At 39.6% G+C, this 72089-nt stretch overlaps 1 long non-coding RNA gene across 3 annotated transcripts; it reads left to right on the top strand.

The window, feature by feature from the left end:
• Positions 1–25707: 25707 nt before the first annotated feature.
• Positions 25708–48725, top strand: LOC129146759 (uncharacterized). 3 transcript variants are annotated; one of them, XR_008553932.1, is made up of 3 exons: positions 25708–25948; positions 30647–30784; positions 48451–48725. It is a non-coding gene; the product is annotated as an uncharacterized LOC129146759 (long non-coding RNA). The 3 variants fall into 3 exon arrangements; XR_008553933.1 differs by lacking the exon at positions 48451–48725 and adding an exon at positions 43184–43416; XR_008553934.1 differs by lacking the exon at positions 48451–48725 and adding an exon at positions 39633–39784.
• The last annotated feature ends 23364 nt before the right edge of the window (positions 48726–72089 follow it).

Below are 72089 nucleotides of genomic sequence, written 5' to 3'. Positions count from 1 at the left end.
AGACTGATTGCTAAGCTGGTGCAGGAACTAAGACAAGAGGTCATGGGGTGGTGCAGATGGAGAGAAGTGGGGAGGCAGGACAGATGCTGAGGAAGTGGGATGTACATGACTTGATGTCCAGGTGGATGCTGGGGTGAAGTCAGATTTCAGGGTCATGCCCTGGCTTCTGGGATCTCTCATTCCTTTGTGTCTTTGCACGGGTTGCTTGTTGTTTCTGACTGAGCCTTTTTCCATTTTCATTCAAATAACTCTGTCTACCATTCCACACCCAGCTGAAGCATCAGCTCTCTCTGGCAATCGTCCATGACTATCAATATCTGGCAGGAAGGAGATATGCAATGTCACCCAGTAATTGGGGAGAACTATTAGAGAGCTAGTTATAACATTGTGAACAGTGTTTAAGGAAATCAAAAAGCGATAGAACATCACCAAGGCTGGTAGAGCTGTTACCATCCGAGAAGCTGCAAGGCCCAGGGGAGCCAACCTTACTAGACCCCAAAGGAAAAAGTTGTGTGTCGCAATTAAATATTACTCAGCAATCAAAAAAGATAAACTCATGCCATTTGCAGCAACATGGATGGAGCTGGAAGGGATTATACTCAGTGAAATCGGCCAGAAAGTAAAAGAAAACAATTGGATTGTTTCACTTATAGGAGGAATGTAGAGGAAACAAATAAGGGAATGGGGAGAAATAATCATAATAAATTAAAAATCAAAATCAACAGGCCACTATAAATCAGAGACATTCTGCAGGGGAGAAAGAGGGTGAAGGATCGAAACAGGGGTAGGCAGAACACAGGGGACTATGTTGATGGGACACAGGTGGTAAGAATTCCACGGGGACTACACCTGAGAGGAGAAAGCATACATTGTACAAGAACGATGTAAAATATATAAAAAGTAAATAAATAAATAAAAAGTTGTGTGTCAAGGGCCACCTTACAGAAGCTGCATCCTTCAGGAGGGGAAACAGGGCAGAGAGGCTACGAAAGGGCAACAGGGCAGGAGGGGAGATCCCCTTCAGGAGGGGATAGACCAGTCTACAATGTTCCTGAAAGGAGGAATCCCCCAGAGAACTAACACTCAGCCTTGTCTCCTCCCTTCTCCCTTTGCCCATTTGGCTAGAGCTCCTCACTGGCCAGATCCAATTAAATAGCGGGCACAAGCACCCATTGCTATACTCCCTGACAACCAGCCCCTAGGTCACATTGCAGAGTGGAGAGTGGATCTGGAACGGCAACTGGAAGACACACATCCAGTGCACACCTCCTGACCAGCCCCAACCCTAGCTGGCCAGTAACTTTTTCTATTAAGTCCCACAATACCTTGTAGTTATCATCCCTGTATTGCTGTCCCCACACACTCCCTCTCCCTCAGTTGACTGTGAGCTCTTATATCTGTCATGTCTCATCTTTGTATTTTCCATGCTTAGCACAGAGCCTGTCACATAGGAAGATCTCCCTTATTATTCAGTAAACAAAGATTCTCTTTATAAAATGCAAATTTCCCAAGGAAAATATATTTCTTAATCTATTATCAGCTAAGCCTCAGGGCTGGTTTATAGCAAGAAAGAACAAGTTTCAGCATTATAAGTTTGCAGTCCCCAGAGGACATGTACTTCCTCTTTTATTCTTTTTTTGGTGGATCAGCATGTCATCAGTCAACAAGATGCAGCAGCTTACCCTATGGGGAGACAGAATTCCTACCAGAAATTAACACTTGTCAGTTATTAATTTTCCAAAGCTAATGCAAAACAACTGAAAGTAATGGCAACATTATTTCATGAAAATTTATAGGATCAAACAGAAAGGTATGTTGGGAAATTAAATTAACCAAATAAACATAGCAATGCAGAGCCCACAGCTATTTGCAACTATCAAGCATAAACAGGATGACAGAGTTTCAGCCCTGACTTCTGTCCAGTCTGCTCCTGCTTTTCCATTTTCACAGCCATCCCAGAGCACCTCTTTCAACCTCTCCTAAATGGAGGAAATAGGGGACAGTGTTGTGGTAGCATCTTTCATTACATTATATTATTCTCTATCTTAATGTTCAAACCCTTTTGATCAGTATCTCCCACTCCCCCCTTAGTAATACAACGTGCCCCCTTGTAATTGGTTCCCAGTCATGCATCCACAGCTCCTGTTGCTATGTATTGTCAAAGACAAGCCTACTGTCTTCCCTTGGGTATGAATTCTGACCACTTTCCAAACTTAGTAGGCACTCAAGGGGGGGTGGTATTCTGATTAAAAATTCACCAATACATACCTATGCCATACAAGTCACCATAGTTAGCACAACTTGTGATGGCAGCAGTGGGTAATGCTTTGTCTTCTTTCCCATTCAGTCGCTAATCTTGTAGATGGATGATTTAGTCCCTACCCTCACAAAGCCTGGAGAGTCCTGCAATCCAGGAAAAATCAGAGGTGTTGCCAGCTTCAAGCACAATGCAAAAGAAATTCTTATTATCAATAGACTATAAATAGAGGTTATTCTTCAACTTCACAAATGCCCTTGGCACAGAACATCCAAGACCACCTGTTATGGGAATTCTCTCTCCATTCCATTTTGTAGAGCCATGACTGAGATCTTGGTAGCCCTGTGCAGGAAACCACCATTGTGTGAAACTTGATAGTCTTGTGTTAAGGAGGGAGTAAATATTTTCCCAACCAATCTCCAGAACCTGGAGTTGAACCCCATGGAAGTTCATGGATTCATTTCATATTTCCTTCTGAGCCCCTACTACGGGGCTGGGCTGCCATGTTGCACAACTCTAGGTTAATGGTTCTCCCTGGGACTGTGATATGTGGTGAGCCTGATATTGAGCACTGCCTTGAGCATGGTCAATCCAGTGGCTGTTTTGCATATCTTTATATCTTTAGATGCACTTTTTGATTTTCTCTAGTCTGTTCTGTGTCCCAGAAAGCAGACCTGTATAAAGTGTATCAACTCTTTTGCTGTCGAACTTTCCATTGCTTAATGGGAAACAGAGGTAGGAACTGGAAGACAGGGGCGGGGGAGATGACTATTGAACTGCCTTGCTGCCTCATCTTCTATTGGACAAACTTCTTCATTAAGATACCTTCTCCAAGTCTGTTTGCAGCACAAATACTTGTTTGGGTTGAACAAGGGTGTTGTTGCCTTGCACCTGATCACACCAGGTGCCTCCTTCAGCTGGCCTGGCTAGGTTACTAAAGAGTTCTAAACCTGTGCTCCAAAATTTAGAGAGAACATCATTTTCATAAATACTAAATACCAAAGGAAAAACACTTTTGGGGATTACTTTGGGGAAAGTAAGTATATATTGTCTTTATTTTCTCTCTTCTGGTTTCTGTCTCTTTCTTGGTAAGTTATAATTTCACTTGTCTCTCATTGACATTAACCTTGTCTTGTGACTTCCAAATGTTTTTAGCAGCAGAACTCTTTTTACAAACAAAATCTGCCACATCTTGATGTACAATATAGGCAAATCCCAGTGGTCATTTCCTTTTCACCTCCACAGGCCCTGATTCTAACCAACTCCAGCAGGATCACCCTGAGTGTGTGTGTATTTCTAAGTGACCTTTGTGGAGATATAATTTATTTACCCTTCTCATGTATAATGTTAGATGAGTTTTGGCACAGTCTTGTAATAGTGCAATAATCAAGACACAGATTCCTTTATGTCCCTTGTAGACAACCCGCTCCCCCAGGCTCAGTCCCTACGGCCACTGATCTGATTTCTGTGTCCCTGATGTTTTCTTTCCAAAATGTCATATAAGTGGTCATTCAGTTTTTATTTCTGTGTCTGGGTTCTTCCCCTCTGCCTGATGATTTTGCGATCACTCCCTGGTTTTGCACGTCTCAGTAATTTGTTCCTTTTCACTGCTTAGTGGAGGTCTGTTGTTCTTGTAGGGCTTTAAAAGTTGTCCTTCAGCTTTTGATTCTTCTCTGCATAAAATATAAAGCTCCCATGCAAATAATTTTCTTTTTTTCTTAAAATACTTTGAAGTCCTGGTAACACCACTGAAAGAACAAAGAGTGAGGGTTTTTGACCCCAGCAGCGCCATCACGGTCACACTCCTGCATCAGTTGTCGTGCCCCAAGCTGGCTCCCCAGCCTTCAGAGAACCTCTGTCTGTTCCCAGGACTACAAGTCCTTGGGATTTTCTAATCAAAGCAAGAGAGTACTCCTTGCATCTCTTTCTCCATTTCTTTTTTTTATTTTTTAAACATAATTAACACACAAATTATTAAGCTATGGAAAGAGTCAAGGAAATGCTTTTTCCAAAAACAAAAACTCAGCTACTTTATGTCTTCCAAGGATGTACATGTACAAACGATGTACCCCCCACACAAATTTCTTACAAATAGCCCAGCCAAAAACTTTAGCTTTGGCCACTGCTCATTTGACCACAGAGTCACAAGCATCTTTTGAATTCTTAGTGCTGTCATCTGACAAACAGCTTTTGTTCCCCTCTCCAAGCCCTCATCACCTGCCAAAGATCTCACTGAGTCAGAGCCTTCATGTGGAGAATGGGGTGGGGGTGGAGGTGGATGGGGAGGCCCACAGGGCCAGATCACAGAGACTTGGGTGCTCTACTCTGGAACTTTGGCCTTGCCCCATAGCGCATCCTGGTGAGCAGTGCAGCGCCAGTATGTGTTCTGGGAGATCCCTTGTAGGTAGGGACACCTGTTGGAAGCGCCTGCCATGATTCAGGCAAGAATGATGCATCTGCCATACAATAGGGAAAAGAGAATCTGCCTCAGAGACACATGAATACAGAATTGCTAGAGTCTGGAAGAAGGGTGAGAGAAAAGCAGGTGCATAGAACTTCATTTAGCTTCTCGAGTAACGCTATGATTATGGGGCATCCCTGGTGGTATAAGAGGTTAAGACACAGCACTAGGAGGCTATCCGCAGCCACTGCAGCACAAGTTCGATCCCCGGCCAGGAAGCAGGACCTCTCCTGTCTCGCCCCCTGCTCCCCTCAGCAGTGTATTTCAGTCAATCTGCCTGTTCTGTTCCCCACTCTGTCTTTGGTGAATCCTCTCACCCTCCCGTGCATCTGGCCTGTACCCCAGTTCTTTTACTCATGAATAAATAAATCTTAAAAAAAAGCCACTATGATTATATCCATTTCACAGATGATGAAACTGAGCTTAACAAGCTTAAATAACTTTATGAGTTTCCATAGTTAATAAGATAGAAACCCAGCACAGTACAGAAGCACCACCCTAATGGATTACTCAGGTATACGAGTAGAGGGAAACATATTCAATGAATTCTAGAAAATTACCTTAAAAAACGAAAACTTTGCTTTCTTAAGAGTGTCTTGAGTCCTCAGGAAGTGGTTTTAGAGCAATATACTACTAGTAAAATAAGTAGAATGAGTATATTTTAAAAGGATCTGCCGTTTAACCCTCTTTCACTTTGTCCTTCCTCCCACCTCTGGGGAGGAGAGATTTGTATAATAACATGTTAGCAGTTGAGAGCATTTCAGCAAAGCCTGCTGCCAGCTGCCTTTCTGACACAGACACATCCCCCACTATCACGTTATTCTTTTTGGGTAAGTAACCTCCTCCACCTTTCCCAACTGCTTTGGCTATAAAAGGAGGCAGTGAGCGATTTATTCTTTTGCCCATGATTTTTTGCCTGTAATTTAAAACTGCCATAACTCATGTAGAGAACTGTGACCATAATACCATGGAAAAACCATCATTCAACCCCCAAAGAAAGAAATGTGGAGTCCTGTTTCTTCCAGCTGTAAATTGCCTTGTAGATTTGCAGATTAAAGGGCCTGGGCAATTTGAGTTGGGTTAGTTAGACAAGTTCTGTGGTACTAGTTGTAAGTATCATAGTGTTAATTTTTCTGCTGCTCCTATGTGGAGTGTTCCAGACCAGTAGCTCTCCTATCCTATTCTGTCCAGTCTCCCCAGTCACGGGCAGAGATTACAGCCTATCTTATGATTAAAGCTCAATGTCCTAATCGACTTTATTTCATTCAAAATAATTATCATTGACATGGAAAGTTGTATTCTTCAATAACTCATTCACTCAACAAAAATGCATTGCATTTTAGGAAGTAAGATATGTGTGACATACGCTAGAAAAAGTTCTCATAAATGCTATTGAACATGTAAACCACCAAAAGATAACATTACATAAATATTTCTGAGTTATTTACTTTTATAAGTTAATAATGCCCTATTTTTAGGCTTGTACTTAAGGACTTGTGAGTTCAGGCTCTAGGGTTAGATGAGTTGGATTCAGTGCCAACTCTGCTACTTCTTTCCAGGGTGACTTTGGGCAATACCGTCAATACCTTCTGTGTTTTTATTATTTTAAATAGACATGTTAAGTGGCATTCACTTCACAGGGTTGATATGATTTTGAAATGGTCAATTATGTAAAGTGTCCACTATAACATGTGTGGCACATAGGTTGTGTAGTTAATGCTTCCAGCACCTAGGCCCTTGGGCAGTGCCCTCCTGCTTTGACTCGACTCAGCTGGGTAACTTGCTTTGGCTAATGAGATTCTGGCGTAACGTATGAAAGCAGAGACTTAGCAAGTGTTTGTGCAAAGATTTGTCCTCTTGGGACAATTGATCTTGGAGCCTTGAAATACCTAAAGGAGTTAGGCTGTCCTTTTGGAGAAGCCATCTGGAAAAGAGAGAAAAATGCCTGGTTAAACTTGAGCTATTCCAGGCATCCCAGCTAAGTCTTCAGATAGTCCAGCCCCAGGAGACACCACGTGTGCCTGAAGAACCACCCAGCTGAGTCCAATCATTCCATAAAATCATGAGAAATAATAAAGTCTCATTGTAAGTCACTAAATTTTGTAATAGATAGCAATAGATACCCAGTACATAGCAATAGACAACTGAGATAAAATTTGTCCAATAAATGATCACTATTTTTTTAAGTTGTCATCATTGTCCATTGACTTTATTTAATTCAAAATAATTACCATTAACATGGAAAGTTGTGTTCTTCAATAACTCATTCACTCAACAAAAATGCACTGTGTTTCTACTATGTGAAGAACAAATAACTTGTCTCTCATTTCTTAAAAATGGCAATCTCCCCGTAAGTTTTCCTTCATGGGAATTTTGAACTCTTGAGTTTGCAAAGCAGAAAGATTTCAGTTTCTCATCTTGTTGCAATTATTATTGCACAAACACAATGTTTATCTGCTTTTTTAACTTTATGCCTTTGAAAAATGCATAAGGGAATTAGTGCAAAATCAGAGCTCATATACTCACCAATTCTTCTTGGTAGGAAGATGTAGTGTTGAAAAATACTCAACACTGCATCAAAATCATAGACTGTTGAGAATAAAAGGACCTTTGAAAGGTCAGCCAGTCTACTATACTATAGGTAGGCTTTCATCTTAGCTTCCTGGAGAGCTGCCAAGCCTCTTATTTTTAAAGTTCTGTAAGTGACATTCCCTGGGTAGCAGCGCAAAGCCCTCCCTCCATGCAGCGTTGGTGTTTCCAGGGGAACCCGAGAGGCAGGGTAGACTCTGTGGTCTTCTCAGCCCCTGCTTTATGGGCTGCAATAATTTAGGGTCATGTTTGTAGCTGTGAAGTGTCATTTGGTTGAAAATCACCCATTTCTTGCTGGTTAATACACAGCATCTCCTGGGCATAAAATAAAGATGAGTTAAAACACAACTGTGAAGTAGTTTGTCTTTTGGCCAGACCTGAAGCCCTTCATCTCAAAGACAGTCTGACTTCAGTTGTTTATGGGACAAATGAGTTTTAGCTTTGCATTATTTCTCCCTCCACATTTACATTTTAAGTTACATATCATGCTGAAATTGAAATTTTTTGCAGAAGTCTGCAAGGGAATAGGTGCGAAATTGAGCCTGGAGTTTGCTTCTTTCTTAACATCTTTAAAATTACACCTACCTCCATTTTCTACCCGTGTGCAACATCCCATAGTTCTACCAGCCAGTGTCTGTCCCTTGGAACACAGCCAGAGTCTTCTGTATAGTCTTCCATCCAGAAAACAGAAGCAGTGGTCTAAAAAAGTCATAAAGGGCCTCCTTGGTGGCGCAAGGGGTTAAGCACAGCACTGTGGAGCTATCTGCAGGCTCTGCAGCACGAGTTCGATCCCTGTCCAGCCAGGGAGCTACCCATATGGTGCAGCAGAACTCTCCTGTCTCACCTGCTGCTCCCCTCAGCAGTGTATTTCTGTCAGTCTGCCTGCTCTGTGTCAGGGAAGACTTCTCTGAATCCCCAGAGGAAAATCATTACTGTCTCCCTCTACATCACACTACACTTTCATTTTCTTCATCACATTTTCTTCTTTCCAAAAAGATCTCATCATATACTTTCTTCTTGTACTTTTGTTTGTAAGTTCCCTTACACTAGAATGTGACTTCTGCCAGGATGGGGACCTTCCCATGTTTTTCATCATCGTGTTGCTATTGCCTATAATATTAATGCCTGGGGTATAGCAGGTGCTCAATAAATACTTGTTGAAAGAATGAGTTAAAATTTCTTTAAAAATGGTCCTAAATTAACATAACTCATAAGAATCATACTAGGCTTACTTAAAGGTCCTTTGATTAGGGATAAACTAATTTTAACTGTGTCCAAGGGGTCTTAAGAAACATCTGGATTATGTATATATCTAGTTGTACCTTATCTCCTTACAAAAGAATCTGTGGCTATTTTTCAAGCTATATACATTCATATGTATATATATATATATATATATATATATATATATCTTTAAACTTTAAAAGAAAATGGTGGATTAGGAAATAAGCATTGAAAAAATAAAGTAAAATGAGGGCAAGATTAGCAGTTAAAATAACACATCAAAAATCCCTTTATTTCTTGCCAGAAATGGACTGCAATTTGACTTTGAAACTTCTCAATAGCTAGTGACAACTTTTGTAATCTAAAGCCCTTTAAAAAGGAGGAGTGAAAGTTTATTGAATTTTTATCTGTTACCCATGAATCATAACAACTATGCTAACATTAAATGTTTTCAATATATTTCATTAACCTTAGTTATAACACTGAATGTGATTTGTTCCCAATCAATATTTATTGAACATTTGCCCTCAAAGGGGTTATGCATTTCAACAAACTCATGTGCAACCCTAAGACTCAGCAGGATTCTAACTACTGAAAATATTGATGAAGAGCAGTCTGCAGGAGAGTTGACAAGCCCAATGGGAGACACAGGTCTGACATGACTTCTAATCAGCAGAAAAATCTAGGTTTGATGTATGCCTCTTAATAATATCAAGACATCTGTTTTTTTTTTTTTGATTGTTCTTTTTTAACGTAAATTGTTTTCAGTTATATATTTATGGACCTTTTTTGCAATGGGTCTCTGGGCCCACCTTTCCCTCCCTTATGGATACACTGTCCAGAGCATCAGCAAGCCTGCTTCCATGTGATCCTATGTTAAAAATCATCTGCCCTTTGTGTTGTCAGACAGTAGCTCCAGCACAGATAGAGCCTTTATGCACATCGTGGATAAGGCCTGAACAAGTGTCTGCCTCAAACATAAATCCAGAGGGAGTGTTTATCTGATGAAGAAATAGGATAGAGGCCACTGTGCTTTCTTGGGAAGAGTGGGTGAGAGGGATTAACCTCTGATCTAGTAACTTTTAATTTAATGGGTTTGGTGACTGAGAGTGGGGAAGTGGCCAGAACCTTGAAGCTCAGATTGGGCAAAGGTCTGTAGAACTGGCTCACTTTCTTCTAGTTCCCCACACCACGGCAAAACTGCTGGAAAGCTATGGAAAAACTGCTGGAAAGCTGCTAATCTGTGTCTCCAGCTTCCTTTTCATCATGCTGCCCTCGCAGCCCTCCTCTCCGGAATAGAGCTCCTCAAATGGTTAATTTTTTCTAAAATTTACATGTTTTCCAAAACTTTGCTTGACTTTGTTTCTTTCTTTGGAACTTTTCTCAGTTTCCCCTCTCCATCTTCTACCACACACACAATTTTGAAAAGCAGTGTAGCAAAGTGTTGTTGAAAGCATGGGTTAAGGGACACTGGCTAAGTTGCTTAATAATATTGTGCCTTTATTGCTTGTTTGCAAAATTTGGCATGATAATTGCACCTTCCTCCCAGGATAGCTGTAACGACTAAATGAATGTATATGCACAAAGTGCTTGAAACAGAGACTGTCCAGGGCAAATGAGCATTAGCTATCAGTTTGATTACATGCCAGTCCCCTTTAAAGTGGTTCCCCTCCCCTCTCCTGAATTTCTGAGTAGAAACTGTATTTATCCCTGTTGTCTTTTATCTCACTGTCTCTGTACATTGGTAGAATTCCTTTCCCCATTTCCTTGCTTGGAGAACTTCTATTCATCCTTCGAAACTAACCTTGGATGTTTCCTTCTGCAGAAAATCTTTTTTAATTGACACATCCATCCCCTCCCCTGCTTTGCCTAAGTGCACAATTATATGTACAACCTATGTGTATCTCTCTATCATAACATTTAGATGACTGCGGGGTATTTGTTTGCTTGTCTATCTTCACAAAGGACTGTCAGGACAAGGGCTGGAATTTGACCCTTTGTATCTTCAACGTCTGGCACAAAGCTTTCTACCCAGTGGTTGCTCAGTTCAAGGTTGGTTGAACTAAAATGACTATAGACCGATCACATGGTGGTGGTGAGGGGGTCCACCAATGTAACAATACCATCATTTTTATGTATTTCATACATAAGCAATCCAGTTTTGTGCTTGCTTTTAAGGCTAGGACTTAAAGAAACTACTTAATATTATCTTTTATCACTTAAATATTTAGCTCTTAATTATAGGAGATAAAGCCCTATTTCTCTTGCAAAATACATTTCAGGAAAGAGACGTAGGTGTTGGAGAGCACTCTTTACTTCGCACTGGATTTGGGGTCCCATTTCTGCCCCTTCTACTTGTAAGATTTGAAGAAAATTAGTTCACTGGACTTCACTGTATTCATCTGTAAAATTCATATTGTGATGCTTGCCTTGCTTCTTTCTCATTTTTTGTGTAGCTTGGATGTAATGGTATATATGAATGTACTTTTAGAATAGCACATCATTCCTCTACAGACTTGAGAGGCTATATTATCTGGGGAGAAATCGTGGTTCTTAGATTTAGGCATCTATCCAACTAATGGTGGAAAACTATTCTGGCTGCAAGGTTATCTGGAAATACCATTCTTTTTGAGTTAAGGTTTTTCTGTGAGCAATTCACACACATTACATTTCATTGGCTGTTACAGTTTATATAGTGAAACTGTTTTGAGAGGTAGGGTGTATTCCTGCATCCCAAACCATTATCCCAAACCTCTGCAAGGCATGTTGTGTGCTCGAAAGCTGGAGGTTGACTTTGTAATCTCCCCAAGAAGGTGGAGGCAGAACTGGACAGCTGGGCAAAGACCAGTTAGTTTGTGCACTGCAGACACAGAGGTGTGTGAGTTACGACTGGTTTCATATAGCAACTGAACCATGAGAATGTGCACATATAAAATTTGTCAGTTAGAAGATGTCAACATGCCAGTCCTTTAGTATTTATATGCTGCTTTCTAATTTTACTGTGATGATAACAGATGAAACCACAACACTTCCATCAGAAACCAGAGCATGTCTGTGAATAACTACCAGACTGCATATAGTTTTCCCAGTGAATTTTCAGAGCCAAACGTGGGTTGGTTTTTGTATATAAATTGCCAGTGCGCCTTTTCCATTCCGGTGGGAGATCTCTGAAGGGAACGTTACAGCTGTGATGAATAACAGTTCTTCTAAAGAAGCTGGCACAGGCACGCATTTCATCCCACTGAGTGGAACACCACGCCTGTCGACAAATGTGCCAGGTCTCCCACCATTAAATAAATATATACGTGTGTCATTTGGCTTTGTTTCCAAATTCTTGGCTCTATGTAAACTGAGCACTTTATTACTATTAATAATACTATAGCTTCATGTAAAACTGAGGAATGATTCTTTGTCCTTAGAGTGTCTTCCCCATTGTTTATTACTTTATTATTTACAACATTGTTTAACTCCTCATACGATAATAAATGACAGTGTTCTTTCCAATATAAATTAACTTATGCAGTCAATATTTTAATTGATGAATCTATAACAATAAGAGTTAACATTTGTTACTTGAAAGGTATTTTCTGTTATTATTCCCTCTTTATGGTTTATTCCAACCATGGAAACAGGTTGAGAGAGGTTAAATGATTACTATGTTCTAATGCTTTTCTGTGTACGTAAAGCATAAAAGCACTATTCAATAAATCATTTTTCCCCAAGTAGTGAGAATCATAACTATTCTCTTATCTAATAGAGAAGCTTTTTAAAGTGAATACTCACTAGTGTTTTCTCAACAATTATTAGATTATTATAAAATATTTAATTTTTATGAAATGACATTTTAAAAAAAAACACAAACCTCAGGGCATTAATAAGTATCAAACAAGAGATTATGGAGTCAAATATTCAGTTTTCTGTTTCTTTTAAAAATTGTATTAGCTATAGTTTCTGTTTTAAGAGAATGTCACCCGGCACTTAGGTTATTTCTATAAACTTCAACCTCTCTGACTTCATTCTTCTCAACCGCACTTGGTAGCCTAAAAGTGCTTGATGAAACTGTAATTTGATATCCATCTCCCAATCATATATACCCATCTCCACTTCCCCAGCTACAGTAGCTCTCGTGCCTATGGAAACATCCAAATTCCTCATGTCAATGCCCTCATAATGTGACTCCATCTTTTTTATCTGTTCTTATTTCTTACAGATCACCAACATGGATCATAGAGCTACATCTCTGTCTTCACCACACACACTGCTGATTCCTGATTCCACACCTTTATGCAGGCCTCACACTGTAGAATCTCATCCCCATCAGATGACAGGCTTCAAGGTCATTTCTTTCTTGAAATTGACTTTTTGAAACTACTCGCATGTTGTTTCCCCCTCCCCCCCCCCCCCCCCCCGCCCCGGGGCCTCTTCTTATTCCATGGATAATTATTCATAGATAGGTAAGCTATCAGTTAGTTCTAATTGTTAAACAGATCAAGTTTGGGATCACTTATGCTTTATATAGCATAAGTTCCTTAGAGTCAAGCCTCACCATATGTTTTCTCTTGTATCTTTTTGGATGTTCAGTACAATGATGAAGAAACAATAGGTGCTCATTCTATACTCATTGACTGGGATTCATCAAACTTGGGTTTAAATATCTTGATTTTCTAATATTTTCATTGATTAACTATAATTTTAGTTAAATAATATTCTAAAACAGCCTGAACATACTGCAGTAAAAGTTGAATTACATAAGAAATGGCACATCAATAAAATGGAATGCTAAGCCATTTTGGTTTCTGTTCTTGAAGCAACAGAAATATTGCAATGCTTTGCAATGTATTGATGTTTAAAAATGTTACAAAACATATATACAAAGGGCCTTCCTGGTAGTGCAAGGGGTTAAGGACTATGACGCTATTGGCAGCCACTGCGACATGAGTTCAATCCTCAGCCAGGGAGCTACCCACATGGTGCTTGCAGTGGGCAAGCAGTGGGCCAGGATCCAACTCATGGTGGCAGCTGGAGGTACTCACTGGCAGCAGCCCACACCGCAGCAGCCCACATGACAATCTGCAGGTCAGGATAAACAGCATCAGATGCTGGACCAAACAACAGCAGAGGTAACAGCACTGGGATGTGATGCCGCATAAGGCTATAAACAGCTCCTCATGAGTCGTTGGCCCACACCAGCAACAAACAGCTCAATGTGACCCTAGGCCTGGGGCCTTTGGTGATCTTTCCAGATGGTGGCAGCAACAAGGTCAGAGGCAGGTTCAGTATCCTTAGTCATTGCAAAACTCTTCAGTTTCTCTTTCTTTGGAGGTCAGTTTCTGGAAGCTGCTTCTTTCTTTTTTTTTTTTTTATTAATTTTTACAATTTTTTACATCATTAATTTTTAAACAATATTTCCTTCTCCCCACCCACTCAGGTGTAGTCCCCATACAGTTTACTTCACCAATGCATACGTGCATCATCACCTCAGTCCCCTGTGCTCCTCCCTCCCTGCCTCTCCCTCCTCCTCCCCTGCAGTGTGTCTCTGATTTATAACTGTCTGTTTTTGCTTTGTTGTGTTTTGTACTTTTGGAGGCCAAGTACAGAGTTGGAGGAGGCCTAGAATCAAGGGACTATTACAGAATCCCTCACCCTAGTTGATACCTCCAGATTAGAACATTTAACCAGGCTGGTGCCTGAGGGAGGGTGTGCCTACAGGCAGCAACTTTTGGCCTGGGCGGGTAAACATGCCATGTGTTACTAATGGCTCTGGCTGCTTAGGTGGCAGTTGGGAAAACACAAGTCTTGCCCTGCAGTCCACACTGTAGGGTCCCTGTTACAATTTTACCTTCACTATTCTTTTAAGATGGATTCCTTGTTTTTCTTTGATTCAACGTCTTATTTCTTAGTTCATTTTTCATTTTGTTGGCACAGATCTGTCTCAACTTATAACTGGGTTATATCTATTAAACTCAACATAAGTTGAAAATATTTCCAAGTCAAAAATGCATTTAATATGCCTAACCTACTGGACATTATAGCTTAGCCTAACTTACCTTAATGTGCTCAGACCACTTACATTAGCCTACAGTTGGACAAAATCATCTAATACAAAGTCTATTTTATAACAAAGTGTTGAATAACTCATGTAATTTATTGAATATTGTATTTAGAGTGAAAAACAGTGGATATATAGTTTTTATCATTAAAAATACCTGAATTGTTTTCATGCCATCTTGAAGTTGAAAAATTGTTATGCCATTTAAGTTTAAGGAGATAATCTGTGTAAGTTTTCTTTCATAGTTTCCCAAAAAGGGAGGATAGGGGTTAAATGTTGGAGTCCTTTTAGAATTTGGATTTCATTTTTCCATTGCTGTTGATGGAATTGAAGCTATTTTGATTCCTATTACTTTGAACATGAATGTCAAAGAAACAATCACCAGAGCCTTAAGATCTTTTCTTATACCGGGTGTTCTAGAATTTTAAAATGATTTGATTTTGTTTAGATCTCAATCCCTGCCATTCCCACCATGATGGGCTTCCTGGGGAACCATATTTACCCATCTAAGATTCACATCTGCCAGTTCTGGAAAATTTCTGTGTAATTTTTTCCTTTCTTCCACCATGTATACCTTGTTCTCCCTTTCTGGATTAGAGGTGGCAGTGTAACCTCCTGGGTTGTTTATTTTCTCCCTCTTTTATTTTTCATTTGTTTATTTTATTTTTTTTTGTAGGAAAGTACCTTGAATTTATCATGTCATCCTTCATTGAAATTTTAACTTTGCCTATTATATTTTAATTCCTATGAGCTTTTCCTTGTTATTTTATCTCAATCTCTTCCTCAGATTTGATTTTCTTCATGGATACAATAGCCTTCTCCTGGAGGATATAAATTATAATTTTTCAGTGTTTTCTTTTACTCTCTTTGTTATTGATCTATATTCCTTTAGTCTGTCCTATTTGCCCTTTGGGTTGCTTTTTTTTTTTTTACTGGAATATTGTCTCAATGTTGGTGATCCTTAGCTTCTGTTCTTATTTTAAAGGGTGGAATTAAAAGTGTATGAAAGCTCTGGGTTTGTAAGTGTTGTGTGTCACCTAGTGGACTTATAGAGAGAAATGGCAATTTTTAATAATAACTATGATACAAGATTATTTGCAAGGAAAAAACAATTTAATACCAAAGATTCACAGATAATGAAAATCTAGCTCATGAAATGACTGGTGAATGCAGAGGAAATGATTAAATTCTAGAAAGTATATTGCTGAGAAAAAGTTGAAGTAACAGATCTTCAGTAGAGCAGTTCCCACAGTTTTTAACATAGTAAAATAACTTTACTGATTTTGAGTTGATTAATACAATCCCTTTTTAAGCAACTGTTAAGAAAATTAACCCAACAGAATACCTCAAAACTTATCGGTGCTTGATAAAAAATTTAAAACATAGATAATCCCATTAATATAGTGAGTACTCCTTTGGGATTTCCTTTTCTTCTTACATGGTTTCCTTTCCATTGTACAAAATTTGCATTTAAGAACACCTTGGATGCTCAAGAGTGCTGTGAATTGCTGGCTTTTTTCATTTCACCTTATGATTTCATTTTACCAGTAATTAAAACTACAGCAAACCAACAACAGGCAAGTGAGAAAAATATTTCTCAAGGCTATTTTACCTGTATTGTTAGTAGGAAGTCTTCCAAACAGGATATTCTTTTCTTATATATCATTTATTTATTTATATATATTTTACATCATTGTTCATTTTTGTACAATGTTTGCTTTCTCCTCTCAGGTGTAGTCCCCGTAAAATTCCTACCACCAATTCATGTGTGCACTACGACCATAGTCCCTTGTTCTCTTCCCTCCCCTGTTTGATCCTTCTCCTCTCTCTCCAATGCAGATACCTGCACCCCTATGTTTATTGAAGCACTATTTATAATAGGTAAGGTATGGAAACAACTCACATGCCCAAAAATAGATGACTGGATCAAGAAGATGTGGTACATATACACAATGGAATACTATTCAGCAATCAAAAAGATAAACTCATGCCATTCACAGCAACATGGATGGAGCTAGAAGGGATTATGCTCAGCAAAATAAGCTAGAAGGAAAATAAAAATATCAGATGGTTTCACTTATAGGAGGAACATAGGGAAGCCAAATAAGGAAAAAAATAATAACAATAAATAAAAAAAAAACAAAATTAACAGGCAACTAATAAGCCAAACAGGATATTCTTAATAGTTTTTCTAGGAGATACTGCATTCATTGAGATACTCAAAGGAAATGAAAATTGTAAATGCCATCAGAACCTCATTAATTGTCTTTCATGTTTGCCTTTTAATCATTTTGTCATATTAGCCTCATTAATTCATCATCTTTGCTTCCCCCTCCCCATTTTTCTGTTCTCTTATCATTGGTGACCCCAATAGCAAAAGTACCTTTGTTCTATTGTTGTTTACTAGCTCTCCTGTCTGATATATTTGGGGAAAGGAAACAGACTGTGACAAATATTGACTGCCTGACTTCATGCAGGTGTGTGGAAGATGGTGTGATTAATGAGAGTTGATTAATGAGAGTCTCATTTTAAAGGGACTTTCTCAGCTGGTGTTTTACAGCTTGACTCTCTGCCCAATGAGATAATGGCAAAAAAGTTAAAGTTGCTTAAAAAAAGAATTCCTTGTATGTCAGAAAGGAACTGAGTGTTACGACTTAACTTGTAAGATATGTGAAATATTAAAATGGAGAAGTGCAGTCAGAAGATAAATTGAAGTGGCAAGGGGTATTAAGTAGAGTTGAGGAAAAAGTCTCCCTTGTTCACACGGTGCAGTGGTCCTTGGTCTTAACTGCACATTAAAATTACTGGGGGAGCTTTAAATAAAATACCCTTGGGTGGACTTCACTCCAGACCAATTGAAACAGACTCTCTGGAAGTAGGACCCCAGGTGATTCTGATGCATTGTGAGGGTTGAGGACCACTTATCAAATAGGGCATGATGCATTACTCAGTGATTTGGAATAATTAAGCCTCCTAAGTCTTCCCAAGACTGGGTCCCCTATGAGAGAAAGTTCAAAGACATAGAAGGCAGGTGTTGTACAAGCAGGTGCAGGGTGGCAGTTTCATGGTTGATTTGGGCAAATGAATAAGGAATCTTGGAGCCTTGGTAGATCTGACAGGACTTTAATGCTGAAACAGGGGACCAGGTACAGGCAGACCGGCAGGCAGGCAGGGGTCTGGGAGGCTTTGGCAACTGAGGCTGCCAACCCCTGTGACCTCTGCGCTCACTCTCTGTCTCTGTCTCTGTCTCTCTCTCTCCCTCCCTCTCTCCCTCTCTCTCTCTTGCTTTCTCTCTCTCTCTCTCAGCTGGGCATCCACTGCCCAGTGATCTCTGGCTTTGTGGCCTGGGTGTCCATAATCATAGGCGTGTGTGCCCTTTGTTCACTCACACCTTTCAGCCCTGAGTGTCTGTGTATGTCTGGTGCCTGCATCCCCAAACACTTTTTGCACTAACATGCTATTACGTGTGGGTAATGAAACCTGGAAGGAAAGCAAGGCTGTAGGTGGCATCACTGGGGCTGGCAGCAGGAGGTAAAAAAGCCTGAGCCACTCCTTTTCCCCTACAGCAGTGTTCTCAGGAGACTTTCTAATCTATTTAAGCGATGAGCACAAGAAAACTGGAAACAACACAAAGTGCAATCAAGTGGATGCTGTACATACTCGGATTCTAGGAGCAAAGATCTTCATGGATGGAAATAACAGAGACTTCACAGGGAGCCCTTAGGTTAGGATTTTGTGGAGAGTTGGAAAGCGTGATCTGCAGGTGAGACAGGGCAGGTGCACTGGGAGCTGTCATTGAGGGTTGACCTACCCTTCCCCCTCACAGCTTCTGTAGAGAACTTTACATCCTTCTCCACTGAAACTCCTCACTAAAGTGCCATTACAGATGGAGAGACTGGGCTAAGCGATGGAAGAACGCGGTCAGTGCTGAGTCCCCTATTCTGTGGGACAATTCAGACTAGGCATCCAGGTGGCTTGGTCCCGGGGGCTCAGGAGAGAGGTGGGAACACCTGTTGTCTGCAGCTGTGACATCAGGTGGTGAGAGTCTTGAGTTTAGAGAGTCAAGATGGTGAAGTGGGAGAAAACTGGTCTTTAATGAAAGAGAACCTGAGAAGCCTTCGTGAGGGTGAAGAGGTTCAGAAGCTGGGCTACTAAAGCCAGAGCAGAAAGTTTAGTTGACCCAACCAGCCCTGGAGACAGAGATGTTGCCTCAACATTTGTTCGCCTAGAGGCAGGAAGTACTTGAAGCAGGAACTTCTGACATGGCCCTCTGGATACCAGAAATACCTTGTAAACTTAAAAAAAAAAATTATGTGGCTTTATTTTTAAACAACATACAACCTTAGCTTGTTTCACCCCACACCTGATCCTCAGTGCTATAAAGGACATTTTGGCACCTGGGGCAAACAGCAGGAGATGTTCTCCTCTAAATCAATTTTATAATTCATGATATGGCTCACAGATGGGCATTATTAACAGTGCACACCATCTGGCAGCCTCCTACTTTAAACCATTATTCTAAATGTTAAGCTTTCAAAAATCATTATTTATAATTTTGTGTCCTTTAAATCTTAGTGCCTTTGGTGTAAGCCCTTTCCTGTGCTTAACCCCTGAGCCACCCTGACTCCATTCAGGAAAGGGGTGGGGCTCAGGCATGGCTTAAAGGAATGTTGTATGTATATTGGAATGAAAACAGCTAAGAATATAATGGTTTGTTTCTTAGGTTCTTGTAAAAATGTGAAAGCATTAATGTTATGGCATTGAGGGGGCCACATCCAAACAGTATATACCTGTAAGGGCAGGACTTGGACACTGTGCAGGTTTTCTGATCCCATGCAGACCGGGTAAAGGAGGAGTCAGAGTCCTCAGTAGTTTTGCAGGTTTTTTATTTGGGGTTCACCAGGCATATGGCAGGCAGGGGTGCTGGCTGGGGGACTGGGAGGCTGGCAGGCCTCCCAGCCCCCAGCAAGTCTTCACTCTATCTGGGCTCTCTGGCGTTCTCTGCTTCTGCTTCGGCTTCTCCTTCAGGTTCTGCTGCTGCTGGCTGGGGCTGCTGGCGTCCCCCCGTGACGCCGCCCTTAAAAGCACAGTCTTAGCTCAGCTGAATCCCATCTACCTATGCCCACACCCTATTCCAGGTGCCCGCCATCAGGCATGCATTCAGGACAAGGATCCATCATCTATCCTGATGGCGGAAGGGCAGAAAAGCCTGACATTTTCTTTACCCTACAGTCCACCCCCTCAGGGTTTTCTGCCATACAGTCTATACATATATATACAATTTTCTAAGCAAACAAACAATGCAGCCATGGCCCACAAAAGCAAATACATCAAATATAACAAAATACAATATAACAAAATACAACAGAACACAAATAAGTCCAGGCAGGGCACCAACCAAGTGCAAAAGACAATTATTGGTACCAGCAGATGAGCCACCAAATCTGCTGCCGAAGGCACTGCTCATACGAGGGAGGGGAATCACTCACAGCATCTACTATAACATACCAGGAGCCGTCAGGCTTCCTGGCCTTCTCTGGCTGTAGTCTAGGCTACAAGGCACACACAGCATCCACCCCCAGGATGCACTAGCTCTGGGATTGGCAATTTTATTCTGTTGGGGGTAATCACCAACCCTCAGGGTTTCTGTCTGCAGTCGCTCCAACACTCGGCCTTCATGGCCACCCATGCGACTCACAGACCCCTGCTCTCAAGCCAACCCACTGCACAAGCACATGGGTTGGGGATCCAAACTTTGCATTTGGCTTGGGCTCCACCCCAAGCCACATTCCCCACCCGTCCCCCAAGGACGGGCTCCTCAGCTCCTCACCCTCACTCAAGAATGAGCAGGGCATCACCCATAGGTGATTTTACGAGACTCACAGGGCTTCAGCATACCCAGGCTGCTTAACAGCCGCTTTAGGGCTTCTCAACTTAGCATCAGTACCAGCTTTTGCCACCTTAGTTGGCTTTTCTCCTCCACCTGGCCACTGGGCATACACAGGCTGCTTTTGGCCATCTAGGCCCACTGGCCACCCCCAGATTCTCAAAAAATAAACATAACCTGCTAAGGTCCTCCGCCTTCTGGCGGGATTGTCAGTCCAAAATCATCAGTTCATCAGTCTATCAGTCCATTGGCCTCTCCCTGCTTCAGCAATGGCCTGCTGCCTCAGGGGTCATTGGCTGGTCCTTTCCGGTGTCGTCGGCTGGTCCTATCCGGTGTCGTTGGCTGGTCCTTTCCGGTGTCGTTGGCTGGTCCTTTCGGGTGTCTCATACAGTAGCCAGGTCTATACAGTCTATACATATATATATCACGCCAGGTCTCATCCTGTAGCTCGTGGACGTATCCATCTTCTATACCGCCATGGTGCCTCCAGCGTCGTCACAGGCAAAGTCTGTTCTCCTTAGTCCCTCCAGGTCTTCGGAGGGCTCCAATACCCGTCTGCATGGATCTTGCCGACATACGCCAATTGTAAGGGGCAGGACAGGGCACAAGGCAGGTTTTCTGATCCCATGCAGATCGGGTAAAGGAGGAGTCAGAGTCCTCAGTAGTTTTGCAGGTTTTTTATTTGGGGTTCACCAGGCATATGGCAGGCAGGGGTGCTGGCTGGGGGACTGGGAGGCTGGCAGGCCTCCCAGCCCCCAGCAAGTCTTCACTCTATCTGGGCTCTCTGGCGTTCTCTGCTTCTGCTTCGGCTTCTCCTTCAGGTTCTGCTGCTGCTGGCTGGGGCTGCTGGCGTCCCCCCGTGACGCCACCCTTAAAAGCACAGTCTTAGCTCAGCTGAATCCCATCTACCTATGCCCACACCCTATTCCAGGTGCCCGCCATCAGGCATGCATTCAGGACAAGGATCCATCATCTATCCTGATGGCGGAAGGGCAGAAAAGCCTGACATTTTCTTTACCCTACAATACCCTTTGTGTGATGTGATGAATTCCCTTGAAGGGTCAAGAGGGACAGCAGATTGGTGGAAGCAAAGCAAACCAGTGATATGGCTATGATTTGAATTCAGAGTGTGTGACTCCAAGCTTGAAAATTTCTTTCTGCCCAGACACCATAAGCAAGGAGGTATCAGCGATGGTCCTTGTCAACTTATCTGTATGGTCCTTGTCAGCTTATCTGTACTGGGCAGGGCTGGAATAAGAAGATAAATAATAACTTCTTGTTGGCATGAGGTTAAAGCTAAATAATATGAGGGGGCATTAGGTGTTGAAGTAGAGCAATTCTCCAGTGATTCTCTCTGAAACTTACTGTTGTAGATTATTTAAGATTGAATTTTCATTATTTATGACTTACTTTTTGCTATTTGCGTCTTTTGAACAGGTATTACAAGTAGATGGCAATATTCAAATGATATAAAAGCACATACACTCAACAGTGTTTTCTACCTTTCTTAGGCTCCTGGCAGGAAACAAAATTCACCTCCAGAAGTTCAATATCAGAAACTTTAAGGAACAGACCCCTAACAGAGATGTCGGTGGGACTAAGGAGAACAACCTGGGACGTGGTGGTTCCAGAGACTGGAAAAGCCAAAGATGGGCCCAAAGAACTGGGCCCTAGTGGGGCCAGGGAGGTTGCAGCTAGTTGTGGGCAGATGCTTCTGTTCCAGACCCTGCACCAAAGCAAGAGAAAGTAGGGAGGAAATCTATCAGGCTTTATTCTTACCCTCAGGCCTCCTGCTGGTGCCACCCATTGACCTAATCCAAGAGGAAGTCAACCACCAACGGAGATGGGATTACAGAGGGAACAGATTGCAAAAAGGGAAATGATCTGGGGTGGGATTGGGGTGGAGGAGGGATTCAGGGAACAATTGGCATAACAGCCTTGGCCCTCAGTCCCCTATGGCAACAATTATTAGCATTTGCTTTGTAACCATCCAGAAATAGTCTATGCATATACAAGCTGCAAGTGCGTATGTCAACCAAATTTCTGTGCAAATAGCAGTGAACACTTCACCTTTCCTCTTCTGCCTCCTGCCTTTGCTTGTTAGTTACTTAACAGAATATCTAGATTTGGGTCCTTTCTAGCATCCTTGGGGCTACCTTGTTGTTGGAAGCCAGATCTTTTAGAAGTGTGGTCCAAAAGATGTGCATCACCTGGGAACTTGTTAGAAATGCAAATATGTTAAAAATTCTGGGAATGAGATGCTGCAATTTGTTTCTTAGCAAGCTCTCTGGATCATTCCAATGTTCTCAGAAGTTCATGAACCAGAGTTTTAGACTTTCTGAATGAGGATGCAGTCTCACCTGATCCAGGTGGCAGCTTGTTCTCACATCCATGTGTCCAGGAAATTGATGAACAGAAAACCCCATTATGAGAATCTCGTAGCCATATCTTTCCACTGTATCTACTAGTAACTAAAATCAGTAACTTGATTCAGCTCTCTGTGCAAACCAGAGCCCTAAAACAGCATGGAAAGGATAAGCTCACTCTCTCCCTCCTGACTCATCCCCTTTCTTTTTGTATATTTAGTTCTTTGGACGCAGACACTGTATTTTAATATGTTTGGTTCAGTGTGTGACGCAATGCAAACTAAATATAATCAAGAAGACACACAATTGCCACATGCTTAGGGTTGGCATCTACTCAGAACCCACAGTTCTGAGACTTACTACCCACTCTGATCCCATAGGGCCCTGACTTCCTCAGGAAGACCCTGCCAGATACTGCTTAGTCATCATTTAATGGGACTAGAATACCTACAAGGTATAACACAATGACATACACAGAAGATGGACAGCTTGTCCATTGAAAACTTGTAAAACATCCTGATGCTAGGGACACACTCAATGGCTTTGTGATCCTAGTCCCTCTATGTCACTGATTACCCCATCTGTAAAATAGCATTATTATGGCATTAAAGTGGCATTATTGTGGCATTAAAGTATGGGAGTTTTTTCCCCTACCAAAATAAGTTATATTTCTTGGTAAAATAGCCAGGAGAGTCCTAAAAGTAATGGAAATGGAGCTCCTCAGTTTATTTTTATCTAAGAAAGACTGGTGAATTGACAGCTTCCAAAGTAAACCAAATCCAAAATGCCTATAAGATGTCAATTGGTATCCAAAGCAAATTGGTCCTCTTGTACATCTATAATTGTGACATGCCCTTAATTTTCTTTGTGTCTAGAGAAAAGAATTTTCACTCATGAGTACCACTTTACATAACTAACATAAAAATTGAAACCTGGAGACAAATCCAGTATTTTTGGTAGTCTATGAAAGAATAATCTCTTCCCCTTTAAAACAGCTTTCGGAAGCAATTGGGTGGGGGAGAGAGCATCTCCTTAGGTTATAAATTCAGTTGTTGACTCTCTGAGATGCAAACCATGTATTTGAGTTGGTCAGCCAGGGTATATTTCAACAATTGAAATTCTCTGGGAGTAATATTTCTTTACAGTTAACTTAGTAATCATGTGAGCAGTTTGAAGTACTCGTAGTTTTACAAAGCACCATTAAATTTTTGGGAAGTGGTCTAATGTCTCTATGAGTTTCCTCATCTAAAGTGATGGGTAGTGGAGTAGGGAGAATAGATGGTATCCAAAGACTTTCTACAGTACAGAAATTCCAAATTTCTCTGAAACTCTATTTATTGAATTGAGTCTTCAGGTGGCAATAGTTTTTTAAAAAAACATTTCTTAAACCAAGAACTGTACTCCAAAGTAGGGCTTAAAATGTAATATTGCAGGAGCATCCGTGGTGGCGCAAAGGGTTGAACACAGCACTGTGAAGCTATCCACAACTTCTACAGCATGACTTTGATTCCCAGGCTGCCAGGGAGCTACCCACATGGTGCAGACCTCTCCTGACTCACCCCCTGCTCCCCTCAGCAGTGTTTTCAGTCAATCTGCCTGTTCTGTTACTCTCTCTCTCTGGTGAATCCTCTCACTCCCCTGCACCGTTGGCCTGTACCCCAGTTCTTGTGTGCATAAATAAATCTTAAAAAAAATGTAATATTGAAAATTATAAAAAGCAGAGACTTCAGAGCCAGTCAGATATGTGTTTATGTCTGTAAAGGCAGGAATGAACACAGGGCAGGTTTTCTGATCCCATGCAGACCGGGTAAAGGCGGAGTCAGAGTCCTTAGTGGGTTTTTTGCAGGTCTTTTATTGGGGTTCACCAGGCATATGGCAGGCAGGGGTGCTGGGGGGCTGGGAGGCTGGCAGTCCTCCCAGGCCCCAGCAAATCCTCACTCTATCTAGGCTCTCTGGCGTTCTCTGCTGCTTCTCGGCTTCTGCTTCAGCTTCTTTCTCAGCTTCTGCTGGCGTCCTGGTGATGCCGCCCTTAAAAGCACAGTATTAGCCCAGGTGAATCCCATCTACCTATGCCCACACCCTACTCCAGGTGCCCGCCATCAGGCATGCATTCAGGACCGCAAGGATCCATCATCTATCCTGACGACGGGAGGGCAGAAAAGCCTGACATTTTCTTCACCCTACAATGTCCTAGTGAAACAGGGGAAGAGAGGCCTCTTTAGAGGGGCCAGAAGGTCTCTGAGACCAGAGAGCTACCAAAAAAGCCCCAAAAGGCCAAAGACCAAAAGCTAAAGGACAGTGCCCCATAAGGCACAGGTCACTGTCTGTGGGTTCTCACCTGCGCGCACAATTGCAAGAGACCTTAGAACTCCAGGAACAACCATGGGGTTTATTTACAAACAGGGGAAATAACAAGCTCACTGTACCCACAAGTGGCAGCTGCCTCACCCAGGTACCAACAGCAAACAGCTCTTAGAGGCACCAGGCCCAGGGCCTTTGGCGCTCCTTTCAGGCAACGTCAGAGACAGGACCGAGGCCCAGTCCGTACCAGAGCCCCCAGCTTCTCGTCCCTCCTCGGAGGGCGGCTGCTGGACGCTTCTTTTCCTCTTTCATCGGAGGCCGGAACTGTCTTGTTTTCTTCAGGGGCCTGGCGTCTTCCTCCTTCTTTGGGGTCCCTGGTCATCCTCTCCTTCCGGGGGCTCTCCTCGTCAGCTCCTTTTTCTGGGGGCTCTCTTAGCGCCCCCCAACCCTGGCTTATATTCTCTTTCACCCACAAGTCTGATTGGACCATTTAGCACCAATCAGCTCACAGCTCTCACCTGATTGGTCCATTACAAACGGCAGTTACTGAGCTCTGAGGAGCAACTGCCACAACTGACTTATGGTGGGGCAGCAGGGTGGAAAGGACATCATTGTCCTGCCGGCTCCCGCCACTGAGATGGCTGGGTTCCGGTAACAAGATCAGTTAAACTTTAGGTCAGTGCTTCTCAAACTAAGACCCATTCAGATCAGCTGGGATCTCCAGATAAAGTGCAGATTCTGCTCCAGTAGGTTTAGGGCAGGGCTGAGGTTCTGCAGCTGTGACTAGTCCCCAGGTGATGGTGCTGCTGCTCAGGTAGGAACTTCATTTTGAGTAAGGAGGTTGTACCAGTTCCTCCTAATGATTCTACTAAAGGGTGGGGAACTTCCAATACAGTATCTGGAACAACTGGATGACAAGCAAATGTAGCAAGGAGCCAAAGTCTGGTACCTACAGCTGTGAAGAGGGAGACCCAGAAGAAATCAGCCATGATATTCACCTCCGAAAAGGATGAGGATTGGTTTGAGGTTCTCCAGTGGGAGACACTATTCCCAGCCACGTCCCTTCTAAGACACCTGCCTTTTTCTTGGGGTCACGCTTGTCTGTTGTGCCATCACTAGAGGTCCCTGATGGACATTTGTTTTTTGGGGTGCATTTGGTGCCAGACAGAAAACTACATTTCCTAACTGTACTGGGTTTGGGCAGACTTCAGTTCTTGACTATGGTCATGAAAAAATTCAAAGCTACCTCAAAATAGAGCAAAGAAAAATTTGTTCAGACAGTACACCCAGGAAGAAGTCTGGATGTGCAAAGTTCATGAAAGAACAACTGTGAGGAGTGGTGGGTCATTCCTGGGTAAATGGTGTGTGGGTGCTTCTCACACTGTCCTTTTCTGGGGTTTATGGTGCAGTTGCACCCAGGGTGTTGGTTTATGGGTCCAGGCGGGAATTTCTAAGTCACTCCCCCTTCTGTTATGGTGCAGAATAGTATAGTTTTATCTGCCCTACAGCAGGTTGGGGTGGGGAACTGCCTTCCCTTCTTGGACATTTCTTGGCTCTCCAGCTTTATGGGTTCTGACAGGTGTTTCCTGGGGTCCTGGATGTAGCTGGCTATTAATTCTCTGTAGTTTTTCCCTCAGTGTCCTAACTGCATAATGGGATCTGACCACATTTTCAGTGTATGTTTCCAAGCTGGGGAAGGGAGTAAGGGCGACAAAATCTGTGTGTGGGTGTGAGGGCCTGAAGAGACATCTCCATCTGGGCCAGGGAGCTCTGGTTCTCTCCGCCTTGTTTGCCCCCTACAACTGTGGCAAGAACACAAAGCCTTTAAGTATGTGTAGTATCCCAGAGAGACAAGATAATGAGTATTTTTCTTAGTGCATCCATGAAGTGAACATACAATACATTCTTAATTGCATTTAGAACATTTATTTAATCAAGTGTAACTAGTAATTTCAGAAAATGCCGAATAATTCTGATGTTACAGCACACTCCGAGTGCCTTGCTCCACATGCTCACAGACTTTCCTCCGTTTGGCTTTGGCGCGTTATTCCTGAAGTCATGTTCCTTAATTCCTGTGGACTCTGTGTCTAGTTTTTATTATTCGTTTACTTATCTAAGCCTACGACCCGATCATTTACTTTTCAACCTTCAAATCACTTCAGCCACCCACCACCTGATTTCTAAAAGTTCTGAGTAGGAACTTGAGAGTCATATGTACATTTCTTTGTACTTCATGGCAAATCCCCCTTGCGCTTCGCTCTTTCATAAAGCCAGAACGAGGGACAAAAGAAATGAGAACGTGGATTTCCCCTTCCCCAGGACTTCCAAGCACATAAAGAAAATAACGTTGCCTCTAAGCCTCTCCTAATCTCCCTTAAGATGAAAATGCTGCTCCCCCTCACACTGCAGAAAGGATATATGAGGCTTTCAAACCACCCAGATGGATACTAGAAAACAAATTGAGTTAGAGAGGTCAGAAACACACAGCAGCAAATGTGGAAGTAAAAAAAATCTTTACAAGCAGAAGTTTCAACCCCATTTTGATTGTGTCCCACTAATACATGTTATTTATCTATTCAGAAACTTTCTATGTGCTATCTTGTAAAATGTTCACATAAGATGTGACAGGATAAGAATGATAAAGAACACACATTTAAGTCATCCTCAAAGATAGTTATGCCCTTTTATTTCTTGTACCCCACTGCTTCATTTTGGGTTACACCTTAGAGTGCCATCTAGAAACTCCTCTTTGGATTTGGGGCTGGTCAGAAAGACCTGAGTTCTGTCTGGGCTTTGGCAATTTATTTAACCATGGGAGAATTGTATAACCTTTCTACTCCTAAATCTGCCCATCTGTAAAATGCAGGAATGACAGCACTTATAGGCAGGGGTGCTATGAGAATTTAGTAAGATATTATAAGACATGTGAACAGAATTTAACTTTTTAGTAGGTTTGGTCCATGGGACATGTTCAATACTAGTTAGGAATGATTATTCGTGACTTAAAGCATCAAGTTTAGAAAAATTATTAAAACTTTGGGACTAAGGCATGAGATGAATGACTGCTTGCTTTTCTTTTTTTTTTTTTTCAAAATTATTATTGACTCAACATTTTATTTATTTTTTTTTTAATTTTTTTTTAATTTTTTTTTTAATTAATAAATTTTATTTTTATATTCCCCATACAATTGCAATCCCCCCATTCTGACCCCAATCCCTCCCCTCCCGCCCCCCACCCCCAAAAAGTGTCTCTGGTTCATAGTTTTTGTTGATTTTGATTTTCACTTTCTTATAGTTATTCATTTTCCTGGTCCCTTATTTAAGTTTTCTAGATCCCTGCTATGAGTGAGACCATCCGGTATTTTTCTTTTTCTTTTTGGCTTATTTCACTGAGCATGATCCCTTCCAGCGTCATCCATGTTGCTGCAAATTGCATGTGTTTATCTTTTTTGAATGCTGAGTAATATTCCATGGTATATATGTACCACATCTTCTTGATCCAGTCATCTATTTTTGGGCATTTGGGCTGTTTCCAAAGCTTAGCTATTGTAAACAGTGCTGCTATAAACATAGGGGTGCATATTGGAGAACTGTCCAATAGACCTTCTAAGGGCCCTGTGACACTGGAGATAAGGAATATTAGCCCACAATTAACTATTGATTAGGGCCCAATTTTCTTAAAATTAGATGTTAACTAATTAAGTTGCATACTATTCTTGTGTAATAACAAAGCAAATCCTTTTGTCCATAGAGGTTATAATTGTATTGCTTTTTTTTTTTTGCTTTGTTTGAAAATCTAATTTAGCAATTTGATTCCAGCATTCTGTCTTTTATTTACCATGTATAAATCAATCTTATGAATCCTTTAAATCACTTTTCATCATGCTGTTTCCTCATTAATAATTAAAGTAAATCTATGACACATACACATTATGTATTTGGTAGTAGGGTCACAGATGTTGAAAAATTTTACTTTGACACCAATCTTTCTGCCTTCAATGTCAGAGCTGTGTTCTTTTGTCTGCAACTGAATTATTATTAACTAAAGAGCCATATTTGTATTGACATAGTTTTATTCTTTTTTATTCCAGCTACCCATCAACCTCTTGGCTACCAGGTGTTTCAACCTGCCTGAATTATTCTCCACGAAGACAAATTTTTTTTTTTTTTTTTTGGTGGGACACTCGCCAGTGGCCGGGGATCGAACCGGCGCTGCAGAGGCCGCAGGCAGCCCCGCAACACAGTGCTCAACCGCTGCGCCACCAGGGGAGGCCCACGAAGACAAATCTTGAACTTACTTGAATATTAAAGCCTTCCCTCCCTCTTAAAAAAGTTAACATTGGGCCTCCCCTGGTGGCGCAGGCAGTTGATAGCCACACTGAAGCTGTCCACAGCCTCTGCAGCACGGGTTCGATCCCTGCCTGCCAGCAAGAGTCCCACATGGCGCGCAGGCCTCTCCTGTCTTGCCCGCTGCTCCCCTCAGCAGTGTATTTCAGTCAGTCTTCCCATTCTGTTCCCCGTTCTGTCTCAGGTGAATCCTCTCACCCTCCCGTGCATCTGGCCTGTACCCTGGTTCTTGTATAAATAAATAAATCTTTTTTAAAAAAAGTTAAAACATTTATTTTTACTCTGTTTAATTCAGGAGTTACTGAAAACACAATTGTGAGTGCTTTTAAGTGGTAGGAATTACATGTTCTTTTTTCCATTTTCTATTTTGTTATTGTTCATGTTTTCTATATGAATGATGTGCTATATTCATTATGCAAAGAAAAAAAATCTTAACTTAAAAAAATTGGTCTCCTACCATGTGCATAGAGCTGTGTGGAATTCAATGGGGATCACCGTGCCCAGCAGTTCATTGCTCCCGCCTTAGAGGTACAAAGGTTTCAGCACAGCTGTGAAACAGGATAGATTATAAATACAGACTGAGAAAGAACAGTGTGTCTGTGGAGAAAGGCTGGAAGGGGACAATAGAAAAGGAATCATGTTGGAGTAGCATTTGATAGCTCCATTAATAATTAATATTCAGAATTTAATATGCATTTGTTATGTGCAAGTTTTCCCCCAAATCCTTCATATGTGTCTCATTTAATTATCTTCACTTCTTTTATTGTGGTAAAAAATACACCATAAGATTTACCATCTTAACCATTTTAAGTGCACAGTTCAGCAATATTAGGTATCTGATGTGAAACAAATCTCCAGAAATTTTTCATCCTGCAAATCTCAAACTTTATACTGATTCACCAACAATTCCCCTTTTCCCATTTCCTCAGGCCCTGGTACTACCATACCATTCTGCTTTGTTTCTATGAACTTGACCACTTTCGATATACACATAAGTAGAATTATACAGTATTTGTCTTTTTGTGTCAGGCTTATTTAACTTGGCATAATGTCTTCAGGTTTCATCTATTTTGTAGCATGTGACAGGATTCCATTCTTTTTAAGGCAGAATAATATTACCTTGTGACTTGAGGCACCCACATTTGTTTATGCATTAATTTTCCAGGTATTTGGCTTGGATATGCCTCTTTGCTACTGAGAAAAGTGCTGCTTTGAATCTAGTGGTGAAAATACCTCATTGAGACCCTGCTATCAAGACTTTTGAATATATGCCTAGAAATCGGAATTGTAGATCACATCGTAGGTCTGTTTTTCAATTTTTTTGGAAACCCCATAATTGTTTTCCGTACAGACTGCATGATTTTGCAATCTGACCAACACTTGTTATTTCTCTATTTTTTTAATAGTGGCCATCCTAGTGGGTATGAGGTAATATCTTATTGTGGTTTTGATTTTTAGTTCTCTGATGATTAATGATGCTGATTAATGATGTTTTACCACTGGTATATCATCATCGTAGAAATGTCTCTTCAGTTCTTGGTCATTTTAAAATTAGGTTATCTTACATTTTCTTGTAGAGTTGTAGGAGATTTATATCTTCGGTGCTAACCCCTTTTCACACATTCACTGGTAAATAATTTCCACTTGCATATTTTTCCTTTTATTGCCTGTGCGTAGCCAAGAAATCATTTCCAATTCAATGAAAATTTACCCCTACACTTTTCTTCTTGGCATTTGAAAGTTTTTTTTTTTTTGGTTTTTAATTAATTTTTATTTATTAAAGATTTTGTTTTATTTATTTATGTATACAAGAACTGGAATGTAAGCCAAAGGTGTGGGGAGGTGAAAAGATTCACCAGAGACAGAATGGGGAGCAGAAAAGGCAGATGTACTGAAATACACTGCTGAGCGGAGAAGTGGGCAAGACAGGAGAGGTCTGCTGTGCCATGAGTGTTAGCTGCCTGGCCAGGGATAGAACTCTTGCTATAGTGGCTGGTGATCACTTGATAGTACTGAGACTTTAACCCCTGCATCACCAAGGCGCCCTGTTTTTAATTCATTTCGGGTTAGTTTTTGTATATGGTGTAAAATAAAGATCTAGTTCCATTCTTTTGCTTATGGCTTCCCCCAAACAAGAGGCTGACCTTTCTACCATTGAGCGTATAAAGTCATCTTAACATATAAGAGGGAACTTAACTTCTTTATTCTTCATACTATTCCATTAGTCCTTTTGTTTGTCTTTATACTAGTACCATACTGTTAAGATTACGGTAGCTTTATGACATATTTTGAAACTTTAAAATTAAAAATTTTTCTTTTCTTTCAAAATTGCTTTGACTATTTGTGTTCTCTTGAGATTTCATATGAATTTTAGGATGGTTTTATCTGTTTCTGAAAAAATATCCATCAGGCTTTTGATAGAGATAGTGTTGACTCTGCAGATTGCTTTGGATATTATGGCAATTTTCACAATACTGTCTTTTAATCTATGAACATGTTTGTCTTTACTTTTTTTTATATCTTAATTTTTCATAAATATTGGTAGTTTTCAATGCACAAATTTTTCACCTCCTAAACCTAAAATCAGGTTTATTCCTATGTACATGATTCCCTTTGATGCTATTGTAAGTGGAATTTCTTTCTTTTTTTTTCTTTTTTTTTTTTTTTGCATTCAATCATGCTTTATTTTTTTTTTTTTTTTTTTTTTTTTTTTTTTTTTTTATAGCAATTGAAGGTTTTATTGTGTATCTTTTAAATTATACCAGCCCATAGAACCAATGTCCTGGGGCATTCGAAAGAGGAGGTTTACTCACTGCAGTAGAAGCAGAAAACGTAAAGTGATTGCTGTGGGCTTAATAATAGCGTCATCTCAAACAATGGAACAAATATAGACATGTATCAGGAAACATTTACTTTAATGGATTATAATCTTCTTCTACTAAAAGACAATGTGTAGTAACATTAAAGTATTATAATTTCAAAATATATATATAGGAAACTTTTAAATGTACATAGTTTTGATCATATTATCATTATTACATGTGCCCAAAGTAAGCAGAAGCATAAATCAAGGTTTTTGTACATAGAAATACATTGCAGAGTTAAGTTTCATTTGTTAAAAAATTGGAGCCCACTTAAATAGGCGATTAAATGAAACCAAATACATTTTAGGGTACTATTTATACATAGGTATTGGTTAATTTATAAAAGAAATTTTAATGGGTATTATGGGTTATATGCAATATTCTTTAAAGTTTTTTTTTTTTTTTTCAGTTTTATTTTTTTTTTTTATTTATTTTTTTTTTAAATATTAAATTTTATTTTTATATTCCCCCATACAATTGCAAATGCCCCATTCTGACCCCAATCCTTCCCCTCCCGCCCCCCACCCCCAAAAAGTGTCTCTGGTTCATAGTTTTTTGTTGATTTTGATTTTCACTTTCTTATATTCATTTTCCTGGTCCCTTATTTAAGTTTTCTAGATTCCTGCTATGAGTGAGACCATCCGGTATTTTTCTTTTTCTTTTGGCTTATTTCGCTGAGCATGATCCCTTCCAGTGCCATCCATGTTGCTGCAAATTGCATGTGTTTATCTTTTTTGAATGCTGAGTAATATTCCATGGTATATATGTACCACATCTTCTTGATCCAGTCATCTATTTTTGGGCATTTGGGTTGTTTCCAAAGCTTAGCTATTGTAAACAGTGCTGCTATAAACATAGGAGTGCAGGTGCTCTTTGGAATTGATGTTTCTGTGTCCTTTGGGTAAATACCTAGGAGTGGAATTGCTGGATCATATGGAAGCTCTATGTTTAGTAGGTCCAGAAATCTCCACACAGCTCTCCATAGTGGTTGGACCAGTTTGCACTTCCACCAACAGTGCACAAGAGTTCCTTTTTCTCCACATCCTCGCCAACATTTGTTGTTGCTAGTTTTTTTAATATGTGCCATTCTCACTGGTGTGAGATGGTATCTCATGGTAGTTTTGATTTGCATTTCCCTGATTACAAGTGATGTTGAACATTTTTTCATATGTCTGTTGGCCATTTGCATTTCCTCTTCAGAGAAGTTTCTTTTTAGCTCTTCTGCCCATTTTTTGACTGGATTATATTCTTTGTTGTTGCTGAGTCTCATCAGCTCTTTGCAGATTTTTGTGATCAGTCCTTTATCATTAGTGTTGGGTGCAAAAATGTTCTCCCAGTTGGTGGGGTTTCTCTTTGTTTTTGTTATTGTCTCTTTTGCTGTGCAGAAGCTCTTTAATTTGATGTAGTCCCAGCTGTTGATCTTTCTCTTCACTATCACTGCTTTGGGTGATGTGTCTGTAAAGATGTCTTTGATGTGCAAATCCCGTAGTGTTTCGCCTATATTTCCTTCTATGTATTTTATGGTTTCAGGTCTTATGTCTAGTTCTTTAATCCATTTTGAGTTGATTTTTGTGTATGGTGTGAGGTAGTGGTCAAGCTTCATTCTTTTGCATGTAGCGACCCAGTTTTCCCAGCACCATTTATTGAACAAACTTTCTTTGCTCCAATGCATAGTCTTTGCTCCTTTGTCAAAGATTAGTTGACCATAAATCTGTGGGTTTATTTCTGGATTTTCTATTCGATTCCATTGGTCTGTATGTCTGTTCTTGTTCCAATACCATGCAGTTTTGATGATTATGGCTTTGTAGTATAGTTTGAAGTCTGGGAGTGTGATGCCTCCATTTCCTTCTTTTTTTTTCAGTAGAGCTTTGGCTATTCGGGGTTTTTGGTGATTCCATATGAATTTCATCAATAATTGTTCTATTTCTTTGAAGAATGCCATTGAGATTTTGATTGGAATAGCATTGAATCTGTATATTGCTTTTGGTAGGATGGCCATTTTAATAATGTTTATTCTTCCAATCCATGAGCAGGGGATGTCTTTCCATTTCTTTGTGTCTTCTTCTATTTCTTTTAACAGTGTTTTATAGTTTTCTTTGTATAGGTCCTTTACCTCTTTTGTTAGATTTATTCCCAAATATTTGATTTTTTTGTTTCGATAATAAAAGGGGTGTTTTTTTGATTTCTTCTTCTTCAGATTTATTGTTTGTGTATAGGAAGGCTACTGACTTTTGCGTGTTGATTTTGTATCCTGCCACTTTACTGAATTGATTGATGAGTTGAATTAGTTTTTCTGTGGAGATTTTGGGGTTCTCTATGTATATTATCATATCATCTGCAAATAGTGATAGTTTGACTTCTTCTTTTCCTATTTGGATTCCTTGGATGTCTTTCTCTTGTCTTATTGCTCTGGCTAGGACTTCCAGTATTATATTGAAAAGCAGTGGTGAGAGTGGACATCCTTGTCTTGTTCCAGATCTTAATGGAATTGCTTTCAGCTTTTCACCATTGAGAATGATACTGGCTGTTGGCTTGTCATAGATGGCCTTTATGATGTTGAGGTATGTTCCTTGTATCCCAAGAATTTCAAGGGCTTTTATCATGAATGGGTGTTGCACTTTGTCGAAAGCTTTCTCAGCATCTATTGATATTATCATATGGTTTTTATATTTCTTTTTGTTGATGTGTTGGATAACGTTGATTGATTTTCGGATGTTAAACCATCCTTGTGCCCCTGGAATGAATCCAACTTGGTCGTGGTGAATTATCTTATGGATACATTCTTGGATTCTGATAGCTAAAATTTTATTGAGGATTTTTGCATCAGTGTTCATTAGGGAGATTGGCCTATAGTTTTCCTTTTTTGTGTTGTCCTTATTCGGTTTTGGTATTAGTGTAATATTGGCTTCATAGAATGTGTTTGGTATTGTCCCTTCCTTCTCAATTTTTTGGAAGAGTTTGTGAAGGATAGGCACTAATTCGTCTCTGAATGTTTGGTAGAAATTCATTTGTAAATCCATCAGGTCCTGGGCTTTTTTTTTTTTGGGAGGTTTTTAATTACCATTTCAATTTCGCTCCTTGTAATTGGTCTGTTTAGGTGTTCTATTTCTTCTTTATCTAGCTTTGGGTGATTGTAGAGTTGTAGGAATTTGTCCATCTCCTCTAGATTGTTGAACTTGTTTCCATATAACTGTTCATAGTAGTACTGATTATTCTTTTGATTTCTGCTGTGTCCGTTGTGATTTCTCCTCTTTCATTTATGATTCTGTGTATTTGTGCTTTCTCCCTTTTTTCCTTTGTGAGCCTGGCTAGGGGTTTGTCTATTTTATTTATTTTTCAAAGAACCAGCTCTTGGTTTCATTGATCTTTTGGATTGTTTTTTTAGTTTCAATTTCATTTATTTCTGCTTTGGTTTTATTATTTCTTTTCTTCTACTGGTTCTGGGTTTTTTTTGTTGTTCTTTTTCTAGATCTTTGAGCTTCGAGATTAGGTTGTTTCTTTGAGTTCTTTCTTGTTTTTTGATGTGAGCTTCTATTGCTATATATTTTCCTCTTATTACTGCTTTTGCTGCATCCCATACATTTAGGATATTGGTGTCCTCCTTGTCATTCAATTCAAAGAATTTTTTAATTTCTTCTTTGATCTCCTCGTTAGTCAGTGGTCTTCCAGTAGTGTGGCTTTTAATCTCCATGAGGTAGGATAGTTCCTTGCCTTCTTTTTATGATTTATTTCTAGTTTGATGCCTTCGTGGTCAGAAAAGATGGTTGGTATGATTTCAATCTTGGTGTATCTGTTGATATTTGTCTTGTGCCCCAGTATGTGATCGATCCTGGAGAATGATCCATGTGCGCTTGAGAAAAATGTGTACTCCGTTTTTTTTGGGTTTAGTGTTCTATAGATGTCTGTTAAGCCCAAATGCTCTAGGTCCTTATTTAGAGCTTTAGTTTCTTTACTTATTTTTTGTCTTGTTGATCTATCCATTGTTGATAGTGGTGTGTTGAAGTCTCCCACTACATATGTGTTTTCTCTGATGTCTGTTTTCAGAGAGGACAACAGTTGTCTGATATATTTTGGTGCTCTTTCGTTTGGTGAGTATATGTTAATGAGTGTTATTTCTTCTTGAAGTATTGTCCCCTTAATCATAATGTAGTGACCATTGGGGTCTCTTTTTATTTTTTTGAGTTTGAAGTCTGTTTTATCTGATATAAGTATAGCTGTTCCTGCTTTCTTTTTTGGCCCATTTGCTTGCAGGATTGTTTTCCATCCTTTGACTTTGAGCCTATTTTTATCTTTTGTAGCTAAATGTGTTTCCTGGAGACAGCAAAAGGTTGGGTTTTGTTTCTTAATCCAGGCTGCAACTCTGTGTCTTTTTATTGAAGAGTTTAGTCCATTTACATTTAGAGTTAATATTGATATGTTAGCATCTGTATTTGCCATTATGTTTGTCTTTCCTTTGATTTTATTTATTTATTCTTTTAATAACTTTTTTTTTTTTTTTTTTTTTTTTTTTTTTTGGTCTTCTTTCGTTGTTATTCGTCCCTCTGAGGTTCTGGCTTTAGGATTCCTTGTAGTATTTTTTGGAGTGGGGGTTTAGTCGCAATGAAATTCCGGAGTTTCTCTTTGTCTGGGAAGGTCCATATTCTTTCTTCATGGAGGAAAGAGAGCTTTGCGGGATAGAGTATTCTTGGTTGGCATCTGTTTTCTTGGAGTCTGTTGACTATGTCCCTCCACTCTCTCCTTGCCCGTAGTGTTTCTTCAGAGAAGTCTGATGTCAGCCTGATTGGTTTTCCTTTGAATGTTATCTGTTTCTTCCCTCTTGTCAGCTTCATTATTTTTTCCTTGTCCTGGATTCTTGGGAGCTTTACTATTATGTGTCTTGCTGTGTTTTTCCTTTCGTCGTGGAAGTTTGGTGTTCTTCTTGCTTCTTGTATATCAATTTTCAGCTCCTTCTTCTCATTTGGGAAGTTCTCTTCAATTATATCCATGAATATTTTCTCTGTTCCTACATCTCTCTCCTCTCCTTCTGGAATTCCTATAACTCTTATATTTCCTTTCCTCATGGAGTCAGATAGTTCCCGAAGTCTTTCTTCATTCTTTTTCCTTCGTACTTCTCTTTCCTTTTCTGTTTTGGTTCTTTTTATTTCTGTGTCTTCAAGATTACTTATTCGTTCTTCCATTTCATCTATTCTGCTTTCATTGCTTTTCCCAGAGTTCTTTAGTTCCTCCATTAATTCTTTGATCTCCTGCATTTCTCTTACTTCCCTCTTTAGGGACTCAATTTCCTTCTTCTGATCTATCACTTTTTTAATCATGGCAATTTTAAATTCTCTTTCTGGAAGGCTCAGAAGTTCTTCCAAGTTGCTGTCGTTGCAATCTGGGGAGTGGTTTTCTTTTTGTGGTGTGCTTCTTTCCTGAGGAGTTTTTAGGTTGCGTGTGGTTCTTCTACTCCCTACTGTCTGTTTTCTAATTTGTCGTATGCGTTGGGACACTGTGTTGCTCGGACTGACTGACATCTTGGGTGAACTTCTCCGCTCCCCTCTGGCTCTTCCAGGAGCCATCTCTGTCTTCTGGGGGAGCTTTCTGCTGGATTTAGGCAGTTTTTACTGAAGAAATGTCCCTGTTCTCAAATGGCGAAGCGGGATGCAGTCCCTGCGCCTCCGGTTTCAGGCACACTCTTCTGCGCACCCGGTCTGCCCCGGACGTGGGTGCCTGCTCCCTCTGTGGGCTCAGACTGCTGGTCGGAAGGGGCCTGGCGTGGAATAACTTCCCGGCTGGCCACTGGGTCCTCCAGAAACCTGCCCTTTTCAAGCAGTCTTAAGAAATGTCCTGTTTTATAGGGTGTTAGTGACTTTTTTTTTCCTGGTCGCTAGGTGGCGCCAGAGATCTCTCCTATTGTCCTTGGGGGCTGTTTTTCGCCTCCCCCCACCCCGTGGGACAGAGAACAGAGCAGGAATGGTAGGGTACACCTCAACAGCTTTGGGGTGCTGTGTCTGCCTTGTGCCCCACCGTCGTGGAGAAACCACGCCCCGAATTTTCGTGCCCCGGGTCTCAGTTCAAAGCCCTCAGTTCCAGGACGCGGGCTGTAGCCCAGTTCAGTGGCGCGGGAATGGCGCCTTTTGCACAGCTCCCGTGCCTGGGCGCCTGGTTCCTGCTCACTCAGGGAGGGACCTTCACCTCAGTGAGGACCTCCGCGCGTCTCCCCGCAAGCCTAGGTCGTCTCCCCGCAAGCCTAGGTCGCAGGCGCGGGACCTGGGCAGCCGCGATCCAGGTCTGCACTTGCTTTTCAAGCGCGCCGAGCGCGCCGCGTTTCCGCGCAGGCTTACTGGCAGCCCGGGCTGTGTGCGCGTCTCCCGGGGTCTTTGTTCTTCTCTAATGGCGCCCGGAGCCGTTCGCTCAACGCCGTGGTGGATCCTGCAGGGTTCGCCTCAGCTCCCGTTCACGGGGTGTGGTGGCTGCAATAGTTCCTTTCCACTCACAGTCCCGCTTGCTGCGTCGTTTGTTCTTGTGGGTCGTTTTGGTTTGTTGTTTCCTCCTCTCTGCCGTTCGGAGAGTGCCGCCTCTGTGGGCGGGGGAGGGGAGCAGGGTTCTGCGCTTCCCTCCCTTCTAGTCCTCTTTTATGGCCAGTTTCTTCTTCGGGCAGTTCGCTGGCGTCACCCGTTTATCTTCCGTGTCCCAGTTCTCACTGGGACCTGCCGCTTTTCCTCCCTATTAACTTTTTTTAATGGGAGATCTTACTCGCAGCGTCTCCTCACCGCCATGTTGCTCCGCCCCCCTGGAATTTCTTTCTTAATTTGCTTTTTGGTTGTTTCTTTTTGGTTGCCTATTGTTAGTGTTCAGAAACACAACTGATTGTGTGTATGTGTGTGTTGATTTTGTATCCTACAGCTTTGATGAATTTATTAGCACTAACAATTTTTTTTGGGAAGCTTTTGGAGCTTTTGAAAGCTTTTGGAAGATTATCATGTCATCTGTGAACAAAGATAATTTTATTTCTTTCTTTTGAATTTAGATGGCTTTTGTATTTTTTCTTGCCTTATTATTCTAGCATTCATGGTCTTCACTAATTTTACAGATTAGAAAATTGAGGGAAAAGAAAGAAGTTAATTAGTTGTCTAAGATAGTAGAGCTAAGTAGAAGAGCCAGAATAAAAGCTTGATTTTGAACTCTGAAGCCAATAGTTTAATCAACAATGTTGAAAAGGATTTAACTTTGTTGAGATGGTAAGGGCAGGAGCATTCTGGACAGATAAATTCTAACTTGCTTAATATTTCCTTTTTTATCTTTCAGAGATTGCCATATGTTGAGCGTGGTTACTAAACTCAAACATGCTCTGAACAAAACTCTGCTGAATATACTTCATCTTTTGTATTTTTTGGTAGATGATTTGGAAGGCAATTTTTACCCTGGGTCAATTTGAACAGAATCCTTAATGAAATAAATCTGTGCTAAAAATAAACAAACTGTAAAAATTGCCTTTGTAAATATACTCTTCATAGTTATTAGTTTCCTAAGGTTTTTTATTTTTATGTTTTATACATAGATTCAAACTTTTAGGCTGAAAGAGACATTAGACAAAAAATAGAAAGGAGAAAAAAACAAGAAGTAATTTCTTCTTCTCTCCCTCCTTTCCTTCTTATTATAGAAGAGATATATGGTGCTTTTTAACTATTAATAAAGGGACATAATTTAAAAGAGGGATTTCCTTCTTTGCTTCCATCTCCACAATTTATCTTCCCAGAAGTAGGCCACATTTAATAAAATTTGTTTAGTCTCTACTGATCCATTTCTATGCTTAGACATGTATCACACAAATACACACTTGCATTGCTATGATTTTTTAATTTTTTGACTTTATTTATTTTAATGAAGCACCATTTTCATCTTTATTAATTTGTTGTAATAGAGGATTTGTTGACAAAAGTTCTCCCACCACCAAAGCATCCATAATCTTCCACCATAGTTCACTATGCTCTCTATCCCCCTTGGTTCTTACCCCTCCTCGCTGCCTTCCCCTACCCTCCTGGATGCCTCAGATTTAGGGTCAGCTTTCAAGGGTTTGTTTTTAAGGTGTGTCTTTGTTTCACCCTTTGTTTGGACTTTTTTATTTTTCTTTTCTCCATTGTTTGCTGTGGGTTTGCTCTGCTGTAGTTGGGACTGTTACTGTGTGCGGGTCTTTCCGTCTCATTGTTCCTGTCATTTGATTGTGGTGGGCATGGCAGCTTGGGGCTCATGGGGTCTGGGGTGGATCTGGGATCTCTCTTGTAGATGCTTGAGGCCAGTTTCTGGTTGCGGGGTGTCCAAGCCTGGGCAGGGACTGTAGTCAGGGGCATGGTCTGGTGGCATGAACCCCAAAGCCCTTAGAGCAGGTTTCCTCCAGTATTATTTTTGTTACCGTTTGAAGAAAACAAAAAACAACAACAATGCTATCGTATTTACCCAGGAATCTTCAACTTGCCTTCATTCCACCCTGTAAGGGCATAGATCCTCCATGTGACTTGAGATAATGCTATTCATTGAAAAGACAGTTCTAGACTCAGCTAAATCCTTCAACACCATTTGCTCTGTGGTGACTGAAGCTTTACAGCAACAGAACTTCACCAATTATCAGAAAACAAATTTTAACTTTAATGCTACAGGTATTGAAGCCCTCAATTTTCATGATGTTTTTCTCTTTTTGTATTATATACACACTTAATCTTTATGAAATCAATAGGGGAGTTGTCTTTTTCCCAATGTGGTTGACAGTTCTTTCCAGTACTGCGTTCAGTACTGTACTCTTCATAGCAGAGAATTTAGGCCAGGAAACCAGTAACACTTTAGGCAGAATCAAGTTCATTTTTGCTGAAAAATAAAAAATTTTAGCATTTTCTAAAGACTTATTTCCCGAATTTTAAAATCATTAATCTCTAAAATTGATGCTATCCTATTTATTTACACACACTCACCAAATTATGGAATTTAGAAAAATCAAGTTCTAAATATTTCAAAATTATATGAATTACAATAATGCCAGATACAATATTAAGAATTTCATCTCAACCATATATTTCATATATAATATTATATGGCACTATGCTGTCATTATTTTACAGATGGGCAAACTGAAGCTGCATGAATTCTTTTATTTTATCTAAAACCATTGAAGTTGTGAGTAATGGCAACAGAACTTGAAGCCAGGTAACATAGGTTCTGAATGCCTCTCACCAGCACAGCCTTAACCTTGCTCTTATATTTTATCTAGCCTTACCCTTGATCCTATATTTTATGTGATACTACAATTGAATCCTCAAAAGACATATCATTAGGATGTGAATGTGGATAGTTAAGTTGTTGGGATTTCCTTCTATTTCTTCTGAGACACACTCAAATCTTAGGAAGTCAACTGGTTTTGAAACAAGAACAAACCCCTTGATCTCAAAATGGTGATTTCTTATCCTGCCCATACTTTAAATTAATCTTATTGATGGGTTTCTTGGCAAGCATAGTTTTATTTGTTTTACATGTTCCTTTTGGTAGGTGGAAGAATAACTATGTGAGAATTATGCTCTAAATAAAGCAACATTTAGGCCAGACTTAATTTTCTAAATTTTATTTTTATTTGCCAAATTCTTCTGTACTTTTTTTGGAGGATAAACACGTTTATTTAATAAAAAGAAAAGTGATATAAAATAATATTTTAGTAGTAAACAGCCAGGAATGAATCTATTTCTCTTTCATTCAGCCAAAAAAATTTCCAGCCAGCAGTTAGAAGTGAAATTGATAGTATTAATATGCGTGAGCTATTTTGTGGTTTTTTCCTGAGGTTAAAAGAATTTCAACCTTAATATCTACCCAAAGGACACAGAAACATCAATTCCAAAGAACACCTGCACCCCTATGTTTATAGCAGCACTGTTTACAATAGCTAAGCTTTGGAAACAACCCAAATGCCCAAAAATAGATGACTGGATCAGGAAGATGTGGTACATATACACCATGGATTATTACTCAGCATTCAAAAAAGATAAGCACATGCAATTTGCAGCAACATGGATGGCTCTGGAAGGGATCATGCTCAGTGAAATAAGCCAAAAAGAAAAAGAAAAATACCGGATGGTCTCACTCATAGCAGGAATCTAGAAAACTTAAATAAGGGACCAGGAAAATGAATAACTATAAGAAAGTAAAAATCAGAATCAACAAAAAACTATGAAACAGAGACACTTTTGGGGGGGGTGGGGGGCGGGAGAAGAGGGATTGGGATCAGAAAGGGGGGGTTGCAACTGTATGGGGAATATAAAAATAAAATTTATTATTAAAAAAAAAAGAATTTCAACCTTAAAACCCACCCTTTCTGGATTTTAAAATGTAGTCAAATGAATGTATCACAATACTTAGGCCTAACCTTACTGCAGAGCTGCTAGTCAGGATTAGGGTTAGCTGGAGGTTATGTGGGGAATGGGTGCTCTGTGCACTGTTCTTTTGCAATGTAAAACTTTGAATCAAGGAAAGGGGAATAAGGAAACATGCTTTCATTAACTCTTTTTTGGAATAACCTAAGATGGCTGGAAAACAAGCATAGTTTTGAATTCTCTTGGATTTTGGATCACCAGGGAAAAGATAAAAACAGAAATTTGTAGAATTTATTAATGACTATTTTATAACTGTCTTATCTAAACCAAAGAGAAATTGAGGGAAAGAAAGTGGTTCCCAAAATAATTTACAGCTTAGTAGCTGTAAATTTTTAAATAACTTGGAGTTCTAGAACTTTCTGTCTGGTTGGGAAAAATAATGACCTTACTGATCAGTTTCAATTGTTGACTTGTTCAGAAAATGTCTCATGAAATCTATGATTCCAGGGACTCCCTGGTGGCACAGTGGGTTGAGCACAGTGCTGTGAAGCTGTCTGCAGACTCGGCGGCGCTGGTTCGATTCCTGGCTGGCCAAGGAGATTCCCACATGACGTGGCAGACCTTTCCTGTCTTGTCCGCTGCTCCCTTCAGCAGTGTTTTTGGTTCGTCTGCCTGTTCTGCTCCCCACTCTGTCTCTGGTGAATTCTCTCACCATCCCATGCCTCTGGCCTGTACCCCAGTTCTTGTACAAATAAAATAAATCTTTAAAAAAAAAAGAAATCTGTGATTCCAAACATTTCAGACACCATCTCTTTTTTTTTTTTAATTGAAGTAAGATTAGTTTTCCACACTGTACATGATTCAGAGGTATAAGTTCACACCTCTTCAGATATGTTACCACAGCACACCCACCACCAAGGCACCCATAGTCCTCCATGATAGGTTATTGGGACCTCTCCCACTTTTGTTCTCTATCATACCCTTATCCCTTTGGTAACCTCAATTTTACAGTCAGATTTCTAGGGTTTGTTTGTGGCTTAGTTTTGTCTATCCCTTTGTTTTGTTTCTCCATATTCCACATATGAATGAATCAATCCAGTGTTTGTCTTTATCCTCTGTCTTGTTTTGTTTAGCATAGTTCCATCAAGTTCTATCCATTTTGTGGCAAATAACAAGATTTTGTCATATATATTTTACATATATATTTATATATATGATTTTTTATAAAAAATATTTTTATAAAAATTTTTTTAAAACTCTTTTATGCACACACACACACCTGACTAGTAGTCCATTATGTGTGTGTATATACATATATATGTATATATACTGTATCTTCTTAATCCTCTCATCTGTCCTTCGTCACTTACTCTGTTTCTACAATTTTGATACTGTAAAAATGTAGACGTGCAAATATCCCTTCAAATGAACGGTTTTACATTCTTTAGGTAGATACTTAGAATGGGAATTGCTGGATCACATGCTAGATCCATTTTTATTTATTTATTTTTTAAAAGATTCATTCATTCATTTATTTATTTATTTATACAAGCACAGTCAGAAGCGCAGGAGGGTGAGAGAATTCACCAGAGTCAGAACGGGGAGCAGAACAGACAGACTGAGAAATACACTGCTGAGGGGAGCAGCAGGTGCAGCAGGAGAGGTCTGCCATGCCATGTGGGACCCTCACCGGTGGCCGGGAATCAAACCAGTGCTGCAGAGGCTGCAGGCAGCTTTGCCACAGGGGAGGCCCATGGATCCATTTTTAATATTTAGAGAAATCTTTATACTGTTTTCTACAGAGACTGGCCCAGGCTACATACCCAGACTACAGAGGCTAGCCCAGACTGTATTAACAAGGGTTCCTTTTTCTCCACATGCTCGTCCATGCATATTATTTCTAGCATTTTTGATAGGGGTCATTTGTACTGGTAAGAGATAGTGTCATTGTAATTTTCATTGCTATTTTCCTGATGATGTGTGATGATGGACATTTTTAAATGTGCCCATTGGCCACCTGTATTTCTTCTTTGGAGAAGTGTCTATTAAGATCTTCTGTCCATTTTTCTTCTTTTTTCTGTTTGGTGTTGTTGAATTATATGAGTTCTTTATAGATCTTGGATATTAGCCCCTTTGTGAGATGTATGATGTAAAATCATTTTCTCTTCAATAGGGTGTCTTTTCATTTTAATGATAGCTTATTTTGCTGCGCAGAAGTTTTTTAGTTTGTCGTAGTCCCTTTGTTTATTTTCCCTTGCTGTTGAAGTCAGGTTCCCAAAAACATCCTTGAAGTAAATGACATGGAATATTTTGCTTATATTTTCTTCTAAGTATTTAATGATCTCAGGTCTTAACATCCAAATTATTTATTTATTTATTTATTTACATCATTGTTCATTTTTACACAATATTTGCTTCCCCCCACCCCCTCAGGTATAGTCCCCATAGAGTTTCCTTCACCAATGCACCCGTGCACCATCATCTCACTCCCCTGTGCTCCTCCCTCCCTCTGATCCCTCTCCCTCCTCCTCCCCTGCAGTGTGTCTCTGATTTATAATTGTCTGTTTTTGCTTTATTGTGTTTTGTACTGTTATTATTATTTTACACTGATGTGTTATTTGGTTCCCCTATATTCCTGTAACAAGTGAAACCATCTGATATTTTTCTTTTTCCTTCTGGCTTATTTTACTGAGCATAAGTTCTTCTAGCTCCATCCACATTGCTGCAAATGGCATGAGTTTATCTTTTCTGATTGCTGAATAATATTCCAACATCCAAATTTTTAACCTATTTCGTGTTAATTTTTCTATATGGTGTGAGTTAGTTGTCCAATTTCGTGTGGTTGTCCAGTGTTATGTGTTTGTCCAGTGTTTCCCAACAATATTTGTTAAATAGACTTTCCCTTCTCTTGGTTCCTTTGTCATGGATTATTTATCCATATTTGTCTGGGTATCTTAACTCTCAATTTTATTCCACTGTCCTGTGTGTCTATTTTTACTACAGTACTATATTGTTTTGTTATAGTACTATACAGTACTATAGCTTTGTAGTATAGTTTGAAGCACAAGATTGTGAAACTTCCATTTTCCTTTTTTGTCAGGATTGCTTTGGCTCTTTGGAATCTTTTATAGTTACATATGAATTTCAGTAATGTTTGTTCTATTTCTTAGAAAAATTGAAACTACAATAGGTATTGCTCTGCATCTGTATATTGTTTTGGGTAAGATAACCATTTTAAAAATGTTAATTCTTCCAAAATATGAGCAGGGAATATCTTTCCATTTCTTTTTTCCCCTTTATATTTTTTTAACAAAAATTTTCTTTTTTTTTCCTCTTTTTTCTTTTTTTTAAAAGATTTATTTATTTATTTATTTATTTATACAAGCACTGGGTACAGTCAGAAGCACTGGAGGGTGAGAGAATTCACCAGAGCCAGAGCGGAGAACAGAATAGGCAGACTGATGAAATACACTGCTGAAGGGAGCAGTGGGCATAGCAGGAGAGGTCTGTCACGCCATGTGGGACCCTTGCCCGTGGCTGGTGATAGAACAGGCACTGCAGAGGCTGTGGGCAGCTTCGCAGCCCAGCGCTCAACCGCTGCTACACCAGGGGAGGCCCAACAAAAATTTTCATTGTGCAATTTCTTTACCTCCTTTGTTAAGTTTATTCCTTGGCATTTAATACTTTCCAATGTTATGGTAATGGTATTATTTTCTAATTTCTTCCTTTTCTAGTATGTTGTTTACATATAGGAATGCAATTTATTTTTGTGAATTGATTTTGTAACCTGCGACTTACTGTACTTCTTTATTATTTCAATTAGTATTTCAATCTTCAGGGTTTTTTAATGTATATTATCATTCATCTGAAATAGTGATGGTTTTACTTCTTTCCAACATGTATTCTTTTTATGTCTTTCTCTTTTCCAAATGCTTTAGCTAGAATTTCCAGTATTATGTTGAGTAATAACAATGAAAATTGATATCCTTGAAGCTAATCTTGAAGGAAAATCTTTCAGTTTCTCACCATTTAATATGATATTAGTTGTAGGAATGTCTATGTGACCTTTATTATGTTGGGGTATGTTCCTGCTATACCCATTATTTGAGGTTTTTATTATAAATGGAAGTTGAATATTGTCAAATGCTTTCTCTGCATCTATTGCTGGAGAATGATTTTTATATTTCCTTTTGTTGATAATGGTGTATTAAATTTATTGATTTTCAGATGTTGAACCTTCCTTGCATACATACAATAAATCCCATTGGTCAAGTTGTATAATCCTTTTAATGTATTGTTGAAATTTGTTTGCTTATATTTTGTTGAAGATTTTTACATCTATTTTCACTGGGAATATTGGTTTGTAGTTTTCTTTTTGTGTGTGAAGTGTTTTGTCTGCTCTTGGTAGAAGAATAATATTGTATCATTATTTTTATAACAAATGCTTGAAACACCTTTCTAACTATTCTGAAATGTAATTTATATATAACACATTACAAATAAATGTGACATCCTGTTATAAAAGAGTAGTAAAAGAAAAGTAACTTTTGTAAAGTATGTATTCCAATTTCCAAATACCCATCCATGTTTACTGTTGAAAAATAATTAAAAAAAAAAGGTAAAATAATGATTCTTATCCAGGTGTAAAATGAACATAAGTTATATATTTTAATTAACTGAAAATGAGGAACTGGTCTAATGTTATAACTTATTCAAGAGAGAAATTAAAAAAGGAACACACTTATGGATCATCAATATTGAAATGAATCTACAAAAAGATGCAAACCTAGGTCTTCAATGGTTGGGAGGACAGGTTAATTGGTACTCTGCCAAATAGTATAGAATTTGCATGTCTACAGACAAAAATTTTTTCACATTGGTATAAGTATTCTGCATTTTACAGTATTGTGATATAGCTCCCAATGAAGCAGAATCAGATAATTAGAGGAGTGTACTATAGACTACAATTTTTTATTGAAGTATACATTTCCCCCTACACTGTTTTTAATGAGATAATCAGCTACTTGCTACTATAGGCATCTAAACTGGTTACTGACCCAGTGGTTGAATTGTCATCCCCAATATATTGAAAAGTGATGTCACTGGATAGTTTCTGAAATGGAGACCAACTCTGGGTAAATTTCTGAATAAAGTACATTCTTCCTTCAACTTACTTAGTACCTAAAGTCTAGACTATTTAGTGCTTATTTAAACTGCTTGAGAGAACTTCGTATTTGAATGTATAATGAAATTAGGATCTAGGTTCAGATAATTATAAATTAGTTTTTCACCTGTATGAATATCTGGCAGGATATTTGAAAATTGTGAGGGAAATTGCAAGTCTTTCATTGTGAGTGATTTTCCTGCATGATGCAGGGGATCTACCCCTCTGACCCTACCCACTAAATGCAATGGTGCCTTCCAGTCATTGCACATTGTGATGATCAAAAAATAGTCCCACAAGTTGTACACACACTAACTAAGGATGGAGTCCTGATGGAGAAACACTGTCATAACTGAAATGTGCTCTGGGGCCCACTGCTTCACCTCAGCTCCACCTCTAGCTGTTGCTTAGCTAGGCAATAGTAGAACAAGGCAACAGGCCTTCTTGAACAGAGTAAGGTTAAAATTATGTTTTAACTTTTGCATTCGTTTACTTTCTTCCTTTATTTTTTAAATATTTTCTTACATCTTTATTCATTTTTGTACAGTATTTCATTTTCCCCCTCAGTTGTAAACAATTGACTGATTTTCTCTGAATTCTTTTCTTCCAGGTTTACCCATCAAGTAAACATCCAAATGACATCCCTAACTCAACATAAATTCCCCACCCACTCCAAGTTTATATAAATTGGAGATTTCTTCTGTCTTTCTAAAGTGTGTTTTTTTTTTAATCTATGTTCTTGTCAGAACTATAGGGAGCTTTCTGAGGAAAAAGTACCTGCATTTTGGTAGTGTTTGCAGTAAGATGGCTGAGTCATTTGTTGCATTATCTTGTCATCCATCAAAGCTGGTGATAAGAATACTGAATTCCTGGGGATTGTTTGAGGAAAATATTAAAAGCTTTGATTGAAAGTACCTCCATTGTTCTTCCTTCCTTCTTTGTTCTTTCCCCTTGGTCTATGGTGGTGGAATATGGGTGAGTTGGTGGTCGATTTACTATGATGGTAATACCTGATGAAGTATCCAATATTACCTAAATTAAAAATAAATAAATAAATTAGCTATAAAAAAAGAAAATTAAAAAAGAAAGGATCTCCAACACAGGCCAGGGAAACATTCTCATTGTGATTTCCTATCATGCCCCAAATGCCCTGGGACCCTGCCAAATGCCGGGGCCATATTATCCTGATGTAATTAAGCCATAAGCCCCTTTTGGGGGCTCAGCTTGAAGTCATGCACAATCCCTGAGGAGAAGAGTCACACTTGTAGCAATGCCAGGCTCTTACCTTTCTTTTCCAAATGTCTGCAAGTTAAACCACTTTTATAGAAACTGGAGCTATTTGATATTTAAAATGTCCTATTTGGAATGCTCCTGTGATAAGAGATGGGTTTGACCACCTCAATGGCATTTGCTGTAACAAAGCAGTAGGATTTGTAAAATTTCTATCTTCATAAAAATTTTATGCTACTTTCCTATCCTTTAGTTCTATCTCTCTCCCTCTCTCCCCCTCCCTTCTTTCTTTCCTTCCTTTTTCTTCTTTCTTTCCCTTAGCTCAGATCACAGTGTGACCCAGACTTATCTTCTCTTCAAATTAGTATTTCACCTTCTATAGCAGATCTACTTCTGCAAAATGTTCATAGGTTTTATAAGAACTCCAAAGCGGGGCGGGGAATCATAGAGCAAAAGTAGTTAAGAATTCTTGGGCCTCCCTGGTGGCGCAGGTGGTTAAGCACCGCACTATGAAGCCATCCGTAGCCTCTGCAGCACGAGTTTGATCCCCAGCCAGCAAGGGAGCTACCCACATGGCACAGCAGACCCCTTCTGTCTCGCCCACTGTTCCCCTCAGCAGGGTATTTCAGTCAGTCTGCCTGTTCTGCTCCCCACTATGTCTCTGGTGAATCCTCTCACCTCCCGCATCTCTGGCCTGTACCCCAGCTCTTGTATGCATAAATAAATAAATCTTTAAAAAAAAAAAGTGGTTAAGAATTCTTGCTGGAGTCTCTCATCTAGCAGCTGTACAAACACCATTTTTTGAAAAGATTTATTTATTTATCTATGCATACAAGAACTGGGGTACAGCCCAGAGGTGTGGGGGGGTGAGAAGATTTACCAAAGACAGAATGGGGAACAGAACAGGCAGAGTGACTAAAATACACTGCTGAGGGGAGCAGTGGGCAAAACAGGAGTGATCTTCTGTGCCATGTGGGTAGCTCCCTGGCCGGGGATTGAGCTTATGCTGCAGTAGCTGCAGACAGCTTCATAAGTTGCGTCTTAACTCCTTGTGCCACCAGGGAGGCCCAACAAAAAACATCATGACCCTTTTAAAAAGATTTTCATGATGCCCATAATCCATTAAAAACAAAGTAGGGAGAAGAAGGATTAAAACAAAACAAAAATCCTTGGTGATCCCACTTTAAAAAAATGCGCCTTGTTCAGGGTAAGTTGAAAGAGAAAACATCAGTCTCAATGAAATATTCTTTGAATCTAAGAAGTTAAGTGAAAACCAAATTTTTTATAATCTGTAGTCTTTTAGTATCTGGTACAAAATTATCATTCAGTAGCTTAATATCTCTATTAGATAAATTTTTGTTGATAGATAATACTGATACTAAAACAGTTATTACTGTATTTGGAATAACATAAATAATTTAACAATTACCCATTATCATATACTCTGAGCTTAAAATCCAAGCAATTTAGGTGCATTCACTATATGTATATTGAAAATCATATACCAATTTGTAGAACCCATAGTGTGCTTAGGAGGGAAGCAGAGAATACAAATGTGGGAATGAAATGCAGTTAGCCAAAATTGTGTAAACGAAATCTAGACTGTTTCTGGGAACATAATTTCATGAATAAAGATGATCTAGCCTCTCTGAACTATGTATTTTAAGATTAATATTTCTCAATAGTACTTGTCAAAGTGAGTGGCAGTGGAATCCATAATAAGTACTTTATTGAATTATATTTAGTTTAAATATAAATTTAAAAAGCACCATGAATTCTCAAGTCAAATTATGTTACCCTAAAGTTAATTCATTGTACCATGATTCAAAAGAAATAATTCATTTTAATCTCTCACAAAATACTGGTTGGTGTTTCTAACAATTCAATCATTTTTTAATTAATAAAAATTTACTTTTATAGCAATTCTAAAATTCATAGCAAAAGGGAGCAGAAGGAACAGAGAGTTCTCATATACTCCCTGTCCCCACACATGCCTCCCCCAATGTCATCTTGCACCAGAGTTATATACACTTGCCACAGTCAGTAAACCAAAGTCCACAGTTGACATTAGGTTTCACTCTTCATAAACACTTGAAGGGTTTTGAAAAATACATAATGACATATCTGGATCCATCATTACAGTATCATATGGAATCGTTTTACTGCCCTAAAAATCCTCTGTGCTATTCAGATTCATCCTCCCTTCCCTGGCGCCCAACCCCCAGCAATCTTTTTTTTTTTTTTTTTTTTTTTTACTGTTTTCATAGTTTTGCCTTTTCCAAAATACTGTGTTGTTGGAATCATATAGTCTTTTCAGATTGACTTCTTACACTTAGAAATATGCATTTCATGGGACCTCCCTTTTGGTGCAAGGGGTTAAGACACAACCTATGAAGCTAACCACAGCCACTGTAGCACGAGTTTGATCCCTGGCCAGGGAGCTACCCCCATGGTGTAGCAGACCTCTCCTGACTCACACACTGCTCCCCTCAGCAGTGTGTTTCAGTCAGCCTGCCTGTTCTGTTCCCCACTCTGTCTCTGGTGAGTCCTTTCATCCCCCTCCCTGTATAAAAATAAAATAAATCTTAAAAAAAAAAGAAATATGTATTTCAATTTTCCTCCATGTCATTTCATGACTTGATAGCTCATTTTATTTTAGCACTGAGTAATTATATTCCATTATCTGGATGGAGCACAGTTTTATATCCACTCACCCACTGAAGGACATCTAGTTTACTTCCAAGTTTTGATAATTCTGAATAAAGCCTCTATAAACATCTGTGTGCAGCTTTTTGTGTGGACAAGAGTTTTCAGCTCACTTGGGTAAATACCAACCTCTTTCCATGCCAAACTGGAAACAAGATGTTCTCAAAGACATGATTTTTTAAAAAAGTTTTAGAAAGTTAAATGGTCAAAAGTTTTATTGGTCATATTGCTCAGTCTCTTCATCTCAGACTGAAATGCCATCTTTTAAGGGATTTTTTTTTCTTTTCTCTTTTGAGCTTTTTAGTATTCACTGAATATTATTTATCAGGTACGTAAGGAAAATAGACCTTTTTAGTATTCACTGAATATTATTTATCAGGTACGTAAGGAAAATAGACCTTTTTTTTTTTTCCTCTGGTTTCTTGAATCAAGAATCTAGTTAGCAATTTTCATAGATAATTTTTCAAGTAAAAATTGGAAATGAATGTAGGCTATATTTCTATATTTCCATTTGTCTTTTTCTTTTGCCAATTTAAAATCCAGGCTCATAATCCCAGGTTATGAAATTACACTAAAAAACTTTCATCAAAGTTGTATTTTCTCTCTGCCGCTCTAAGAGAAATAAACTCCCTCTTCTTAGAAGATAAAAATTGAATCTTTTTGTACCAAATGGGTAAGAGTTGGTATCAGTGGATGATAATACATTGATGAGGTCAGTCTATATACTCATTACTTTCATTGCTGTCTTCTGTGAGACTCCCTAAGGGCAGGGACAAGACCTATTTGATTCCTCTTTGACATGTAGTTGATATTTCAATATATATTTGTTGAATGCATCATTGGTTCTTCAGATTTATTGTGTTAATCAACCTTATTGATTTAACAGTATTTAAGTAACTATTAGGCATAAGGCTTCATATTGGGTATTGTGGGAATACAAACAAATCTAAAGTTTTTTACCTGCCTTCAAATAGTTTATACAATTGTCCATCACTTAGCTGAATGTCTTTGTCAAACCCATATCCTCAGCCTTTTTCTCTTCCTCCTCTGGAGGGTTCCCCTAAAGCTATGGCTTTTAGTAACTCTCTGCTTGAAGGTATTTTTTTAGCCTTGGAACAGCTCAGAGTACCTCAAAGGCAGAGCTCAAGTGTCAGAGAATTGACATCTCCGGAGAAACTCACAACCATTGAGGGTGGCAGTTTCATGTCCTTCTGTAGGACACTTCTAGGTTTGTGCTACCCAGACTCTCAGGGTGTCATCATTGGGTTTGAGCCCCAGTTCTTGCAACAGTAATCCGCTTGTTAAAGCATCCTTTGTTGACTTTTTCTTGGTCTCATGTCCTACTCCTTCACAATGCTTCCTGGGAAACCTTCAAGAATAAACTTCCATAACCAAATCCCATACTCAGGGTTTGATTTTGGAAGAAGCATGGACTAGAAGATAGAGAGGCATGAACATAGTGCTATGGAATTGCAGAGGAGAAGGGGAGAAGATTTAGAAGGGAAGAAGGTTTGCTGTTATTTGAATGGAGTCTAAGTGGGGTTGGTGAGTGCATCTATAGGAAGCTATACTGCTTTCAGCAGAAAAAACAAAGGAACAGATGTACAGAAGAACACAAATTGCTCAAAGAACTTTAGACAATCTGTCTGGCAGGAATGTACATATGTTAGGGGGAAATGATGTCCTGAGATAATCCCATGCAGGCTTTGTGGACCCCACCCCCACTCCATACTAAAGCCATCAAGACATTGGGAAAGACAAATCCCATCACCACCAAGGGGAAGGTGGCTGGAACCTGAGGGTGGAGTTGGGTAGCCAGGTTGGATAAAAAAACCAAACACGTGGGCCTTGGGCTCTCTCTGGCTCAGGATCGCTCGCCTCCCGGTTTCACGGCTCCTGGCTGGCGGCCAGCTCTGAGAGCGCCATTTTGGGATTCCTGATCGGCGGATCGGGTAGGACTCATTTAAAACTTTGTCTCCCACTTTTCTCCCAGAGCTGTACATTTCCTCATTTCCCCTTCCCTTGTAAATAAACCTTTTATTAACCTTTCGCGTGTGCCTGCAGTAGAGCATTAATAAGTCCTTTTAAGCGCGCGGGTGAGGACCCACGGTCAGGCACCCCGTTTTGTATCGGGGTTGCTCTACAACACATAGACATGTTGAAATGTCAAGATTTTACTGGTAAGTACCCTAGAGTCCCTCACATCCCAGCAAGAAGTTCTCCCATCCATTTCACCCAAACTTTCACCCTTCTGACTTTGGAATTTTGAAATATCTAATCACTCTCTCCTTGACAGGAAGATCCAGACATGACTACACATAATCTGTTAAAACAGTTATATGTGGTAACCACTGTCTTTATAAGACATGGCTCTTTCTTTCTGATTGTGGATTTTAATTCATGTTTTCTGAGTTCTAATGACATGCCGAGCAGTAAAACTTGCTGTTTCTCAGAGGTTACTGTCTGATACAGTGTCCACGCCTCAACCCAGACAAGGAAATTTCCTGCCTTCTGTTAGAGGCTATTTTAACCTTAAATAAACATACATAAGAAGCAGTGTGTCCTGGAGTCAAAGAAAATAACACAAGCTAAATCTACTTTGGAATGTACTCTGTTTGTTCTCAAACAAGTATTATGCATATGTAGTCTCTCCCCATGTCTTGGAAATGTTTCCCTCTAATAAAATGTTCTGACAAGTCATTTCATCTGCAGTACTCACTCAATTATATCCTCTTGCCATGTTCAACAACTGCTAAATTGGTTATAAACCCAGAATGGAATAAAAAAAAAAAATTGAGATGTGGCAGGGGGCAGGAACAGAATAATTTGATCATTTTTCCAGCAGAGAAAAGCCAGTTTAGGAAAGACAAAATGAATATTTCTAGAACAGGTATACAATATTGGAAAATAACAGAGAAATTAAAGAAGTTATTAAAGCTCACAAGAGAATATGGAGAGAGAACACTGATCATTTCAGCTCAGCATGAGCCAGTTTGCATTATGTTTTGCTCTATACTTAGTTCTGAAGAAAACCACAAATTACAATAGTTAAATAGATCTTTTGAAAAGGGGAAATAGCAAAATTGCATGTATAGAACATTATTGGGGCAGAGCACCTCCAAACCATCCACAATCTGTGAAGGCTGAACTTCTGAAATTCCTCCCTCCCTCTCCCACTACCAGGAATTTCAGCCATGTCCTCCATGAATCCACATTCTTAAATCATTGTTTATGTAGTAAATACAGCTTTGTTTTGCTTTTAAACTGGAAGGTTCAACCAAAGACTGGGATAGAAAGAAAATTGCTGGGCTACTTCCACCAGATTTTGGGAAGAGGTACATTTAGAACATGAATTCAAAAGGGATCCAGAATGGAACGATAATGATCACATTATCGAGCTCTTGTATGTCCAAGGCACTTGTCTATGGGCATATTACATCTATTAACTAATTTACTAACCTATTTTATAGATGAGAAGATAGAGCACATAATGACTAAGTAACTTGCCCAAGGTCACCTGGCTGGAAAGTGACAGAACCAGGATTTAGTCTGGCACTGAAGCCTGTGTTCTGGATGACCACACTCTAGTCCCTCAGAGGTCATGCTGTGAGCTGAACGTTTGTGTTTCTCCAAAATTCATATTTTGAAGCCATAACTCCCAATGTGATGGTATTTGAAGGTAGGACATTTGGGGTATATGTAGGTTTAGATGAGACTATGAGGGCAGAGTCCCCACAATGGAATTACTGTCCTTACAGGAAAAGAAAGACAGTCAGTTTCCTCTCTCCAGGATGAGGATGCAGTGAGAAGACAGCTGGCTACAAGCCAGGAAGAATGTGCCAAGAGCTGAATCTCTGGCATCTTGGCCTTGACTTTCCAGTCTCTAGAATTGTGAGAAAATCAATTTCTGTTGTTTAAGCCAACTAGTCTTTGGCATTTTGTTACAGCTTCCCAAGAAGACTAAGGCTACCAAGTTGTGACTCAGGGATTTGGGGAATTGTAGGCTGAAGTGTTTCAGCTAATACCTGGAGCTTTATTTTAGGGGTTTCTGCATGAGGACCTTGCTTCCTGCAGGATGGGATCACAGAGCCTGTTTGGCCCAAGGGTGGTGTTGGGTAGATCTAAGACCAGAAGTCAGACTTCTCGAGGAAATGGATTAAACCAAAGCTTGATGCATTCTGGGTCATTTCATTCCTGAATGAAGCAGAGGTTATAAACAAAATATGCAGTTATTTGTATCTGGGTTGTTGAATAAGATGGAGGAGCAAGTCAGTGGAAATGAGAACCAGTTTTATTCCCTGAATAATGGTGCAAATCAAGGTATGTGCTAAACATGAAGAGATAACACTTTGAGGTGTCCCAGCAAGTATTGCTCTTCCTTTCATAGACTCCCCATTCCAATTGATTTGGCTAGAACAAATTTAGTTCTTTTAATTATAAATACAGTATTCTTTTTCAGTTAATAGGCATTCACTTTGTTACCAATTTTTTTTTCCATAGAGACAATGCTACTATAACATTGTTATGTACATATGCTCTAACATATGTGTAATTTCACTTCTATGGAATAGATTCTGAAAAGTGAAATTTTTAAGACGAGTATTTCTAATTTGAAAATCACTTTCAGGTTTGCGCTCTAAATAGACTCTAATGTATGTGTTCACTGGCACTATAGGTTGTATTTGCTTCTTTTTTAATCCTTCCTGCCTTCCCTCCCCTTTCCCTCCCTCCCTCCCACTGTCCTTCCTCCCTTTCTCCCTCCCTCGCTCCCTTCCTCCCTTCCTTCTTTTCATCCTTTCTTTTTTCCTCCTCTTTCTTCTTTGTTGAGGTCACATTGGCCTACAACACTATATAATTCAAAGGTATAGGATCACATCTCCTCATGCATATCACCATGCCCACCAAGGCAGGCATAGTCCTCCACCATAGTCTGCACGGCCTCCTCCACACTTTATTCCACACTCTTTCCCTCTCCTTCTGATAGCCTTAATTCTACAGACATATTTCTTTTTTTTTTTAATAATATCTTTATTTATTTATTTATTTATTTAAATTTAGTTATTTATATAAGCACTAGGTACAGTCAGAAGCACGGGAGGGTGGGAGAATTCACCAGAGCCAGAGGGGAGAGCAGAGCAAGCAGACTGATGAAGTACACTGCTGAGGGGAGCAACAGGCACAGCAGAATAGGTCTGCGTGCCATGTGGGATCCTCGCCTGGCCGGGAATCGAATCGACGCTGCAGAGGCTGCAGTCAGCTTCGTAACCCAGTCCTCAACTGCTGTGCCACTGGGGAGGCCCTACAGACATATTTCTAGGGCTTGTTATTGGTTGGTTTTATCTATCATTTTGTTTTGTTTCTCTGTATTTCACATATAAATGAAACTATCTGACTTATTTCATTCAGCATTATCCCTTAAGATACATCTATGTTGTTGAAAATGGCAAGAGTTCATCTTTTTTAAATTGTGAGTAGAATCCATTGTGTATGCATGCCACAACTTCCTAATCCACTCATCTGAATACATACAGATGCCCAACAAAAATATATGACAATGCTCATCTTCATTTATCATGGAAATGCAAATGAAAACCACAATGAGATACAATCTCACACATATGAGAATGTTGCATATCAAAAAGACCAGGAATGACAGATATTGGTGATGATGTAGAGAAAAAGGAACCCCTGAACACTTTGGTGGGATATTAGACTGGTATAGCCCTGATGGAAAACACTATGATGTTTTCTCAAAATATTTTTAAAAGTATTTGTCTTAACCATCTTCCTAAAGTTCAGGACATTTTTCTCAAGCAGAAGCCAAACACTCACTTTCCCAGATACCTTTGCAGTCTGAGTACAGTTTGAGTATGACCTAGACCTTGCCAGCCAGAAACCACAGACTTCATGTTAAAGAAACAAAGACAGAGGCCTGCTCAGAACACAATCCGGTCTGGTGTCTGCACTAACTTCCAGCTTCTAGGCAGTAATGACTCATTCTAGAGCCCTTCTTTATCTAAGACAAAGACATCTTGTCAACTCCTCAGTAGCAGGGATTGATTAATCTTCTCTTAAATGCATTCACTTCTTTCTATCCCATTGCTTCCCTTCTAATGAGGCCAGCATGATCTTCTGTTGGAAGATTAGCAATAAATTTCCACATGGTCTTCCAGGGGCCCCTGTTATTGGAACCCATTTTCCATCACTCTGCCTGAGAGTCTTTCAAAAACTCAAATCTGATCATATCAGTCCCTTGTTTTCAACTCTTTCATTTTCTATCCTCTGCCCCCATGCTAATGCTTATTTTTCACATCCTAACCCACAAAATCCTCCAAAAGCTGACTTTAACTTTTCTCTTCAGGCACAACTCTTCCCACATCCCACACTCCAGTCATACAGCATATTTTCACTTCTGTGATTCTCCCATATTCTTTATCACTTTCGTTGATAACTTGTGGAAGCACTGTAGTCCCTACTTTCTTCCTTTCTCCTTTCCCTTTCTACCTTACTGTATTATAGTTATCAGCTCAGGTGTTGTTTCTCTGCCTGTCCAGGACTAGATTGAATATTCCTTCTCTAGGTTTTCAAATACCTCATGCCCTTCTTATCTGTTATACACTGTTATGAAGGGCAGAGATGATTCCTATTTTGTTTCCTGTTGCATACACATTAACTAACACAGTTTCTGGCACATAGGGGTAATAAATAATATTTTGATGAATTCATAAGATATATAAAAGAGATACTATATTCCCATTACTCATGGGGTAATTGAGGTTTAGAGAGACTATTTTCATACAGCTATGACACTAGTTAACAGTGAAGCTGGAATATAGAACACATGTCATCTGACTCGATATATTTTCAACTATTACCCTCTCAGATACAATTTATCATGTTTCTAGGCTTAATAAACACCATTATGATGTGCAAAGATTCCATAAGGCAGTTTTCTCAACCACAGCACTAATGACATTTTGAGCTCAATAATTTCATGTTGTGTATCTGTCACATGCATTGAAAGATGGTTAGCACCACTCCTGGCCTCCACTAATGATATAAATAATATCCCCTTCCTTCCAGTTGTCTTCAGACATTGCCATATATCCTCTGGGGTAACAAAAATATACTTCCAATAAGAAGCAGCAGTTGAAGGATACCAAAAACCACTTTAAATCTATAGTTTAGGAGATATGAGGTCCAAAATCCAGAGAGGAGGATTGGCAGTGGTAACACAGGTATGAGTCATGCCCATACTTACTGCTTTCAGCAGTGACAGACCCTACAATGACCCTCCCCCACTCACAGGAACCAAGGTACAGATTAGTTCTCCTAAACATACACCACCATCTACTGGAAAAGTAGAAGGTCTGTACCCTTAATTTTTCAGAAGGAAAATAATGGGGAGATGAACATACACAACACACTGCACTCTAAATCCACAGGAGACTAGTGCTCCACAGAGACGTAATCAAAATGACATGGAAGATCTCTTCTTCTTTTCAGATACAGAGTTCAAAATTGCCATGATAAATTTATATGAAGAAATAGGAAAAATAGGAAAACTGATAAAAGATATGCCAGACAACTAAAAAAAATGAGTGACCTGAAAAATAAAACTAATGAACAAAAGGACAAAACTGAAGTTTTAAATAAGAAAATAATAGAGATGGAGGATGTAAAAAAAAGTCAATAGAGGAGATAAAACATTCAGCAGGAAGTTATGGAAGTAGAATAGACCAAATGGTAGATTGAATCAGTAACCTTGAAGATGATAATGCATGATGAATCCAGGTGGAAGAAGAAAGAAAATATAGGAATAATATTATCTCAGAAAGGAAGGAGAGAGAAAAAGTAATAGAAAATTTGTTTAAAGAAATAATAGAAGACAACTTCCCAAACCTGGAGAAGGAATTAAAATTATAAGTCTGTGAAACTAAAAGAACACCAGGTTATATATACACAATGAAATAAACATCTGTGAAAATTCCAAGAGTTTAAGACAAAACTATTGAAGCTTGCTGAGGGAAGAAGCAGGTATTGGAGCCCCTAACAGTCTTACACCTCACTTCTCTGAAGAAACACTATGGGCAAGAAGAGAATGGAATGACATGATCAAAATACTTAAAAATAAAAACTGCAAGCCAAGAATATGCTATCTTACAAGGCTCATATACATATATGAGGGAGATATAAAGACCTTCTCAGATGAACAAAAGCTAAAGGAATTTACAAACACTAGACCCCAATCCAAGAAATGTTGAAAAGAGTTTTTGTACCTAAATCAAAGATAACAGGATTCACAAAAAAAGAACAAGGATATAGGTTGGGAAAAAATAACACAAAAAACCAAAATAAGGGTAAAATCACAGTAGCAGAATTTTTTTACATTAATAATCACTAAATGTAAACGGACTAAACTCACCAATTAAAAGCCTCAGAGTGTCTTCTTGTGTTAAAAAACAGAACACAACTTCTGGTGTCCCAGGAAATGCACCAGAGCTCCAAAGACAAACATAGGTTTGGAGTAAGGTGTTGAAAAATAACCCTTTGCAAATGGAACCCAAAGGAAGGCAAGGATAGCCATATTATAGCAGATAAAATAGATTTCCATCTAAAAAAAAATAACAAGAGAAAATGATGGGAACTATATAATGATTAATGGAAGTATGCATCAGGAAAACTTAACATTCATCAATATGAAGGAACATCAAAATATGTAAAGCAACTGATATCAAATCTGAAAAGAGATATTAGAGAAAACACAATAATGGCTGGGGTCTTCAACACCCCACTTTCACCAATGGACAGATCAACAAGGCAGAAAATAAATAAGGATAAAATAGCACTAAACAAAGAAACCATGTGGACTTAATTGGTGTTTATAGAGCATTAAGCTCCCCAAAAGCTGAATACACATTCTCTTCAAGTGCATATGGGATATCCTCCAGGACTGATCACATATTGGGCCACAGGGCAAATATCAACAAATTCAAGAATACTGAAAAATTACTAAGCATCTTCTCTGACCACAGTGTTGTCGAACTAGAAATCGCCCACAAAAAGAAAGCAGCAAGACCATCTAATATGTTGAGAATGAACAACACATTAATGGATTACTATATTGTTAACGAGGAACTCATAGAAGAAATTTAAAACTAATTTAAGAAAAATGATCATGAGGACACCACCTTCCAAAACTTATGGGACAGCAAAAGCACTATTAAGGGGGAAGTACATAGCAATGCAGACCTCTATGAAGAAAAAAGAAAATTGAAAAAAGTAACCATATTTCTTACCTTAAGGAACTAGAAAAAGAACAAACAAAATCAAAATTCTGTAGAAGGAAGTAAATAACAATATTAGAACAGAAATAAATGAAATAGATTTTTAAAAAAAAATCAAAAGACCAATGGAAGCAAAATCTGTTTCTTTGAAAAATATCAAAGAGACAGATCTCTGGTTAGGATCACAAAGGAAAAAACAAGGATAAAACTAAAATAATTAAGATTAGAAATGAAATAGGAGAAGTTAAAACAAGCATTTCAGAAATTTATATGAAAGATCATAATAGATTATTTTAAACATTTGTATGCCAGTCAGTTGAATAACTTAGAAGAGATGGACAAATTCTTAGAAACATACAACCACCCAAGAGTGAATCAGGAAAAAAAAAAAAAAAAAAAAACTTGAACAGATGAATTACCAACAAGGAAATTGAAGAAGTAATAAAAAGTCTTTCTAAAAACAAAAGTTCAACACAAAATGGATTATCTAGTGATAACCAAGATTTACAAAAACAGATACAATTCAGGGGGGGCGGAGCAACATGGCGGCGAGGAGACGCTGCGAGTAAGATCTCCCATTAAAAAAAAGTGAATAGGGAGGAAAAGCGGCAGGTCCCAGTGAGAACTGGGACACGGAAGATAAACGGGTGACGCCAGCAAACTGCCCAAAGAAGAAAGTGGCCATAAAAGAGGACCAGAAGGGAGGGAAGCGCAGAACCCTGCTCCCCTCCCCCGCCCACAGAGGCGGCACTCTCCGACCCGCAGAGAGGAGGAAAACAACAAACCAAAACGACCAACAAGAAGAAACGACGCAGCAAGCGGGACTGTGAGTGGAAAGGAACTATTGCAGCCACCACACCCCGTGAACGGGAGCTGTGGAGAACCCTGCAGGATCCGCTGCGGAAGTGAGCGAACGGCTCCGGTTGCCATTGAAGAGAGACCCCGCCCCCGGGGAGGAGACCAGCACCAGCACACAGCCCCAGGCCGCCCCGGTAAGCTTGCGCGGAAAGGCGGCGCTCGAAAAACAGGCGCGGATCGCGGTCAGGATTGCGCGGAACAGCGGCGCGCTGGAAAACCAAGGGCGGATCGGAATCGGGATGGCGCGCGGAAAAGCAGTGCAGTTGAAAAGCAAACACGGATCCAGACCGCAACTGTCCCTGCGCCTGCGACCTAGGCTCGAGGGGAGACGCGCGGAGGCCCTCACTGAGTGAGCAGGCCCAGGCGCCCAGGCACGGGAGCGGGATTCAAAAGGCGCCATTCCCGCGCCACTGAACTGGGCTACAGCCTGAGTCCTGGAACTGAGGGCTTTGGAACTGACACCCGATGCACGAAACTAGGGGCGTGGGTTCCCCACGACGGTGGGGCACAAGGCAGACACAGCACCCCAAAGCCGTTGAGGCTTACCCTACCATTCCCGCTCTATTCCCTGTCCCACGGGGTGGAAAATCAGCTCCCCAAGGGCTCCAGGAGAGATCTCTGGCGCCACCTAGCGACTTGAAGCCAGCAGAGGCGCCTAGAGGAGCCAGTGGCCAGCTGGGGAGTTAGCCCACGCCGGGCCCCTTCCGACCAGTAGTCTGAGCCCACAGGGGGAGCGAGCACCCACAGCCGGGGCAGACCAGGCGCGCAGAAGAGTGTGCCTGAGACCGGACGCACAGGGAGTGTGTCCCACATCACCATCTTAGAACAGGGACATTTCTTCAGTAAAGACTACCTGCAGAAGGCTTCCTCAGGAGCCAGAGGTGAGCGGGGGAAGTTCGCCCACGCCAGACCCCCTCTGGCCTGCAGTCCAAGCCCAGAGGGGGAGCAGGAACCCACCGCCGGGGCAGACCAGGCGCACAGGGGAGTGTGTCCCCACATCGGCATTTTAGAACAGGGACCTTTCTCCAGTAAAGACTGCTTGAAACTGACAGATGACTCCTGGAGGAACCAGAGGAGAGCAGAGAAGCTCACCCAAGATGCCGGCCAGTCCCAACTACACAGTGTCCCAACGCATACGGCAAATTAGAAAACAGACAGTAGGGAGGAGAAGAACCACACGCAACCTAGCAACTCCCCAGGGAAAGCGCACACCACAAAAAGAAAAGCAGCCCCCAGATTGCAACGACAGTAACTTGGAAGAACTTCTGAGCCTTCCAGAAAGAGAATTTAAAATTGCCGTGATTAAAAAACTGACAGAAGTCATAAAGGAAAACAATGATAAGGGAAAAATAATCAACGATCAGAAGAATGCAATTGAGTCCCTAGAGAGGGAAAACAATGGTCAGAAGAATGAAATTGAGTCCCTAAAGAGGGAAGTAAAAGAAATGCAGGAGATCAAAGAATTAATGGAAGAACTAAAGAATTCTGGGAAAAGCAATGAAAGCAGAATAGATGAAATGGAAGAACGAATAAGTAATCTTGAAGACACAGAAATAAAAAGAACCAAAACAGAAAAGGAAAGAGAAGTACGAAGGAAAAAGAACGAAGAAAGACTTCGGGAACTATCTGACTCCATGAGGAAAGGAAATATAAGAGTTATAGGAATACCAGAAGGAGAGGAGAGAGATGTAGGAACAGAGAAAATATTCAAAGAGATAATTGAAGAGAACTTCCCAAATGTGAAGAAGGAGCTGAAAATTGATATACAAGAAGCAAGAAGAACACCAAACTTCCACGACGAAAGGAAAAATACAGCAAGACACATAATAGTAAAGCTCCCAAGAATCCAGGACAAGGAAAAAATAATGAAGCTGGCAAGAGGGAAGAAACAGATAACATTCAAAGGAAAGCCAATCAGGCTGACATCAGACTTCTCCGAAGAAACACTACGGGCAAGGAGAGAATGGAGGGACATAGTCAACAGACTCCAAGAAAACAGATGCCAACCAAGAATTCTCTATCCTGCAAAGCTCTCCTTTCTCTTTGAAGAAAGAATATGGACCTTCCCAGACAAACAGAAACTCCGGAATTTCATTGCAACTAAACCCCCACTCCAAAAAATACTACAAGGAGTCCTAAAGCCAGAACCTCAGAGGGACGAATAACAATGAAAGAAGGCCAAAAAAAAAAAAAAGTTATTAAAAGAATAAATAAATAAAATCAAAGGAAAGACAAACACAATGGCAAATACAGATGCTAACATATCAATATTAACTCTAAATGTAAATGGACTAAACTCTTCAATAAAAAGACACAGAGTTGCAGCCTGGATTAAGAAACAAAACCCAACCTTTTGCTGTCTCCAGGAAACACATTTAGCTACAAAAGATAAAAATAGGCTCAAAGTTAAAGGATGGAAAACAATCCTACAAGCAAATGGACCAAAAAAGAAAGCAGGAACAGCTATACTTATATCAGATAAAACAGATTTCAAACTCAAAAAGATAAAAAGAGACCCCAATGGTCACTACATTATGATCAAGGGGACAATACTTCAAGAAGAAATAACACTCATTAACATATACTCACCAAACGAAGGAGCACCAAAATATATCAGACAACTGTTATCCTCTCTGAAAACAGACATCAGAGAAAACACATACGTAGTGGGAGACTTCAACACACCACTATCAACAATGGATAGATCAACAAGACAAAAAATAAGTAAAGAAACCAAAGCTCTAAATAAGGACCTAGAGCAATTGGGCTTAACAGACATCTATAGAACACTAAACCCCAAAAAAACGGAGTACACATTTTTCTCAAGCGCACACGGATCATTCTCCAGGATCGATCACATACTGGGGCACAAGACAAACATCAACAGATACACCAAGATTGAAATCATATCAACCATCTTTTCTGACCATGAAGGCATCAAACTAGAAATAAACCATAAAAAGAAGGCAAGGAACATTCCTACCTCATGGAGATTAAAAACCACACTACTGGAAGACCACTGGACTAATGAGGAGATCAAAGAAGAAATTAAAAAATTCTTTGAATTGAACGACAAGGAGGACACCAATATCCTAAATGTATGGGATGCAGCAAAAGCAGTAATAAGAGGAAAATATATAGCAATAGAAGCTCACATCAAGAAACGAGAAAGAACTCAAAGAAACAACCTAATCTCGAAGCTCAAAGATCTAGAAAAAGAACAACAAAACAACCCCAAAACCAGTAGAAGAAAAGAAATAATAAAAACAAAAGCAGAAATAAATGAAATTGAAACTAAAAAAACAATCCAAAAGATCAATGAAACCAAGAGCTGGTTCTTTGAAAAAATCAATAAAATAGACAAACCCCTAGCCAGGCTCACAAAGGAAAAAAGGGAGAAAGCACAAATAAACAGGATCATCAATGAAAGAGGAGAAATCACAACGGACACAGCAGAAATCAAAAGAATAATCAGTAACTACTATGAACAGTTATATGGAAACAAGTTTAACAAGCTAGAGGAGATGGACAAATTCCTACAACTCTACAATCACCCAAAGCTAGATAAAGAAGAAATAGAACACCTAAACAGACCAATTACAAGCAGCGAAATTGAAATGGTAATCAAAAACCTCCCCAAAACAAAAGCCCGGGACCTGATGGATTTACAAATGAATTCTACCAAACATTCAGAGACGAATTAGTGCCTATCCTTCACAAACTCTTCCAAAAAATTGAGAAAGAAGGGACAATACCAAACACGTTCTATGAAGCCAACATTACACTAATACCAAAACCAAACAAGGACAACACAAAAAAGGAAAACTACAGGCCAATCTCCCTAATGAACACTGATGCAAAAATCCTCAATAAAATTTTAGCTATCAGAATCCAACAATGCATCCATAAGATAATTCACCACGACCAAGTAGGATTCATTCCAGGGACACAAGGATGGTTTAACATCCGAAAATCAATCAACGTTATCCAACACATCAACAAAAAGAAATATAAAAACCATATGATAATATCAATAGATGCTGAGAAAGCTTTCGACAAAGTGCAACACCCATTCATGATAAAAGCCCTTGAAATTCTTGGGATACAAGGAACATACCTCAACATCATAAAGGCCATCTATGACAAGCCAACAGCCAGTATCATTCTCAATGGTGAAAAGCTGAAAGCAATTCCATTAAGATCTGGAACAAGACAAGGATGTCCACTCTCACCACTGCTTTTCAATATAATACTGGAAGTCCTAGCCAGAGCATTAAGACAAGAGAAAGACATCCAAGGAATCCAAATAGGAAAAGAAGAAGTCAAACTATCACTATTTGCAGATGATATGATAATATACATAGAGAACCCCAAAAAGTCCACAGAAAAACTAATTCAACTCATCAATCAGTTCAGTAAAGTGGCAGGATACAAAATCAACACGCAAAAGTCAGTAGCCTTCCTATACACAAACAATAAATCTGAAGAAGAAGAAATCAAAAAAACCATCTCTTTTTTTATTGAAACAAAAAAAATCAAATATTTGGGAATAAATCTAACAAAAGAGGTAAAGGACCTATACAAAGAAAACTATAAAACACTGTTAAAAGAAATAGAAGAAGACACAAAGAAATGGAAAGACATCCCCTGCTCATGGATTGGAAGAATAAACATTATTAAAATGGCCATCCTTCCAAAAGCAATATACAGATTCAATGCTATTCCAATCAAAATTTCAATGTCATTCTTCAAAGAAATAGAACAATTATTGATGAAATTCATATGGAATCACAAAAAACCCCGAATAGCCAAAGCTCTCCTGAAAAAAAAAGAAGGAAATGGAGGCATCACACTCCCAGACTTCAAACTCTACTACAAAGCCATAATCATCAAAAATGCATGGTATTGGAACAAGAACAGACATACAGACCAATGGAATCGAATAGAAAATCCAGAAATAAACCCACAGATTTATGGTCAACTAATCTTTGACAAAGGAGCAAAGACTATGCATTGGAGCAAAGAAAGTTTGTTCAATAAATGGTGCTGGGAAAACTGGGTCGCTACATGCAAAAGAATGAAGCTTGACCACTACCTCACACCATACACAAATATCAACTCAAAATGGATTAAAGAACTAGACATAAGACCTGAAACCATAAAATATATAGAAGGAAATATAGGCGAAACACTACGTGATTTGCACATCAAAGACATCTTTACAGACACATCACCCAAAGCAGTGATAGTGAAGGCGAAGATAAACAGCTGGGACTACATCAAATTAAAGAGCTTCTGCACAGCAAAAGAGACAATAACAAAAACAAAGAGAAACCCACCAACTGGGAGAACATTTTTGCACCCAACACTAATGATAAAGGACTGATCACAAAAATCTGCAAAGAGCTGATGAGACTTAACAACAACAAAGAAAAGAATCCAGTCAAAAAATGGGCAGAAGAGCTAAAAAGAAACTTCTCTGAAGAGGAAATGCAAATGGCCAACAGGCATATGAAAAAATGTTCAACATCACTTGTCATCAGGGAAATGCAAATCAAAACTACCATGAGATACCATCTTACACCAGTGAGAATGGCACATATTAAAAAAACTAGCAACAACAAATGTTGGCGAGGGTGTGGAGAAAAAGGAACTCTTCTGCACTGTTGGTGGGAGTGCAAACTGGTCCAACCACTATGGAGAGCTGTGTGGAGATTTCTGGACCTACTAAACATAGAGCTTCCATATGATCCAGCAATTCCACTCCTAGGTATTTACCCAAAGGACACAGAAACATCAATTCCAAAGAACACCTGCACCCCTATGTTTATAGCAGCACTGTTTACAATAGCTAAGCTTTGGAAACAACCCAAATGCCCAAAAATAGATGACTGGATCAAGAAGATGTGGTACATATATACCATGGAATATTACTCAGCATTCAAAAAAGATAAACACATGCAATTTGCAGCAACATGGATGGCACTGGAAGGGATCATGCTCAGCGAAATAAGCCAAAAAGAAAAAGAAAAATACCGGATGGTCTCACTCATAGCAGGAATCTAGAAAACTTAAATAAGGGAACAGGAAAACGAATAACTATAAGAAAGTGAAAATCAAAATCAACAAAAAACTACGAACCAGAGACACTTTTAGGGGGGCGGGGGTGGGAGGGGAGGGATTGGGGTCAGAATGGGGGGGCTGCAATTGTATGGGGATTATAAAAATAAAATTTATTATTAAAAAAAAACAAAAAAAAAAAAAAAAAAAACAGATACAATTCAACAAAAAGGAAAACACCCAATCATGACTTGGGCAGTGAACTAAATAGACATTTCTCCAAAGAAGACATACAGATGAGCTGGACAACAGGCACATTAAAAAAATACTCATCATCACTTAATGTCAAGGAAATGCAAATCAAAATCACAATGAGGTATCATTTTCACATTTGTGAGGATGGCCCATATAAAAAAGACTAGAAACAACAAATTTTGGCAAGGGTGTGGAGAAAAAGGAACACTTATTAATGTTGATGGGAATGTAATCTGGTTTAACCCCTATGGAAGACTGTATGGAGGTTTCTCAAAATATTAATAGAACTGCCACATAATACTGCAATTCCAAGTATCAATACAAAGATACTCATTTGAAGGAATATATGCACTCCTATGTTCATTGCAGCACTATTTACAAAAGCCAAGTTATAGAAACAACCTAAGTGCCCAAATAACCGATTATTGAATAAAGAAAATATGATATGCTATATATATATATATATATATATACACACACACACTCAGCTATAAAAAAATGATATGATTTTGCCACTTGTATAGAACTGGAGTGGATTATGTTAAGATAATTAAGGCAGGAGAGAGATAAATCCTGGATGTTTTCATTCATAAATAGAACATAGAGAAACAAAGGAACAGCCAAAACTAAGCCAAAACATACCCTAGAAATCTGACTGTAGAATTTAGTGTACTGGAGCATGATGAGGGTGGGGCAGAGGTAGAGTGAAAGGCATCCATTGGACTATGGTGGAGGATTGTGGTGATCTGTAGTAACATATATTTGAAGGTATTGAACCCATATATCTAAATCATATAATATTGGAAACCAATGCTTTATCAGAAAAAGAATGAAAAGGAAAATGATAATAAGAATTTTTAAAATAAATGAAAGTTGTTTTGAAATTTAAAATTTTTAAAAATGAAAAAGGAAAGTGTTATAATTATGCCATGTGTCTACCAAATGTCTGTGTGAGCTATGTTCCATGTCTTTATGCTCCTCTCTTGGGACCCACGCTGGAGAAGTCATTTTTTGGGTCGTGGCTCTCATGATATTAGTGTGAAAAGGAATGAGGTAAAACACTCACTGACTAGAAATCCTCTGTCTAGAAGTGATATACTGCTTCCACCTCTCCATCACAGTAAGTTTCATAACCACTCCCAACTGTCCAGGGTAGGGAAGTCCCATCCTATCAGAAGCCTGGAAGGAGGGATATCTGGAATATTTGGGGATAGATACACTTCAAAAAGTAAGTGTCCTCCATTTCCTCGTGAATTATTCCAATAACCACTGTGGCCTACGATTGTAGATAAATTGCAGAGAGTAAAACAGACATAAAAGACAACATTGACAGGTGCAAATAAAACACTTTAAACTATAATTGAAAGGATTTTTATGAAAGGCACAAAGTGTTTTTATCTGTCTCTCTACAGTTTAGTGCCTTGAATGATCGATATCATGCTAAAGTGCCCAAGAACCATTTTGACCAAAGGCAACAAAACAAATGAATTGCCCTCTAGAGCTATAACATTGATCTCTTTAAATGAAAGCAAGTTACATGGATGCAACAAAATGCATCATGTGTGTTCAATGAAAGCTGCAAGTATCAATTAGGAGAGTGCTTTTAAATAAGAAAGAAAAAATCCATTTGGTTGGGGCTACAATTTCTAATGTTAAACTTTAAAGCAAAACAGAAGTAATTTGGTAAGTAATGGTTTGTTTTGCATGACTTTCTCCTATTTTTCTCTGCATATAAACCTAACCATAAAGTTATCTTTACTGATAAGTTAGAGGGAGAATATATCAGGCCTCTCTCATCAACCCCTCTAAGCTGTCTTTTTCCTTAATGGGCTTCAAGGTATATTGTCTTTGATTAGTAGCAGAGAAGTATTTTATTTAAAAGAAATCTAGATAAGACATGACTTTAAATGAACATTTGTCAAAAAGTGAGACAGGAATAAAATACTCTATTATACTCTCAACCCTTGGAAAGTTAGGAGTGGTTATGAAACTTATGGTTATGGAGAGGTGGCTGTGGAATTCATACATACACACACACACACACACACACACACACACACACACGACAGGGTTTGGTTAGTTAGCAGGTAATAGTTCATGAATTTTCTCTGGAATTAAGTATCTATTTATGTGCTATGATACTTCCAGTGATACTAAGTTCAGAGACTTACTTTACAACTTGAAATAATGTTATATGATATTGTAGGGTAAGGAAAAATGTCAGGCTTTTCTGCCCTCCTGCCATCAGGATAGATGATGGATCCTTGTGGTCCTGAATGCATGCCTGATGGCGGGCACCTGGAGTAGGGTGTGGGCATAGGTAGATGGGATTCACCTGGGTTGAGACTAGGCTTTTTAAGGGCGGCGTCACAGGGACGCCAACAGAAGCCAAGAATGAACAGAAGCCGGGAGAGAAGCAGAGAAGGCCGGAGAGCCCACATAGAGTGAAGACTTGCTGGGGGCTGGGAGGCCTGCCAGCCGCCTGGCCCCCCAGCACCCCTGCCTGCTGTGTACCGGGTAAATCCCAATAAAAGCCTGCAAAAACCACTGAGGACTCTGACTCTTCCTTTACCCGGTCTGCTGGGTCAGAAAACCTGCTCAGTGGCCCATTCCTGACCCTACAGATGTATACTCTGGTACTTCTCTAATAGAAATATTGTTGATGTTCTCCAGTCATAGTGTTAGTTCAATGTCTTAGTGTTTGCATGTATCATGGTATAAAACCATGCATTGACTTATAATGCATTAAGGAATAAAAATGATCTAGGTTATGAATTATCTTCCCAATTTTTAATTCTAAAAGGGAAATTTGGGGGTGAAACTTTTTTTCAGTATGAATATAAAAGTGGAATTCAGATATTTTGGATATCTGAAAATAAAATTTCAATGCTAATAGGTTATAATAACACTATTGTAGGGTAGGTAAAAGGTATCAGGCTTTTCTGCCCTCCCACCATCAGGATAGATGAGGGAACCCTGTGATCCTGAATGCATGCCTGATGGCGGGCACCTGAAGTGGGTACACCTGCTCTAAGACTGCTTTTAAGGGCGGCGTCACAGGGACACCAGGAGAAGCCAAAAGAGAAGCCGAGAAAGAAGTAGCAGAAGCCGAGAGAGAAGCAGAGAACTCCAGAGAGCACAGATAGAGTGAAGACTTGCTGGGGGCTGGGAGGACTGCCAGCCTCCCAGCCCCCCAGCCAGCACCCCTGCCTGCCATATGCCTGGTGAACCCCAATAAAAGACCTGCAAAACCACTGAGGACTCTGACTCCTCCTTTACCCGGTCTGCTGGATCCTAGAAAATCTGCACTGTGGTCATTCCTGTCTTTACAACTATAAGTTTTGAAGACCACATGCAGGATGGTGGCTTAGTGTAGCTAGGCAAAGCTTGGGTCAGGGATGGCATGTGGAGTGGTGATGGTTGCGAGGTGAGCAACAGAATAGGAGCCAGTGTCTTGCTTGCTGGTCTAGAGGGAACCCAGGTATATGAGAGCTCTCCAGGACAAAAATTATTCTGATACTATCTGAGGGACTTTTATCCCTTAAATCTAAGATTTCCTTGCTTGCTATGGTCTTCAGTAGAAGATCAGTCCTTCTGGAACTAATATCAGCCTCATTCTTCTAAGAGCATTCTGGTTGGAACAAAGGTCTAACCCTCTGGCCTAACCTAGGCCTCTGTAGGAGATCTCTCTATTTGCATGTGTTAACTCAATGCCTCAGCATAACACAGACAGGGGTTTGTTAAACATTTGTTGAATGAAAAATGTGAGCAGGCTGGGAAGTGAGACATGATAATGACACTACTTCTTCCATCTGATAGTCCATCTTCAACAAATTGCTCATTCCTCATCCAA

Source organism: Talpa occidentalis, unplaced genomic scaffold (genome assembly GCF_014898055.3).
Source record: "Talpa occidentalis isolate TD23 unplaced genomic scaffold, MPIMG_talOcc4v2.1 talOcc4.4, whole genome shotgun sequence".
Taxonomy (NCBI): domain Eukaryota; kingdom Metazoa; phylum Chordata; class Mammalia; order Eulipotyphla; family Talpidae; genus Talpa; species Talpa occidentalis.
This window is presented reverse-complemented; position numbering and strand designations above follow the sequence as displayed.